We start from the raw sequence: 62,355 nt of genomic DNA on the forward strand, positions 1-62,355 counted from the left end.
GTTCGACCTGTATGTGAGGCATTATGTGCATACTTAATGAAAGTAAGGGTTTTCATGAAGTTGCTTCTGTAATAGATCGTGTAATTAAATACCAAATTTTGGGCTACCTGCTCGTGCTATTAGTAGTGATTAGCATGATGCTAAGCGGAGATTTAGCTATGTTCTGTTCTTATGTTGATACGCTGTAATAAAGATGGGTTCAATCCTGTTAAGATTTCGACTGGATGAGATATGAATGACATCCATGTTGCCTAGTGTAATGTCCACTATTATATGTATCTGGTAATATTAGTTGTGTAATTGTTATTGTGTAGCAATAAGTCATGGTAATGTAATTCAGTGCAGTGCTAATTAGTCCCCATAAATTAGACTGCTTGGTAACTCAGTGAATAATACGTGCCCTTCTTAGATTGTTGTTTGCCAGCCATCAACACAACAGAAACTTAACATTTTTAGTTTTTAATGCGATTGAGAAGATGAGCAAATGAACGTGACTACCCTTGAAAAGGGGGGCGTGGCCGGAGCAGAGTTCAGCCCAGACGTGACATTTTCTGACCGCTTTTGTTCTTTAATTAATGTTTGTTCATTGTTGCGATCGTTGTTGTGTTTATTTGAAAGACATTCAGTCTTACAGGGTAAAATACAGGGGGTTTTGGGCGATTTTGATGCACAAAATTATGTTTCCGTTTGAAAAGTTGCAATTCCGTTTTCAGTGGTCCATTCCGTTTCAGATGGTCCATTCCGCGTATTCCGTCCGTTTTCCGTTTTCGCGGAAAACTATTGGCCCTACACAAATGCATTTTTTCTTAAAGATATTCTCTGCAGCCTATCAGAGCTCTTCCAATTTTAGCCAATTATGTTATGGACTACAACCACCCGCCATAGGAACGGACATCTGTCTTGAGATCTTAAGCAATGGAATCTGATACCTGCCCACCAAATGTAAGTGAAATATAGCTTGTTCATTTTATTAAACCGATTATCATACGTGGTTGAATATTCTTGAGAATGGCAGGATCCATGTTTAGTAATTCTAAGTGTTTCATAGGCTAACGTTAAAAAAAAAGAGCTAGCTAGTCAATGTCTAACATAACCGTGTCCTTGCTAACATGGATAAAGCTACGCTTGACGCATTAGTTTTCTCTCTAGCCAGGTAACGTCTTACATGGGACTTTAGTGAACAAACCATTGAAACGATTTTTGTGGCATGACAAAATAATAAAATTGTGTGGCAGTAGCTTGGTAGTTAAGCATTTGTAGCTTGAAATTGGTCATTTCATGCCCAATGTAAAGTATAGCAGACATCTGAATGTTGGGATGGTCCATTCAGTTGAATTCTGAAGCACCTTATGTGTGTCTGTGCACTGTGTATTTATGTGTTTGTCTAGGGTTAGGGTCTGCCTTTATATATCATTGCCAGACTTCTGGGTGTGTCTAGAACAACAGTTTACAGGCGGATGAAAGAACATTATCTATCGTTAAGGGCCTTGTACAGTAGTTGCAGTGACAATGAATTGGATGCTTTGATCACAGAAATTAAAAACACAATGCCTGAGGCTGGATATCGTGTTGTCCGAGGCGCTCTCCTTGCAAAGGGACACAAAATTCAATGGGATAGGTTGCATGCGTCCATGCATCGTGTAGATAGCGTTGGTGTGTTCTCCAGGCTGACAGGCCTTGGATGTGTGGTCAGAAGAACATACAGTGTACCGTGTTCGAAGTATTTGGTGCACATTGACACCAATCACAAGCAAATAAGGTATAACGGCAGTTACTTACTGTGAAGAAAGCCATGCTCTCTTCTGCACAGTTTGTTTGGCATTTTCAAAGCCCTCTGCTTTTGACAGTGCTTTTGTTAGAGGAGGCATGCAATCCTGGAAGCATGTTCATCAGAGAATAGAGGAGCATGAAAGTAGTCGTATTCATCGAGGCTGTGCAGAGGCTTACTTTTTGAAGGCACATAAAGGTGACATTGAGTCTAGATTAAGGGTGAACCAGCTCTCCCTGCATCAAGAGCAGGTCAGAAGAAAAAGGCAAGTGATGGATCGTGTGGTCAATGTTGTCAAGGTAATTGGAAAACGGGGTCTGAGCTACCGGGGGTCAAAATTTGAAGCTGCCTACACCTTGGAAGACCCAAGTTTAGACCATGGTAGCTTTCTTGAAATGATCAAGCTTCTGAGTATGTATGACCCCTGCCTGCAACAACATTTGTCTGAATGTATCGGAAAAAGTAAAAAAAACAGCATGAAGCTGGGGCAAGAGGCAGAGGTTCATTGGTCACTCTGCTTTCCAAAGATATCATCAACAAGGTTGTCAAAGTGATCAGTCAGCTGATAAAGGAGACAATTGCCAGTGAGGTCAGAGAAGCTAAGATGTTTTCTGTCCAGATTGACACCACTCAAGACATCACATCCAAAGACCAGTGCTCTGTGATTCTCAGATATGTCACAGATATTGTCCATGCTCTGGCTGTTGGTTGCTCTGGTCGTTTGTGATGCCTCTACTGGGGAGTATTTTCTGGAGCTTCTGAAAGACACACTCACAAGTCTAAATCTTGATGTGTCATGTTGTGTAGGGAGTGCTACTGATGGGGCAGCCAATATGCAGGGCAGGAACAATGGCTTCTCTGCCTTTCTATCAGAGGAGGCCCCCAACCAAATCCACGTCTGGTGCTATGCACATGTCTTGAACCTGGTTTTGGCAGAAACAACAGGCAGTGTGATTCAGAGTGCATCGCTTTTCAATCTGCTAAATGATATTGCTGTCTTCATAAGGGATTCGTACAAACGAATGAAAACATGGGAAGAAACAAGCACAGTCAAGCGGCACAGAAGACTCTCTCCAATAGGGCAAACACGGTGGTGGGCAAAAGATGCTGCCCTGACAAAGGTGTTTGGGTGTTTTGGAAGGCCTGACAGTGCACTGTATGTTGACGTGGTCTTGGCTCTAATAGCAGTGCAGCTCAACACAACTTCGAAGCCTACTGTTAGAGCCAAGGCCAAAGGATAGATTGAGGGTCTCCTAAAATATGAGACAATTCTCACAGCCCAAATCTTCCAAAGGATTTTTGAGCACACATCACCCCTGTCTAAATACCTGCAGACAAGTGGGATGGATCTCCTGACTGCACACCGCCTGGTAGTTGGAACTGAGGATGAGCTGAAGAAGTGTGTACGAGACTTCAGTGGAGTTAAAGCAGCTGCAGACCAGTTTGTGGAGTGGGCTAATGAGTTGCTGGAGAAGGAGGACTGTGAGATGGAGGTGGAGGAAGCACTACCTAAAAAACGGTTGAGGAAAAAGAAAATCATGCCAGGAGAGGTGGCAGAAGATGAACCATCAACAGTAACTGAGAGGGACTTTGAGGTGACCATCCATAATGTAATTATAGACACTGTCACTCAAAGTATCCATGAACGCTTTGCAGTGAGTGGAATGCTTTGCTCAGATTTTGCCTGCCTTGATCCAAAAAACTTTCCAGAGGTAAAGGATAAGGGCCTTCCAGGATCTGCAATGCAAAACCTCAGCAATTGCTTGATGAGGTATGATGCCAGAGCTACTACTGGTACCTTACAGGCTGAGCTGACAAGCCTAGCCTCACAATGGGAGAGATTAAAGCTGTCACCCCTAGAGGAGTACAAGGTACAGACCTCTGGAGAAGATGATTCACCTGAAGGCACAGAGGATGGTGTGGAAGAAGATCCAGGGGATGTGGAAGGGCCAGAATTGGTCAAGTGTCGTATGTGTAAGAATTGTTGCATTTGTGTTTACCTTATCTTGGCACAATACAATTTACTGACCAATTCATATCACGTAATTGGAATGGCCTACAAATTTCTTTTAACACTATCCACTACTCAAGTTGCCTGCGAGAGAAGTTTCTCTACACTTAAGCTTGTGAAAAACAGACTTAGGAGCACTATTTCCCAAGAGCACCTGGAAGCATTTATGCTCATGGCAACAGAAAAAAAAATTCTCATGTCCTTGGACACTGATGGGGTGATCAACAAGGTTGCAGAGATCAGCGACCTTCTGAGACGACAGCTCATGTTTTAAGGCTGGAGGTGCTTCATTTGTCAAGATATTTAGTTTTCATTACAATTTAATATGACCAATTTCATTCATTATGCTGACCAATTCCATTATGACTTGTTCAGTGTAGCTATTTTTGAGAGCTACAAATGTAAATTATTTGTTTGAAAGGTAGCTTAAAATTCTTTAGAGCATAGGTTAGGCATATTTAAGCATTATTTGCTTCTACCTGAGCCTGTTCACTCACTGTAATTATACACGTTAATACTGACTATCTGTATTTCTTGTTCTGTCACTGAATAAAAATACTAATACTACTACTTGGTGAAAAAATAAGAAGAGAATTATATACAGACCTTTTCAAAGTACCTGGTTTTCTAGTTATTTAATTACCTGTTTTATTAGGTTGGCATTGTCTATACTTCCTTTTTTAAGCTTAAATACGTATGTATTATTTATGTTGTTGATCCAGGTCGGTCTGTCATACAATTTTATAATTTAATTTTGATGTTACTGTACATCAGCATCTGTTTATTTGCAGCAAACACATAAAAGCTTTAAACCTACACTTTATTGTCAATTGTGTGATTTTCCTTCTGCCATCTAGTGGTCATATTTCCGTTAAGTCCATACATTTTATTTGTGTAGTAGATATATGGGAGGTGGAGGGGATGGGTTGGGCCAGTTGTGGGCTCGTTGTGGGCCGGTTCAGTGTGAATTGTCCCGGTGGATTTTTGTGTCCCACTCCGCCCCTGATGAATACCATAATATTTCAATAGTGTCATTCTAATACACATACCAGTCCTGGTTGCTGCTTTCTAAAATAAAAGAACAAAGAACTTTAAAACAACTTGAAGAGGTGTACATATCGCACAGTGTAATACACACACACACACACACACACACACACACACACACATACACACAAAAACATTTTCAGCAAAGCGTGATGAATCGTTAGTGATGCACCTACTTTTTGGAGATGCGTTGGGAAACTGAAGACTGATGGTTTAGTTCCATCCCTGTGCATCCTCCGAGAGCAACTTCTCCCAACCATCCAGGAACAGATTGGTGATGAACAATGCCTTTTCCAGCATGATGGAGCACCTTGCCATAAGGCAAAAGTGATAACTAAGTGGCTCGGGGAACAAAACATTGATATTTTTAGAGTCCATTGGCCAGGAAACTCCCCAGACCTTAATCCCATTGAGAACTTGGTCAATCCTCAAGAGGCGGGTGGACAAACAAAAAAAAACTATTTCTGACAAACTCCAAGCATTGATTATGCAAGAATGGGTTGCCATCAGTCAGGATGTGGCCCAGAAGTTAATTGACAGCAAGCCAGTCTGCATCGGGAAAAGCTGTCAGTGTGTCTGGGATGAAGCAGTTTGTCCGGGCTGACATCGGCACAGATGATGTGTTTCTCCTCAAGGAGCACATTCAGGACACATTCAGTTCGGCATTGACAACCACCACTCTGAACTGTTGTCATTGGTTGTGTCTGAAGGCTAGGTTGTGTCTGAAGGCTGTGAAGGCTATTTCTCTCAATTATGGTCAAAACACAGTACCTAAAGAAGCACTATTCCGGTAGTTCAGTTATCCACTCAGTATTTTCAAGATGCACGACCTGTGGGTGCAAGACTGTAGATTAAGTAGCGAGAATTCAAAGTAACACGGAGACAAATCTTTTGGGGGATACTTCACGTAGATCATAAACCCTTGAATATAGAAATGACTCAGTGAAATCGGTTGCGAGGTGGAAAAGGTTATCGTGATTTTTGTTCAGAAAAAACCCCAGCTGCTCCCGGCAACTTGCGTTAGTGACAGGGGCAAATTACGTCACTGAGACCTCTCCCAAAATGGCCGCGACGATTTTCGCCGCGGCAATGGGCTGAAGCAGTCAAGGAGGCGTCTACCTATATATGTCTATGATCCCCCCGTTCCAAAGGTCTTAAAATGCCTCCTTCCTTCCTTCCTTCCTTCCTATCAAGAGAGCAAGGAGTGTCCCATTGCTCTTAAACCTCCAGTTCCGCTTTAGTCAGAGTCCTTGAAATACGTCACATAACGGTCGTTTTTCAAGAGAGGGTCTGAGCTTCCTTGATTAATGTACTAATAACATGCCATTCTCAAATTAAAGCCAGTGACATGAGTATTTTGGTGGTTATTCACGATGTATACCGACAGTTAGCATACCTAGCTAGCCTAGCTTGGTAGCATTACCATTGGTTCTGAATGGCAGTTATGCTAAGCAGCTGGCTATCCCGTTACAAAGGGCTATTTCACCACCCGGGAATAGCCCGTTGGTGCACTTTTAATCGGACACTTTTCGCTTGACTAGCGGGGGCAATTATGCCGTGATTGATTAACAAAGAATTGTATGAAATCGTTAGGGAGGTATACGTTAGCCATGTCGATGTCAGTAGCTTATTATGATTGCTCGCTTGCTAACGACGTGCTTGCTAACGCACAGCGTGATGACACCACATACTGCAGTCTGACAGAGCGCGCTAGTGCAAGCAGATACATACACACAGCGTGATGACGCCACATCCTCTCTGATTAGAGTGTCCCGAATGTTGAAAATTAACGGTCTTTTGATCTCTCGTCTCTGACTGGACATTGAGGAGTCGAGGAGTCAAGGAGTCAAGATGAGGAGTCAAGAGAGCTCTCTTAGAATCGGAACGGGGGGTATGTTTCACCTGGTGGTCCATTGACTCCGTGTGGGCCGGTCGGCGCTGAGGCTAACCATCCAGCATCCAGGGGCGCTGCCAGGATTTTTGGGCCCTATGAAAGATTCTAGGGGAGAGGCATGTTTGCCCGTGCAGCGCGCGGCAATTTTTTGGGGTGCCCATTTGAAATAAATCTTCATTATCAATGATAAATATATTGTATAATGGGCTGAAATGGAAGGCACCCAATGCATTCACTTTAATTATGTCAAATTAAGATTCACTAGCATTAATAACTGATTATAAAAACCAACATTCTATAGGTAGGGACTGATATTATTGTTTCGAAATACTAAAGAGATATATTAATGCAAAGAATAGAGAGATGTCGGTAGTTATTTCTTGTATTTCGAATTTGCTCGTTCACACTAACAAAATAGCTAGCTAGCTTGCTAGCTTAGTGTTAACATAGCCCACTACATTACAATATTCCCTTTCATTAACCTCAAGTAAACCTACATTTGAGCAGGTAACAATCGTTAACAACAACAGATAACAGATACAGCCACATTCTGTAACTACCTGTAGGCTACTTACAATTTCACTCCTTGCACCGTTTACTTTGAGCTAAACTCCATGGCTATAATCCTGGCTGTCTTGAAGAGACGTTAGGCAGAAACAAATACATTGTAACGCTGGTTGCACAGGTTATGCAGACGCAGACCACTTTGATTGACTGACACACGCACACATTGTTCAAATCATACGCTGGACACTTTATTAGTATTTCTACATGGGTTTAGATAATGATCAGGCTATAATAAGACCACATCAGCTATGTAATCGCTGACAACCGGGATGATTTCATAGTGGTTGGTGTTAATCCGAGACATATTAGCGTCCCGACAGGTTTTTGTCGGGACGCGGGACACGCAACTCAAAATCGGGAGGTCTGGTCACCCTAGGTTAAGACCTGACCTCAGCCAGCCCAGCCGCTCTGTACACCTGCTGCCTGCCAGTGCCAGCATCTCGCATTTCGGATGCTGTTCGATTCAACGCATCGCGCGTTGCGGCCGAACCATTTCGCAAGAGCTCAGACAGTTGTGAGTTTAATACGTTTATTTCCAATTACCATTTCTTTGTAATGAGACATTTAAAAAAAAAAAAAAAAGGCAAGAATATTAATATTATATTATTAATTGCCATCCGCGGGCCGTGGGCCGTGCTGCGTTGGGCTGGGCCGTTAGAATCAGTACCACCTTTCCCCGCCAGCATCACCTACGACTACTGATGACATCATGCACCTGGGGTCCTCTTCTCAACTCTCTGACCCCGTGGTCACAGCTCCCGATAAGTCTGTTCCGCCCCCTAGCGCCCCGGAGTCAGCATTTCACGTCTCACACCAACTCCCCAAAAACTTGTCTGTTCACTCATCTCAGCTCCTCAAATTCTCCTTCTTGGAGATTCTATAATTAGAGGAGTCAAACTCCCAGCTGGTGTAACATATTGCCTTAATGGTGGTAAAGCTGCTGATTTTATCTCTCTCCTCCCCAAACGTATTGGTCTTCACCCCACTGTCACTATTGTGATTTTACATTTTGGGACAAATGATGTCATGGACAGATCCTCTGCAAAACTACACCAAGAAACTGAAGAACTGTGTCTTAAGGTTGAGTCACTAGGGAAACGGTGCCTTCTATCCGGTCCCATTCCATCTCTCTCAAGGGGGTCTGAGTACTTTAGCCGTCTTTACGGTTTTCACCAATGGCTGCGCAATTTCTGCATAGCTGCTGGCTTTAATTTTATTTTTATTTTAGAAAGGATTTATTTGATAGGAATAGGAATGGAGTCATAAAATTAACTTCTAATTTCTTGAATTGTATTGCTTTTGACTGTCTCTGACTTCCTGCACAGCTTGACCCTCCACCAGCTCTTACTCTGTCTGTCCATGAACCATATGAAACTCATGAGGGTCCTGCTGGCATATCTGGTCTTCCCTTGGAATCAGAAATTCCCACACTGATCAGGCCTAGAAAAAATTGTGTGCCTTACACACCATAAGGCAAACAAAAGAAACCTTCGACCTGTATCACGTCTTCACCCCCCTGCCACCCACGCTATGCCACTCATGTCAACTGCCAAGATGGCCCTCCTAAATGTTAGGCCCCTCTCTAACAAGTCATTTTTAATTCATGATCTTATATCCAGATTCTGTCTTGACTTTATGCTGCTAACTGAAACATGGCTAAACCCAGCTAATAGCAACTGTACTCTTATTGAAGCAACCCCCCCTAACTTTGACATCATGCATACCTCTAGAACTAACAAGAGAGGGGGTGGCATTGCCACCCTATTTGGAACATCCTTTCAGTGTAAGCCATCGTTAAATTATAACCTGTTGTCTCAATGGAGGTACCTCGCTGTCTCAATGGAGGTAAAGGATCTGGCCCTCTCAGATCATTTCTGCATATTCTTCGAAGTGACTATAGCTTCTCAACCACAAAATAGTAGTATTACTGTAAAGAAACGTATCATCAACGACCACACTAGTACTCTCTTTAAACAGGCACTCGTATCTTCATCCTCTCAGTCACCTTTCTGCTCTTCTGAACAATCAACTGGGTCTGCTGATGCTGTGTTTGATTCTTTCAACTCAAGGATGACAAACCTTATGGACAACATTGCTCCTATAAAACCTAAAACACTTAGAAATAAAAACAGAACACCTTGGTTATCTAGTCCCTCCGTCAAATCCCTTAAAAGGGATTGTAGAAAGTCTGAAAGGAAATGGCGGAAATCAAAACTCCAGATAGACTGTGACATTTTTAGAGGAAAGCTCTGTGTATATAATGATGCAATCTGCAGGGCAAGACAGTCCTACTTCTCCAATATAATCAACCAGAATCTTAACAACTCTCGGGTGCTATTCTCCACTGTTGAAAAGCTAACATCTCCTCCATGTCAACTCCCCCTCGATCTGCATTCAGCAAAAGCATGTAATGACTTCACCTCTTTCTTTACTGAAAACATTTCAAGAATTAGGGCCAACATTTCTTCTCAAACATGTACCAGTCTTAACCTGGAACTCCCTCAAATATTCCACCCACCTCAATGTCTGACTTCTCCTCTATTGATTCTGAAACTCTTCTTAAGACCATACATAACCTAAATTCCTCCACCTGTTTACTTGATACTCTCCCTACCAAATTCTTAAAAACTGTTTCTCATCTTTTATCATCTGATCTACTCCTGATCATAAACACTTCTCTGCAGTCAGGATCTGTTCTTAAGTTCTTAAAGATGGCCATTGTGAAACCCCTTCTTAAGAAGAGAAATCTAGACACCTCAGTTCTTAATAACTACAGACCCATTTCCAACCTTCCTTTTATTGGAAAAATAATTGAAAAAATAGTTTTTATTCAACTGAGTGAGTTCCTGTCAAATAACCACTGCCTTGATCCTTTTCAATCTGGCTTTAGGTCATATCATAGCACAGAGACGGCTCTTATTAAAGTTTTAAATGATATTCGCCTTAACTCAGACTCACAAAGAGCATCAGTGCTAGTCTTACTTGACCTTAGCGCAGCGTTTGACACAGTGGACCATGCCATTCTTCTCCATAGACTGGAACACTGGGTTGGGCTATCAGGCACAGTTTTAAACTGGCTTAAGTCATTCCTTGAAGATAGAAGTTTCACTGTGACTATTGGTAACTGGTCCTCATCTTCCACTCCACTAACATGTGGTGTTCCCCAAGGGTCCATCCTGGGTCCTCTACTCTTTAATCTGTACATGCTGCCACTTGGACAGATTATTCGAAAGTACCAGATTTCATACCATAGTTATGCAGATGATACACAAATGTATCTATCTCTGTCACGCAATGACCCAACCCCACTTCAAGTCCTATATCAGTGTCTTGCAGATGTCGACATATGGATGTGTCAGAATTTTCTCCAGCTTAACAATGAGAAAACTGAAGTGATTTTATTTGGCAACAAAAAGGACAGGCTTGAACTAGCGTCACTACTTTCTAACAAAGGACTCCAGGTTAAGACCACTGTAAAAAACCTTGGAGTCCAAATTGACAGTGACCTCACTTTTAACAGCCATATCAAGTCAGTCTCTAAATCAGCTTTCTATCATTTAAAAAACATTTCAAAATTAAGAAATCTCATGACAAAATCAGATCTGGAGAAGCTCATTCATGCCTTTATTTCTAGCAAGCTTGACTATTGTAACGGTCTCCTCACAGGCCTACCCAAAACAAATATCAGGCAGCTCCAGCTGATCCAGAATGCAGCTGCTAGGGTCCTTATGAAAGCTAAGAGGTCAGACCACATTACACCCCTACTCAAAACTTTACACTGGCTCCATGTCAGTCAAAGAATAGATTTTAAAGTATTGTTGCTTGTTTTTAAATCACTAACTGGAATGGGGCCCACTTATCTCGTAGCCTTCATCCAATACCACACCCCCGCTAGACCTCTTAGATCTCAAGACCGACTGTTTTGATCAAAACCAACTGTTAGAACCAAAAGCGGTGAAGCTGCTTTTAGTTTTTATGCTACTCAGCTGTGGAACCAGCTGCCAATCTCAATTAGAACTGCACCCTCTATTGACAGTTTTAAAACCAGTATCAAGACCCATCTATTTTCTGTTGCCTTTTCTTAGACTATTTTTCTGTTTTACATGCTCTCCCTTATGCATAACCCTATATTCACTTTATTTATGTTTTTTATCTGATTTTATATATTTTAATTTTTTATATTTTGTCTTGTCTTCCTTTTATTATGTAAAACACTTCATTTTATTTGTGTAAAGCACTTTGGGTTGCCATTGGCATGAAATGTGCTATATAAATAAAAGTGCCTTGCCTTGCCTTTGTTGTAAAAGGCTGGGTCAGTTGCTGAAGCAAAAATAAAACAGACACAGCTACTGCCTGCGATATCAGTCTTGTAAATCTTGCAAGTCTTGTTATCCCTGTGTGATGAACTTTAAAGGGGTCTTTATTTTCTCCATTAATGGGCAATTTGTATAGGCAATGCCAGGTGTTTATGTGATGTGGCTCCTATTCAAAATGTCACCTAAGCACCGGGTGTATGAACTGTGAGCTGCTTTTTGCTGTGTGCACATTATTCCTCTGTGACACCTCCACAATCAGTTGTATTCCTGGAATCCTTCACTCCTGTTGACTTCCTTGACTTATCAAAATCATCCACTAGAGACTACTAGTGACACTCTTCTGGCACACTTGCAGTGGTAATCAAAAGCAGGAGAAGGGCAAGGGTGGGGGGACTTCTGCCCCTTCATTCACTATATTGATATCAGACTAAGCCCTTGCTCCATTTATTTCCCATTATTTTCTCATGATAGTTTAATGTGTATGTTAAGTCATTTAATAAAATATTTAGCATATAAATTCTATAATAGCGTATGGGGTAGAGTAGGCTAAGTGCACGGCAGTTCAGTGGTGATGGGTGTATGTTGGCTGAGGGTTTCTACAGGTAGATCGGGTGGGGAAACTACAGCAGCAACCCATAGTAAAGATAGTCTAGACTAGGAAGAAAGAGAGAGAGAGTGAGTGGGTAGACCTTGGCTGTCAATAAGTGTAGATGAGTAGTGGTGGTGAGGAGCAATGTGTCCTCATCCATCAGTTTGATAAACTGATCCACACGCTATCTGTAGCCTAGTTTTATTGATTTGGGGTATTTTGTATGTGTTTAGTTGTGATTAGTATGTTTCGTTGGCTGGCTTGGGAGTTTTATTCATAAAAGCGTAGTTAGGGTGGCAGGGTACACAACAGTGCCCAATTGGCTGGTGACATCATAGCTCAGACAATATACAGACAGGAGACCAAGACGACTAAAGAGGCTGCGAAATTTGGTGCATGAGTGAATGAGCAAGTCATCACGAAGAATAAAGTGAAACGGTTGGGGTAACAACGTTCACACCGTTTATGTTGCTTTAAAAGCGATTACGTGATGTGCTTTTATTGTCTGTTTGACGGTCTCTATTTATTCATTTAGATAAGAGGCTGGTCTTGTTTTCCCTGGAGGCGTTGCCAAGGTGGCTGCCGAGTGGCGAGACTTGCCTATAAGGATTAAGGTTCAATTATGCATTAACCTCATAAAAAACACGCTGTGCACCCAACCCTGTGGAATGCCACAGGTCACTCTAATGGTAAAACCGCATTTTTCTGTAAATAGGGACCACTCAAACAGACCTTTTTAGCCTATGCGTATAGTGTACCCAATGTATTGCAAGACGCTTTGGAAAGCATCTAACAAAAAGGCCACTTTATTATCATAACATTTTTAAATTCGGCTCATTTGGAATCCTGACATTTTTTCAAAAGGGCTTCCCAAAACAAATGTATCTTTTCTGCATGGAGGAGTCCCTGCCTGTTCTGAAAAATGCGCAACTTTCGTGCCCTTTGGAAGTCCTCGATGTGCAGTTCCCTGTGTGGCTCGCCTTATGGGGCGTTGATGGCTCTAGCTCAGCACTGACCAATCCACAGTCTAAGCGAAAATATGTAACAGCGATCACTTGAATGTGACTGGATAAGGCCGTGTTACATACTAGTGGGCGGAGCTCCATCAACAGTGTACACAGGGAATATTTAGGTACAAACACATCTGGCTAGAGAGGGAACTATCAAGCGTGCAGTGTACACTCCAAGAGTGAGTATGATTTCAAACGTTATTTTGTTAGTATATGACTTGCATTCATGATGTCTTGACTTTTGTTTGGGTTCTCAAGATCGAGTGAAATCTTGCAATGCAGTGGTGTCAGAAAGCTGTTGCTAACTGTATCGTAGGTGTTGATAGCCTGTTTTTCAGGCTTATAGGTGTACACAGTTAATGTCGGTGCCCTTTGTTTTCCGAAGAAAAGTAGGCGACACGTTACTTGACAAGGATTTTTGGAGGCTACATATATAGGGCCTCATACAGGTGTTCGGATGGTTTTGGTGTTATCCGGTCATCTAGTCTGTTTCTGTCCTGCTTGTAGCAGGTATCTTTTCCTCTGGCATGGGTATGTGCAGCAGATTCGTCTATTATGTTAGCCATTCTATATAGTTTGCTGTCCAGCAGCCATAAATAAGTTCCATATTGAACGCTAGGCCTACACGGTGAAAGTGATCCAGAAGGGAGTAACCTATGAACACAGCAATCTTACTTCAATATTTCACCTCATCAGGTAAAGGACTGAAGCATGGATATATAAATTCAGAGCCGTGCAGATGCTTTATTTCAATTTCAAAATTGTATTATAATTATAAACAGCTAAATCAATAACTCATAAATAAAAATGTATAACTAAAAGAGCCCACACTTATCAAGTATTAAAATCCCTCTGCTTTTGAATGGCTGATTTAGACAGATGGCAAATAGTTCACAATTGATATAACATTCATAATTAGGAACTACCTCTGTGTAGTTAAAGAAGAGATCTCCTTCTGGAGATAAGAGTCACTCTGTGTAAGGGTCATCAGCCAGGTTGTGAAATAACAGAGGAAACTAGAAAATACATTTTCTGAAGTAAATACCAGTGCATGAAATGCAAAAGTTAAGAAAGGAAGAAGAAAAGAAAGAAGAGTGAAAGAAGGAAATAAGAAAGGAAAGAAGAGTGGAAGAAGGAAAGAAGAAAGGAAAGAAGAGTGAAGAAAGGAGAGAAGAGTGGAAGAAGGAAAGAAGAAAAGAAAGAAGAGTGAAGAAAGGAAAGAAGAGAGGAAGAAGGAAAGAAAGAAGAGTGAAATAATGAAAGAAGAAAGGAAAGAAGAGTGAAAGAAGGAATGAAGAGTGGAAGAAGGAAAGAAGAAAAGAAAGAAGAGTGAAAGAAGGAAAGAAGAGTGGAAGAAGGAAAGAAGAAAGGAAAGAAGAGTGAAGAAAGGAAAGAAAAGTGGAAGAAGGAAAGAAGAGTGGAAGAAGGAAAAAAGAAAGGCAAGAAGAGTGGAAGAAGGAAAGAAAAATGGAAGAAGTAAAGAAGAGTGGAAGAAGGAAAGAAGAGTGAACAAGAGTGGCTCTGGATAAAGAGATAAAGAGAGAGTGAAAATATTGAAAAAAGGAGATCAAAATGGAGTGAAGAAGAGAGATTGAGTGTGAGAGAAAGTAGACTGAGAGGGATAGAGAGAAAGATGTAGAGATGAAGAGAGAAAAAAGTAGAGAATTGAAGGTGTCTTAATGTTTATAGTTACAGTTAAATTGAGAGGGACAAAGAGAAGAGGTTCCTTGGATTTGGCGCAGGTGTCAGTGAAGCACAGGTGCAAGCCAGTTTAAAGACCTTTTTATGAAGTCATAATGGCCCAATGTAAGTCAATGGGAGAAATTTATATTTGTTTTTCTTTAATATCTTAAAAAGTATAAAGTTTAGAAAAGTGAAAAATACATAGCATACGTGTCCTTTACAAGACCTACGCGACAAAGTTTGAATGAAGTTTCTAAGGTAAGCGGTTCGAGCTGAATTAATCGCAGAAGTCGGTAAAGAGAATGATAAGAAGAAGTATAAGAAGCCTAGGATTAACAATACAGGGCATTTCATGCACTGTAATGAAGACTAAAGAGACAAGGTGATTCAAATGTTTAAGTGAGGAAAAAACTCAAGAGAATGTCCAAGTGTTAGGATGTCCTATTGAGCACCAGTGTATAGCCTATAAGATGAAACCTACACTCCACCTAGACACTTTGTAGACAATGCTGTCCCCCATAATGAAGGCTGTGGGGAAGACTCCCATCACCATCACTCTGGCAAATCTCCAAAGGTCAGGGGTTGGAAACGGAGCACAGGTGTTGGAGTCCAGAATCTTATTCTCCATACAACTGGCCCCTACCAAAGCCATTGTTTCAGAATATCCGCATAAAGCATAAAAGCTGATGAAGATGTGGGAGAAGAAGGTATTATGCTCAGACAAGACCAAAATACAGCTTTTTGGCCAACTTGTCAAAACGCTACTTGTGTAAATCTATTACTGCCAGACAGTGCCTCAAAAAAGTAGTGATTTCAGAAAAACACAGGAACACAGGAAAAGATGTCCTTGTGCTATTGGTCGGGGGCTTCCCATTGTTGCCAAACCTCTCAATGTCACATGCAAGTAATCATACTTAACAGCCTACTTTATGTATTATAACAAATGTATTATATCAGAGGTACCTGTGTATCGTCTTGAGGTGGTCTTGAGTGTCATTTCATAAATACAGTGTATTGTGTAGAAAAGTGTGTGCATGCCTGCATTCTATCAGAACATTTCAGATATTTGAATTACAATACATAGAAAAGACAATGGACACAAGATTGTCATGGTGCTTCCATGGGACTTTAGTGTGTTGTGGTAGACAGTTTAGCCGCATTTCTTGAAGTAATTAGGCTACAAGAGAGGAATGTATGTCCACATGGATCAGCATTACGTCTGCCATAATAATGCCAAGGTCATGGCCAAGCATGCAGGAGAGGTTTGTTCTGTGTTGGAGGTGGAATAAGTGGCAATTGGCTTGTGACTGGCGACATCTTTTAAATACCATGTCATTTTGTATCAGAATCTGATGCCCTCTGTGTGATACTTAAAACCTCTATGGAGTTTAAACTTCAGTCAGCCCAAGTAAGGCTCAGCTTTTGGACCTGGAATGTTATGGCCGAGTGTGATTTAAGTCCCGGGATTTAAATCATAGATAAATTAGATGGATTGATTATATGGTTAGAGATTTACCCTCATTTTGTGTGTGTTCTTTCTATACCAATCACATCAGTTGCAGAGCTTTGATAAGCTACCTAACCTATCTATGGGTTAATCAGCTTAACAGCAAAGCATAGCACAGCACATCCCAGCATAGCAAAACTAGCCACCACAACATTTGTGAGTTATCAAATCACTTCACATCAATCACTTCTTTCTTGCTGTCCTCAAACTTTCATCAGATAAAAAGTTAGGCTACAATCAGGACATCAGCAGCAGAGATCTCCTGTAATAGTCAATGAACCATCTTCTTGTAACTCTGTAGTGTGTGTAAACAGCCCAAACGTGGTCTTGTGTTCATAGGTGTCACATTGGGCGTAATTATGAGTGTTCTCGTCCCCCATAATGACTCAATGACCTCCGATTTACCATCCTGGTATCCTAAGAGTAGCTGTCTTTGGTAATGAGTGGCTCATGCAGAGTAGGTTTTTGATTCAGAAACTGAAATGTGCCTGTTGTCATTTATATTCTCCTCACAAAGCTCTAAAAGTATATTTAGGTCATATATATACAGTACACTACCGTTCAAAAGTTTGGGGACAGCCAGACAATTTCGTGTCTTCCATGAAAACTCACACTTTTATTTATCAAATGAGTTGCAAAATGAATAGAAAATATGGTCAAGACATTGACAAGGTTAGAAATAATGATTTTTATTTAAAAAAAAAAAATGTGTTCTTCAAACTTTGCTTTCATCAAAGAATGCTCCTTTTGCAGCAATTACAGCATTGCAGACCTTTGGCATTCTAGCTGTTCATTTGTTGAGGTAATCTGTGGAAATTTCACCCCAGGCTTCCTGAAGCACCTCCCACAAGTTGGATTGGCTTGATGGGCACTTCTTCCGTACCATACGGTCAAGCTGCTCCCACAACAGCTCAATAGGGTTGAGGTCTGGTGACTGTGCTGGCCACTCCATTACAGTCAGCAAACCAGCTGCCTGCTTCTTCCCCAAATAGTTTTTGCATAATTTGGAGGTGTGCTTTGGGTCATTGTCCGGTTGTAGGAGGAAATTGGCTCCAATCAAGCGCTGTCCACAGGGTATGGCATGGCATTGCAAAATGGAGTGATGGCCCTCTTTGTTTAAAGTCCCCTTTACTTGGTACAAATCTCCCACTTTACCAGCACCAAAGCAGCCCCAGACCATTACATTACCTCCACCATGCTTGACAGATTGTGTCAGGCACTCCTCCAGCATCTTTTCACCTGTTCTGCGTCTCACAAATGTTCTTCTGTGTGATCCAAACACCTCACACTTCGATTCGTCTGTCCATAGCACTCTTTTCCAATCTTCCTCTGTCCAATGCCTGTTCTTTTGCCCATACCAATCTTTTCTTTTTATTGGCCAGTCTCAGATATGTCTTTTTCTTTGCCACTCTGCCTAGAAGGCCAGCATCCCAGAATCGCCTCTTTACTGTAGATGTTGACACTGGCGTTTTGCGGGTTCCATTTAAAGAAGCTGCCAGTTGAGGACCTGTGAGGCGTCTATTTCTCAAGATAGAGACTCTAATGTTCTTGTCCTCTTGCTGAGTTGTGCACCGGGGCCTCCCACTTCTTTTTTACTCTTGTTAGAGCCAGTTTGTGCTCTTCTCTGAAGGGAGTAGTACACACCGTTGCAAGAAATCTTGAGTTTCTTTGCGATTTCTCGCATGGAATAGCCTTCCCCTCTTAGAACAAGAATAGACTGGCGAGTTTCACATGAAAATTCTTTTTTTCTAGCCATTTTAAGAGTATGATCGAACCCACAAATGTGATGCTCCAGAAAATCAAATCAGCAAAACGGTTTTCAGCTGTGCTAAGATAATTGCACAAGGGTTTTCAAGAGTTTTCTAATCATCCATTAGTCTTCTAAGGCTATTAGAAAACACAAGGTACCGTTAGAAAACTGGAGTGATAGTTGCTGGAGATGGGCCTCTATACACCTATGTAGATATTTCATTAAAAACCAGACGTTTCCACCTTGAATAGTCATTTACCACATTAACAATGTATAGAGTGTATTTCTGATTAATTAAATCTTATCTTTTTGGTAAAAAACAGCGCTTTTCTTTCAAAAACAAGGACATTTCTGAGTGTCCCCAAACTTTTGAACGGTAGTGTACATATTTAAAAAGGAGACCTTTCATTGTTTCTGGGGGTGTTATTATTTTGTTTCTGGGACAGAAACCTGCAGAGTTTGAAAATTGGTGGAAAAACAGGCTGCATGGAGTGTGGACCAATTGTAGCACCTTCTAGTCATATGGGAATGACCTTTTACATATCAAGTCATGCTCTACCTTCTAGTCATATGGGAATGAACTCATACATATCAAGTAATGCTCTACCTTCTAGACATATGGGAATGACCTTTGACCTTTTACATATGACGTAATGCTCTACCTTCCTATTCTTTTTCTGAAGAGACATGATGAAACCTGATGTGCAGCCCCAATCCTCAGGAGTCGTGTCTGAAGAACCTGCCAAGTCTGTGGAGCATGGATCCTGGGGACGGGCTTGGTAAGTCTGAGGCATTTCTTAAATTATACTTAACATGTTTGGTCTGTGAAAACTTATATTGGCACATTTAGGCTAGTAGTTTAGATTTGAGACGTTTAGACGTTGTGTGTTGGTAGGTGAGTTTCCAGCCCCTGTTGATATTGTTCTGATTGGCTGCGGAGGTAAGCAGACTAGTCCTCTGTGTGTTTGTCACATGGATATTGAGATGTAGAGATGCGCGGATGGGCTATTATTTCATCCGCAACCGCATCACAAAACGCATGATCCGTCCGCTATCCATCCGCACCATTTTTTTTGACCAATTTTCAAAACCGCACCCGCCCGCCATCCGCCTGTTGTTTTTAGGTATAGGCGCTAGAAAGTTCTTGCCTGTTCTTGAAAGGAGACTGATCCAATGCCGCAAAGATATTTAAAGGATAAAGCCCCTAGTATGAAAGCCTATTGGCTATGTTGTAGCCTATCCCCAGAATATTATCAGTGAAGTGACGTCTGTCTCCGATCGATGCTCAGGGAGAAACTTTAAAATAGCCAAGCACATCGGCAAACCTGACCTTACCATAGGCTAGTAGGCCTACACTTTTTTATCATTGTAATAAAACGCAATTTGGTACACCATTTTAATATGGTAAAATAGCCTTGTTTTTAGTTTAGAAGGAAACGCCGAGTCTGTTAGCCTAATTCCGAAATTTCACCGCATTGTAGGCTTTATACTGTAACAACCCCAACACTTGCCTGCCTATTTTTCTTACCTTCTTTCTTAGCTGGTGATGTTACTGAGCTAGAAGTTCTGAACATCTCGCGCTGCCAATGCCCAATGTCACTTCTGAGTCAAATCACTCCATCATCTCTTTGAAATTCCTTATTCCACGAGTGGTAGGCTACAATGACTGGCTGTTTTAAAATATAACTAATAGCCTAACGAAACAAAATAACCCAGGCAGTTTAATCTACGACACGGTAAGGCTTCTTCCAATACTGACAGCTGACTCATAGCTTGCAGGTTTGCGGCGTTGCAAAGAGACGCGACATGATAGGCATCGTCACTTAATTTGAACTTTTTTGCTTCCTTTGTTTGCTTTGTATGCATACACGGAACTAGGCCAATTTACTGCCTGATGAAAATTTGATTATTTAAAAATGTGCTTGGATGTAGGTAACGACATTTAACAATGTGTAGATATTTTGAATTTCGTTGGGTAAACCGCCACCCGCCCGAATTTAATTAAAATATTATTTTTTGTCACGTCACCCGCCCGATCCGCGGTTTAACCGCGGAGTCCGCGGGTGCAACCGCCAACCGCGCATCTCTAGTATGGACTCCATTCACCAGTGTTGATTGTTGAGAGGCAGGTGGATTCACTGAATGTAGGAACATGTTTGATGGCCTCTCTCGGGTCCCTCCCCAAGGACTTAACACCAACAGTACACCACACCACAGTACATCCTAATATTTCATCTCTCAATCTCTTTTCTCTTCCTGCTGAGCTTAACCTTGTTTGTGCAATGCACATAAAAAGTTATTTCTTCTGAGCTAATTGTTATTGATGTTGTGAACCACAATCTTCACTTTGAAATAAACCAAAGTCCAATAGCAGTTTGCTTTTAAGTACGCCTTATAGTCCGGAAAATACGATATACAAAACAAGGGTAATCCCAATTCATTCAATTCAATTCAATTTTATTTATATAGCGCCATAACAATACAATTGCCTCTAGGCGCTTTACAGAGCCCAGAGCCTGAAGCCCCTTAGTGCAAGCACAATGGCAACAGGGGCAAGAAAAAACTCCCTTTTAGGCAGGAAGAAACCTTAAGCAGAACCACGTCACATAAGGGGGGACCCATCTGCTTGAGGTCTGCCTGGTGGAGATAGGAAGGGGGGAAGGGGGAGGGTTGTGTGGCAGGGAACAACAGGGGTTGTACACAGCCAGCATTTGGTCGATGTACATAGTATATATACAGACATCCAGTGGTAAATACATGATACAGGCAAGACCAGTTTAGTGGTATAAACTGTACTCATAGGGTTACTGTTACAGGGGTAAGGGATGTAGGGACAGAGAAACATTTCAGTGGTGGCAATGGTGTATATTGTATATAAATGCTAGCATAGGGTATGGGGTAGAGTAAGTGTACAGCAATGCGGTGGCGGTGGGTGCAATTGGCCAAGGGTTTCTACAGGTAGACCAGGTGGAGAGACTACAGGAGCGTCCCATGGTGGAGATAATCTAGATTAGGAGGGAAAGAAATGGAAGAGAGTGACTGGGTAGAGTTCAGCTGTCCATATGCGTTGATGAGGAGTGGTGGGGGTGAGGAGCAATGTTTCCACTCCCATCAGCAATTGGAACATGCTATAAGGGAGAGAGAACATTTATGTTAGTAGACATCAATTTCAGAAACAGATAGGGAGATACCTTTGGGTAGTAGATTTAACAGTAGGCAATATGGCTATTTTATCAGTGTTATTATAGGCATAAGCAATATGATATGAAAGGAGGGAGAGAGAGAGAGAGAGAGAAAGGGAGGAGATATGTTTAGTAATGCTGGCATTTAGCATTTTGTTTATGGAGATATCAGTCGTAAGCTTTAGGGTTGCAGGGTACACAGCAGTGCCCACGTGTTAAAATGTGTTTAGTAAAGCTGGCATTTAGCATTTTTTTTTGGTTTGGTACATTATGGATATTTTAGTTGTACGCTTTGTTAGGGTTGCAGGATTCACAGCAGTGCCCATTTGGGTGGTGACAGTCGCAACATGCGCCGTATGCTGTACCCGGTATCCATAAAGGCCCTCCTACACGGTACAACATACGCTGTCTGTAGCCCAGTTTTGGTGATTAGGGGGGTATTGCATGTGTTTAGATATGTTTAGTTTTGCTGGCATTTAGCATTTTGTTCGGTTTGGTACTGTATATATATGGAGATTTTAGTCGTAAGCTTTGTTAGGGTTGCAGGGCAGCAGTGCCCAATTGGCTGGTGACAGTCGCAACACGCGCTGTATGCTGTACCCGGGATCCGTTGAGGCCTACACGGCACAACATGCGCTATCTGTAGCACATATTTTTATTTTATTAGAACATTTTTTGAGTTCGGATATGTCTGGATGGCTGCCGCAGCAGATGATGGGCTTGTCAACGCAATTACTTGTGGCTATAGGATGCACTAAAGAGGAATGTCTTTAGTCTTGATTTGAATATAGGTACGGTGTCTGCCTCTCGGATGGAGGCAGCGAGATTGTTCCAGAGGAGGGGGGCTCGGTAGCTAAAGGGTCAACAGGTTTGGTCTATGTACTTGCCTCAGCTTCTTGCAGCCTTTCCAGTCATGTCTCCCTCAACAATGAGGTGCACCTTTTAATAAAGCAGCCCATGGGCTAATTTGACCCAATCAGTCCCAATTGATAGTTTTCACGTGACGTCAGAATGACCAGCTGGCGGGCAAAAAAAGCATTCCACAGCTGTCTAACACTGGCGTTTATACAGGAACCGACCACCTTCAAGATAATTAAATATCTCCGCTTTCACATTGTCTGACTTAGGTAGTAAAATGCTAGACAGTTGTTGATCGGTCGGCTGTTCAAATCAAGCCCGGATTTAGTTTTTATTGCATTTAAAACCCGCCCACGTTGCTGCCAACTGATTGTAGACGTCTTCTGGGTTAACGTTTCTCGGACACACAGTAAAGTATCCTTACTTTTGGAGCTGGCAATAAAAGCAGTGACCCTGTTCTGGTCGCCTCATTTATCAAAATAACTACCTAAAACGGGAATAGATCAAGTAATAAAGCCAAGAAACAAAACATCAACACAATTCAAATTGGATTACCCGGTTTCTGCTCTGAGATTGCGACAAGTAGTATGATACCTAAGCAAGTAGTCTACGCTAGTGTATCTTGTCATCCAACTGGTAATACTACAATACCAGTAGAAAATATATGGGAAGACAATTTAAGTTGTCATTTGCCAGTCCAGGTGTTCGTACTTGTTTAAACCAGGAAATTGTGAAAAATGATAAAAAACAGCGTTGGGTAGGCTAAAGGCTGCTAGCTAACAGCAGGTAGCTCGCTAGCTGGTAGCAAGCTATTAAATGGCACTCATCTTTGCTCTGATTATGAAGATGTGACATGTTTTCACCTTCCAGACGACAGCCTTGTGAATCCATCCACTTTTGTGCTTTTGTAGGCTTTCAGTTTTTGAGATGTGTAGGTGTAGCGGTCATAAAGTACTCCTCCAAGCGTTGTGTGTCTTTTTGGCTATCCAGCTGTTTATTCTGAAGAACAGAATCAGTCTCACAGTGTCTCACAGTTTCACATTCAGCTCCACACTTGTTACAGGCTACTCAAGACTGGGCATATACATAAAATACACAATAAGGCGAAAGTTGTAAACTGTACCTGAAGAACAGAATCAGTGTGTCTCACAGTGTCTCACAGTTTCACATTCAGCTCCACACTATAAAACCAAAAATGAAGGATAGAAGCTTTAGCCACTACAACCACACCAGCAAGCTAACGCAACGTGGTTAGTAGGGATGGGAACCGAGAACCAGGTCTTGTTGAGAACCGGTTCCCAATGAGCGGAATCTTTGGAATCGTTAGCCAAATTCATAACCGGGTCTGTTAACGGGTCTCTGTGCCGTTTGCGCATGCGCGAACTCTTATAATAAAGTCAGAACGCAGCAGAAATGGCAACTCGACAGAAGCGATCTAAAGTGTGGCTTTATTTCACCCGAACGGATGCGAACACAGTCACTTGTAACCTCTGTAAAAAATGTATTTCCTCAAAGGGAGGAAGTACATCTACCATGAATAAGCACTTGAGCACACATGGTATAAAATTACAAGAATGTCATGTTTTCGATGCCAGCAGCAGCTCAACTAACGTCGGCGCTTCATCCCTTACTTGCCAAGGTAAATTCCTCAAAATGTTTTATCATAAGTCATAACGGTGTTACTCGTGTGTTATCAGCAAACGTTTGCGTTTTCGTGTTAACCATAACTAAACTTAGCATTGAATTGCTTAACAGAATGGGCGATGTTGGACATTGTCATATATTATAACTTACATAACTAGGCTAGCTTAACTGTATAATCTTCTATTTTCAACCGTTGGCTAGAGGCAGGGGCAGTGCTTGCCTCCCCTCTGTTGGTCCTAGGGTAGGGTTAGGCTGTACAAAATACTCCGTTAATAAGCAAGCAACGCGTGCAGCTCCCTCAGTTTGACAGTTCGATATGGATAAGTTTCTCGTAGCCAATTCAGTGGCAGCAATAGCTAAGTGTTAAATATACTGAGTGCCTAGTTTGTACATGATACAAGTAATTATGTTTCAGTACGTTATTGTGTTTGTAGTGGACTCTACATTGCTATTAGAAGCGTTTAGCATAATAGTTCGCTATTAGCAATACAACCAAGCAACCTACAAGAAAATATACAGTCCTTTACCTCAATAACAAGGGCTGTATGTCAGATCAGAAAATTCAGCGATTTTGTTAGTGCCATTTTTTTCATTGTGAAAACCAGCGTTCGCTCTATAAATAATCTCCATTTCCATCCAATTAAGCTGATGATGAGGTTCTAAATCAGACGGGCTCAGAGGCTGCTAGTCTGTCATCGTTACAGGCTGCAGTTAGTACGTCTTCTGTAAGGAAGGAGCATTGTTATTTGTATGAACGTTTATATTAAACAGAACACATTTTATTTAAGTTATGTAAGTTTTATTTAAATGTGTATGTAAACATTCTAGAAATGTATATAAAAGAACATTAATGTAAAAAACCCGTTTGAGCTCTTTTTTCGCCCCTTACCCAATTATAAGAATCGTTAAGAGAATCGATAAGGAATCGGTTCGATAAGCAGGAATCGATAAGGAACCGGAATCGTTAAAATCTTATCGGTTCTCATCCCTAGTGGTTAGCTAACATTTTGCAGCTAAAACTAAAGAAACAAAACAAAATGGTCTCTAATATAAAACGAGAGACCTCCCGTTTAGGTTTAAATGCATCCATACTAAATTATCACAAATACAATTACAGTTACTATCACAAATATTTAAACACATTAATCTAACTAAAGTGGAGCTCAGCATATGCGACTTACCTTGTTACAGGCTACTCAAGACTGGGGATAGTCGGTAAGAAAGTGCCCCTCAAGTCTGCAGATTTCGCTGTTCTTTTTGACCGCCAGCTACCTATTGTAGTCACGTGACTGAAAACCATCAATTGGCCAGCATCCACAGGTGCAGGGGAACTTGGCCCCAACCAATATGGTGGGGGAGTCCAGCCTTTCTCCCCTCGTGGACCACAGTGAGAAGGGGGAGGGAGTGCACCTTTTCACACAGGCTCATTATATAATTATAAGTGTCTGATACATGGAAATAATCCCTACGGAGAGAGATATTTGTCTGTTTACCTTAATAACTGTAAAGAAACAGACATGCTGAAACTTAAATTACAAAAACTGTAAAAATCGATTTCCGATTTCCGACCGATTTCTGGACCGAATATATGTGGACCCATTTAGTAAATTGTCTTTAGTAAAAGTTTGAACCCAAAAAGATCTTACAGTAAATAGGGGCCCAGGTTGAAAAATCAGACCGGTTGAAAATGATTAAACCAATACTGATCAGATATAATTCAATAATGAGCAGCAATGGCATAATCAATGCACACATAGTGAGGTTTTATAGTAGGATTGAATGAGTGCAAAAGTGGAGTGTATGCTAGGGTGAGGGAGGAGATACGTGTGTGTGTGTGTGTTGTGTGTGTTGTGTGTCAGTGTGTGTGTGTGAGAGAGAGTGTAGTGTGTGTTTGTGTGTGTGTGTGTGTGTGTGTGTGTGTGTGTGTGTGTGTGTGTGTGTGTGTGTGTGCAGCTGTGTACTGAAGGAAGAAGGAGTGAGAGAAAGAGGCTGACACACAGATGAGAGGTGTTTGTGTGAGAGAGAGTGTAGTGTGTGAATGTGTGGGTGTGTGTGTGTGTGTAGAGAACCATTTGCATTAGAGGTATTGCTTAGACTATAGGCTATTCCACTCCAACTTCAAAGAACTTCAGAAGTTACAGTATGTAGTGCATTATTTCTCTGCTAGAGTTACTGCTCTAATACATTTCTGTCTGCCCTTCCATTTCGTTCTACAGGAAAGTGGACTTGTTTTCCCTCGTTGCTGTGATCCTGCTTCTGTGCTTCGCTCCGTTCATTGTGTTCTTCTTCGTGGTGACGTGTGATCAATATCAGTGCTCCATCAGCCATTGCCTGATTGATGTGTTCAGCGGTGACTCTGATGTGTTCAGCAATCTGCTCTCTCTCTGGGCTCGAACACCCTCTTTCTCGTGGACAGCAGCTCAAATCTACTCCATTTGGGTGATTTTACAGGTACATGTTCACATGATGTTTCCTTTTTCATATTGTTCTGTTTTCACAGCTCTCAATGTGCCACCTATACCATGTATCTTGTCATATGGAAAGAGATGCACAACAGATACACTAATGTCAAGCCAACTCACTTGCATTTAACCCTACTAGTGCAGTGCCCGTAGGAATTATGCATTCTGTAGTGTTAGCAGACGTAGGTGTAGCTGTTGGCAGTGGCGCCTGCAGCCGTACGGCTGTACGCACTGTGCGTTCCTTCTGCTGCACGAGAAAAAAAATGAGAAAAGAGAGAAAGAGCTTGCACGCTTGGGTGAGGGACAAGCAGTGCGAAAACAGTCTTTCGCGGGGTGTGCGAGACCGAGAAAACTGATTGGTTAGGGGTGAGGCAAAAAAATACATTGTATCTTTTTGCTTGATCTGCGCCTGCTGCGTTATTCAGTTCCCTCCAAATTTTTTCTTCAACAGCTAGACTCAAGAGAGAAAGCAGCAAACTACACACAGTTCTACTCAGAAATTCAGAATAGCTAACAACTTCAAAAATGAAGCGAAGCCTTAAACAGCTGAGTTTATTTCAGACCCTGCAAAAAAAGCCCAAAAGCAATGACGCTCCGCCGTCCTCTGCTTTCCAGCAGCCACCTCAAATACCATCCGAGGTGGCTGGCGACCAGGCAAACTCCACTCCCCCGATCAGTGCTAGCTGCCGTAGAGACCCCTCGCATGAGGCAGTTGATGCAGCAGTTGTCACTGAAATCCCTCGACCTATTGATTCCCCTGATTTAATCTCCACAATCAGTTCACCTTCTCCCTGTCTTCTCTCTACACCTACAGAAGACACCCCCTGTTCACCCACCCCTCAGCCAGTAGAGTTGGCAGCTAGCTCTGGTGTGAGTGATTTCCAGATAGATCGCCCACCAACATTATCGCTAGCTTCGGACTTATCGGACATAGGCAAATTTGAGGCAAATGCCCTTAAAACTGCTTCAGACTCTGTTAAGCTCCATCTATTACAAAATCGTTTTAAACCTCACAGAGGATGGGTAGCTCCTTCCACTATGATTTTCGGAAAACAGAGAAGAGTGCCAGAGGAGTTTTTCAATGATGTTAACTACCCAACCTTGCGCTATAGCGTGTGTCAGGATAGCCTGCTATGTGTGGCATGTATGCTTTTCTCTTCCGGGGATATCATTCTTAGGGCAAAGCCACTTCGGGATTGGAGCAATGCTAAAAAAATTGTGGCTAAACATTTTTCAACACAAGCACACCAGACTGCTCAATTACGTGCCTCTGAATTTGTGCAAGTCTGTACAGGGAAAAAGCTTTCCATTAGTGCAGTTCTTGATCGCTCTCTCCAAGACTCAAACGAACGAAATAGGCATGGCATTAAAGCTATTATCGATTTGATACATACGTGTGGCCAGCAAAACGTGGCTCTGCGAGGTCACACAGATGTGCGGAGTAATTTCAATGCGTTTTTAAAGTACCGTGCAAAGGGGGATGCCACCTTACAACAATATTTACAGCTAGCCCCTGCTAACGCAAATTATTGTGGCCACCAGGTCCAGAACGAAATCATTGATTTGTGTGGGAAACAGATCCAAAATTAAATTATCCTGAAATGCCAAAACGCAAAATGGTTTTCTGTCCTTTGGCTGGCTGCAACGTGATCTCCAAAACCTGTTAGTAAAAATGTATACGAAATATTATGACATACAAATTCGTAACAATACTTACGACTGGCGAATATTATGACATACAAATTCGTAACAATACTTACGACTGGCAGTGGTATGGCATTATAACCACGCATAGGCGTCAGTTACGGGGGGGACATGTCCCACCACTATTCATGATTTTAATTTTGTCCCCACCACTCTTAAAAATGTGCAAACCAATTGCGACCGAAAAAATCCCCACATACTCTACCGCAATCGCCCATTCTAAAACTTGCGTATGATCCACTCCCATCAATTCGCAAACATTTCTCAATTACGGTGACAGTTATTCATAATTATGAGCTATCACTTGCCCAATAACCATTTTAACAATAGTCAGTCTTGACAACAGCAAATAATTAATTTAGCCTCATTTGCCTTTTGCTGAATGAAACGAGTCTCGTTTTTATTAAGTAATATTGCCATCGAAAAATCGCAAGGAAGTCTGGGTTATTTTGTTGTCAAAGATTCTATAGCCCACCCACAATAGTTGCGATTGTTTCCCACCCTGTGTTGTGTTGCATTGCGTGTTGAGTAAGCGATAAGTAGGCTCCCCCATGCCCTTCAAACACAAAAGTGGCTGTAGAAAGCGGTATGAACGCAACGAGCAGGATGAAAGTGTGGCAAAACTGCCAAAATTATCTTCATTTGGATTTGTGGCGAAGGGTTCAGGAGAACGCTACGTCTCTGACCCCCAGCCCAACGGAAATTAGGCCCACCAGGGTAGGCTAATCACATAGCGTTTGCTGTCTGATATACTGTCAACTCCTATAGTTCACGTCCTGCTTTTCAAGCAGCGATCTCTCAGCAGTCATGAGTGCAACAAATAGCAAAAGCTCAGATTGTGGATAACCACTTGGTTACATCAGCCTTTGGCGAGGTGTGCATGGCTCTGGTATTGTTTCTTACCGTAGAATGCCATTCTAAACGTCATGCATGTTACGTTTTATAATACGCCTAATGCTACTTCAAATGTATTTTTTCGCTTCAATGTCGTTAAAAGAATAAGATATTGTTGGAGGAAGTTTGTTTTGTTGCAGCAGGCACTGTCGAGCGGCTGTTCCAATAAATCCATGTAAATGTTCGTAATTCACAATAATGTTTGATAACCCCCTGAAGAAGTTGTATTAATGTTTCCCCATGTGTTGTCTACTGCTCATTTTACACTGTTTCTCCAAAATCCGTTTGATCGATGAAATAGCCTACTGTGTTCATTGGTGTTTTCATGACAACATATTGTAGCAACCCTTAATGTGTATTGTACATCATAAACATTAGCCTGCGTCTCGCAATATTGCATTTATTTGCTTCTGACGTTACGAAGATAATTGGGGGAAGTCAAGTCATTGTTACGCCGCTGGTTGATATCAGTACCTCGTTTCATTTCATACACCCTCACAGTCTGACATTGATTGTCTGGTAAACGTTTTTGCTGTCAAGAGAAGTGTTTAGTTGCCAATTCTGTTCTTTGTCCTATGTGTATTAGTATTACATATCCCGAGCCAATTCCCTGGTGTTCCCAACACCGTTTTGCAAAACAAGCCAAAACACGATCTTTTATTGTTCGAATGGGATTTTCAACACCTGACAATACACTGTAGAGCATATTGTAATGCAACGTTGAATGGATGACTGGCTAACATAAGGGTACCCAGCACTTTTCAAACCACACTCAAGCTTATGGTTATTGTCCCCACCACTTCTAAAAACAAACTGACGCCCTTGTAACCACGCCCATATTACAACGTGAGAGAACGTCTGTCTCCGCCATCTTGGATTTTGTTCGCTTCCATTCACTTCAATTATACCAAAATGTGTGTAATAACTTGTTTTCTGCTTCATGAAATACAGTTTTTCTGTTATATTCTTACAACTTAACATTGATTTCTCATTCGAAATGCAATCATAACATGTTTATTTTACATCGTTTGACTACACTAAGTATGTTTATGAGGAACTCAAATCCACATTCCCTTTGAATGGGGTGACGTCATCAGTTCCATTTTACCAAAATATGTGTAATTACTTGTGTTCTGCTTCATGAAAAACTGTTTAGTTGTTATATTCTTACAATTTAACATTGATTTCGTCAAAAATGCAATCATAACATGTTTATTTTACATCGTTAGACTTCACAAACTATATATCAGATCGCCATAGGATTTGAATGGGATGACGTCATCAGTGGTTGCCCGTTTTGCGCTCGCTGTGTTGGCAAAAGCTATGTACTTTTTAAATAACCATAACTTGCTCAATTCTCAACCGATTTTTAAACGGTTTGGTTTGTTATAAACGTCAGAGGTGTAGTTATGACAGGACATACATGTGAATAATTGTGTTATTTTCTAAAGAATTATAGCCACGTTAATAACGTTTGTAACAAACCAAATCATTTTTAAATCCGTTGAATAATTGGGCAAGTTAGGCCTACGGTTATTTAAAAAGTACATACCACTACCAACACAATGTTATGGGTGAGCGAGCTCATATACGTCTAAAGACATCTAGCCCTTATATACAGCCGCGGAAAAAATTAAGAGACCACTTCAAAATTATCAGTTTCTCTGGTTTTACTATTTATTGGTATGTGTTAAAGTAAAATGTACATTTTTGTTTTATTCTATAACCTACTGGCAACATTCCTACCAAATTTCAAATAAAAATATTGTCATTTAGATCATTTATTTGCAGAAAAATGACAATTGGTCAAAATAGCAAAAAAGATGCAGTGTCTTCAGATCTCGAATAATGCAAAGAAAACAAGCTCATATTCATTTTTAAACTACACACTACTAATGCTTTAACTTAGGAAGAGTTCAGAAATCAATATTTGGTGGAATAACCTTGATTTAAAATCACAACTTTCATGTGTCTTGGCATGCTCTCCACCAGTCTTTCACATTGCCGTTGGGTGACTTTATGCTACTCCTGGCGCAAGAATTCAAGCAGCTCGGCTTCTTTTCATGGCTTGTGACCATCCATCTTCCTCTTGATCACATTTCAGAGTTTTTTTTATGGGATTCAGGTCTCGAAATTGGGCTGGCCATGACAGGGTCCTGATCTGGTGATACTCCATCCACACCTTTACTGGCCTGGCTGTGTGGCATGGAGCATTGCCCTGCTGGAAAAAACACTTCTCAGAGTTGGGGAACATTGTCAGAGCAAAAGGAAGCAAGTTTTTCTTCCGGGACAACGTTGTACTTTGCCTGGCTGAGGTTTGTAAAAGACCATAAGGATTGAACCAAAGCCGACTGGAGGGTCTCCTAGTTCGTCTTCTCTGATGAGTCCAATTTTCAGCTTTGCCCAACACATGGTCGTCTGATGGTTAGACGGAGACCTGGAGAGGCCTACAAGCCACAGAGTCTTGCACCTACTGTGAAATTGGACTCATCAGAGAAGACGAACTAGGAGACCCTCCAGTCGGCTTTGGTTCAATCCTTATGGTCTTTTACAAACCTCAGCCAGGCAAAGTACAATGTTTTAAGCTTCCCTTTCTATGACTAAATTATTATGTATAGGCATATCTTATGTTCATACATTAGATTGCATTAGCATCAGAGTTAAAACAAAGCGAAAAAATCAAGCCAAATTTTTAAAAAATATTCTTTTTTCCGAGCAATAACCCCCTTTTTTAAAATATGGTTTGGTTCATAGGCACATTAACACTCGCACAAGTCTCCAGTCATCTGGAGAGTTTAAAATTATACTAAACGAAGGGAAATCTACTGTATGGAGATATTTCTGCTTAATAGACGATGCAGATTCTCATTAGGCTGTTGGATATGTCCAATGTAAGAAGTGTGAAGTTTTAATGAAATATGATTGATGCAACTCTCAATGGTTGGATGTAGATAGTTTCATAACGAACGTCAGCGTGCAAAAAGATCTTCAATGGTAAGACTTGTCTGTTGTGCCTCCGTTGGTGTATCATAAAACGTGAGTTTTATTAAAGCATAGCGTGTGTAAAGAGTATCTATTTCATTCCGTTTGTTAACCTTTCCTGCTGTCTGTCTGACCGTAGTTGGGGATTGCAGGGGAGTAAAATGCTCCATGGCCGAAGTAGATTAGTTAGATGTTTTTAACTTCGGGGTTAATTCCCTTTCCTTTACCTCCCTTCCCTTTACAGACAGCAGGAAAAGTTACAAAACTGAATGAAATAGCTACACATTACACACGCTATGCTTTATTAAAACTCACGTTACTCACATACTGGTTAACACTGTTACAGCACATAAATCTTTGTCGCTGCATCCAAACTATGCGTCACCATTCTCCCTCCCTGTACGTGCTCCTCTTAAAGGAGCCGCACCATTTTACTAAACGTTCTTGCAATGTGAATCATTTAATTTAAATATGCTTATTGGCCTTATTGTGAACCATTGTGCGTTTAACAGCGCTTTTTTGTGTGAGAGCATTTAACTGTTGATGCCCCAGTTTAATAAGGCCAGGCTATTCATAAAAAAACGTACGTAAATCTGGCATTAGTAGGCTATATGAACAGTTGAGAAATTGATTCCGTCGGGCTTGGTTCGATTCGAAAAAAACATATTTTACTGGCTTTCGGACTCGGTCCGGGCTCGGTTACTATTCTGCCGGACCGGGCCGGGCTCGGACAGAAAAATTCGGCCCGATCCATGCTCTAATCTACATCCTCAACGGGCATTAGTTGTCCGTACTCCGATTTCATTTCCTGCCATTCATTGTCGGATAAGGACGAGGGGCGTAAGATACTGAAGCAAACCCTGAATATCAGTGATGCTGATCACAAGGTCAAAACATAAAGTCAGTACAAAAAGAATCCACTAAATATTATCCACAGAAAAGATCAGTAAGGTCATAATTCGGCAAACGTTATAATATGCTGTCAATAAAATCCCAGTAGCAGTAGGACACAGTTTTCCATTCTTACATGAGTGTTTACTAAAACTAAACTGCCATGGTAGCCTATTGACATGAGTCTTAAGCAGGGACATAATAATACCCAGTGACTCTTTGTTGAGTGGTTAATTGAAGAAAAAAAAATGAATTGGATGCATTGCGTCAGGAACATAGAGGAACAGAAAAATTAAGAACAAATTATAATACATATACAGTAGTCTATGAAAAAAAAGGTTGTGCAGCTGGGGGTTCACTTACTTTTGAAAATACACTAAGGCCGAATCTCGATTCTTCCCCTTGCCCCTTTTGCTTTGTCTTTGTCTTAACCCTAGCACTTGCAAGTGTAAGGGCCAAGGGCTGAAAACTTTCCCCTATGAAATGAGACGCCACTCGGTTTCGGGTACGTCATGTGTGACTGTATGAGCTTTGAAACTAGCGATTTAAAAAAAGTTTCAATGAAGACCATGGTTGCAAATATATATGTATACAACTGTGTAGAGCATGAAACAAGACTGTCGTCATTTTTAAATGAATTATAAGCCAAAAATACTTACATGTAGTGTATGTAGCATCTAGCTGGCAAGCTACCATATAAGCCAATGGAGTGGTGGTATACGCGCTAATTGTAACCTAAAACTACTGTTTGAAAGCTTCAGTTAAGACCTACAATACTATGCATCGTTCGTGTAGCACATTTCAGATCAAACCGAGTCATTATAAACATATAAAAAGTTGTGTAGATAGCTTTATTCATGTAAAATATTCCTCGCTTCAAACAGCCATGTTTTTTTGAAAATTCGCGAGCTGGTTTCGCTGTGTGCTCTGGGATAGCCCTTGGAGGAGCAAGGTAGCTCTCCGATCATCTTAAAAACGAGGGCCATACACCCCTCAATCTTACCCCTTAATCTTGATCAAATTGGGTATTGAGATACCACTAGCTCTCACATGAACGCGCAATTTCAAGGGTAAGGGGGAAGATAAGGGGTAAGGGCCTAATTCCATGCTTCATGTAGTTTTTTGGCTACTCAAAACAATTCCCTCTAAACAAGTACATGCAAATGATAAACATAAACCTGACATTTCATCTATGGAAAATTGGTGATGAAAAAAATGAAAAATCATGGTAAAACAACAGAAAACTCTTAAGTGCTCAAGGGTTCACATACTTTCAAGTGGCACTGTACATACATACATACATACATACATACATACATACATACATACATACATACATACATACATAACTACATACATACATGCATACATACATACATACATACCACACACAAGGTACAACACAAGGCACAAAGACAAGGCACAAAGACAAGGCACAAAAACAAGGCACACAGACAAGGCACAAAGACAAGGCACACAGAACTAGGCACACAAAACAAGGCAAACGGTTTCCACACATCTAGACTCAAAACACTTCTCCTCACATCAGGGAAGTGTTTTACCTTCTTGCCTCAACAAGTTCTCTTTGGTGCCTCTGTCCATATGTCTCTCTCAGCCAGTCCTCCCCTCATGAAAATGAGGCACCTGTTAAATAGGGCACAGCCGCTTTGGCTTAATTAGGTCCCCCATTGGCTTCAGGTGAGCCCAGCCACAACCATTATGGGGGTGGAGTCGAAAAGTCTTAAAGGGCACCATCCCTTTTTGCCACAGTGAGGAGGGGGAGAATTCACCTTCTCACAGACCGCCAGACTATACATTATCCTTTACGTCATAAATTCATAGTATGGTAAGATGAGTCCATTGGTTTGACTGAAAGCACACCTGACCTGATCACTATCCATTAATAATGCTTTTCCTCACACTTATTTATGCAGTAGACAGGGGTGGAATAGGCTTTCTATAGAAAGTGTAACCTCTCTTGGCTCAGTTGGTAATGCCTGAATATGGAACCCATCCTTCATTTTCATATATCCTTAATGTTGTATATGCTTAATAATTTTTTCTGCGGTTCATGAACAATGCTGGTATTCAGGACATGGGGCGATAGTGGTACAAGAGGTAGAGAAGTCATATTGTAATCAGAAAGTTGCAAGTTCGATTCCCTGTCGAGGCGTCCTTGAGTTGTTATAGAACTTATTTTGAGCATCAAGTTCTCTTGAACTTTGGATGTTATTTGTCTGTGAGTAGATATTTCGTGTTAGTGCATTTAATGCCGTTTAGATCATTCAAAAATCACTTCGAAATTCTGTTTGTAAATGTGATAAGAGAATTCGGTATTTAGCAGTTTCTTCTAGCTCTCATGAAAGCAATTTTTTCATGTCCCCCCGGAATTACTCTCTGAAATGGATTGTCCCCCCCTATAATGAAATGGGATCTCCGCCCCTGGCTGAAACATTTTACACATTATTAAATTGAATATGCAGCCTATAACATGTTATGCATGTTTGGGCATTTTACATTCTAGTGTTACGGTATTTTCAAACTGTTCTAAGAAATTGCAATGATGTTCCAAACAAATACATTTGTTGAAACAACAGAAGAAGCACTACAGCTTGTCCCTTGTAAAACTGTCCAGAACCCACGGCGATAAATATGAATCTCTATAACTTGTATTCCGATACTCCCCAACTCTGTTATTGCAAAGTTAACTAGAGGAGGGTTATGGAGGTTGAACAAAATATAAGGGATTAGTGTTTAGATATTTAGATGTTTAATTGTGGGTTTTTGGGCTTATTTCAATGAAATGCTTTTTTAAGTGACAAGCTGGGCTAATATCATGCCTGCACAAAGTCATTAGTGCCCTAAAACAGAAGGTTATGTACATAACACTACACTAACAATACACTGTTCCCAGAGAAAATGGAATGAGGTGCAACAGAGGTAGTATGGGATATCACACCCTCACGTACCTGGCTGAAAGCACCTCTATTTCCTCCCAAAAGGCAGATGATGGGTGGGGATGTAACTTATCGTATGTAGAGCACACATCTGCCCACATAAGATAAGTCACCACTGTCTACTCCTCAGCTCAACCCAGCACTCATCACAGAGCACAAACTGCTATGTGGGGCAAACTAGTGCTGTACCTTGTTCCTCTCCTTCAGGGAACCTTACGTTCCTTTTCAGTTGATTCACTTGGTACAATTGAGAAAGTATGGGATCTGTAATCACGGCCCACACAGCTGAGGCTGAACAGAATATTAACACCCAGCTGATCCAGTAGAGAGGACAGAGGAAGCCACTGATGGGGCCAACACATCCAAGCGGTAGAAGCGTACACAGGTGTGGGAGGATGCCTATAGCGCAGAGCAGAGCAGAGCAGAGCAGAGCAAACCTCCTCCACTGTTGCACCCTGTAACAATGCCCAGGATCCCCCTACTGGAATGAGCAGGCACACCCTCAAGCAAAGGCAGACCCTGACTGTTATAAGCCAGGGAGATGGCCTCCACAATACAGTGGGAAATGCCCTGACACTTATAAGGGTGATGGCCTCCACAATACAGTGGGAAATGCCCTGACACTTATAAGTGAGACGGCCTCCGTGGTCTATGGATAACTGTAGGCAGGTCCCATGATGGCATAAGTGATCTGGTAAGGGGCTTCAGGGAACACATGTCCTTCATAAAGCGCATTGCAAGCTGCTAGGTACAAAACACAAGCTTTTCATGCAAAATTTCAATGGTACTTCTAAATCTGTTGTGCTGGCAACTGGAATTCAGATCTCAAAGATACAACCAAGCAATGAAGTTTCATTTTTCTTTTCATCATCATATGCCTTTTCATCAAATGTTCCTGATTTAATAATGCCCCTCTGTCCTTCTGCCTATGGTTTTCCATGAGCTCCCTGAGGTCATTACATTTTCTTTGTAATCTTGCCATCTTTTCCCCAAATGGTTTGTTGCCACACTGTTGTTCATCCTTAGAAGACATTCACTGCATCTTGCTTCTTTTTCTCCTCCACCCTCTTGTTCTGCTGTGCTGCTCATACCACTCCATGTGGTTGCGTCTTTTTCCAAGTCTTTTGCAACTTTCTCAATCAGAAACTCAAATCCAGAACGTGTTGTTCAAACCGATTTACGGAATGGATCTGCCAAATACACTCGTGCCAACTATTTAAAGGTGACTTAACGACTCCTACCTATGCCCTGTTTGGTTGACCCGCACAGCCAATTAGGTTTGACCTCTCACCTGACCCCACACAAATCAGAAGTTGATACTGAATCTAATACCCCACACATTATTTTCCCTTGGGTCAACTGGCGTTACGCCCTCTTATTTCAAATTCCAATGGTTTAATTCATTTCATACAAAAATATTCCTACAATGTCTTTCTCTCTTTCCTATTTTTGGTGGGTGGTGTGTGGAAGAAGACGGATGGAACCCAGTCAGGGGACAACGGGTCATCAGATTAGGCACCTTTAATGACACAATAGTGTTTATGCCAAACACATTAACGTTCATAATGTTTATCATTCCTGCAGATCTCTCCTATCCAAAAATCTGCTGTTAAGTCTTTTGACTGAAAATAAACCTTCCCTTGAACTACATAACTTATGATTGAGCTATAGTTTAGATAACTGCTAACATAACTGTTTAAGTTCCGCTAGCATAACTCATCAAGGTAATTCGAGTTGGTCATTTCGGTCCAGGAAAACAAACCGTTTCAGAACGATTGCATGAATGTATTGAAGTGTCCCCTTGCGTCCTAGTCCACTGTGCATCCAATTGAACAACTGTCCAGCATTTTGGCTGAACAAACCAGGTCAAAATAAGTGGCAGGGAGCGGAAGAAAGCCTTGTTTTGCCCTTCAGGTGGGCAAAGGATGTGACGTTGAAAACTATAAATAAATAGCAGTTCATGAATTCTAGATCTGCATGGGTTACATCAGTTGAGCCTAGGTTTGGATGTAAAGTGTGTCTTAAACCTTATGTTGAGACTTAGAATGCTAACCTAAACCAGCCTCAACCCTCTCAACATGTTGTTGCACAGGATGACGTGTTTACCACGGACAACCGATCACTATTACTGTCAGATTGGGGCGGTGTATCACTATGCTGGCCCACCCCTACCTCCTCTCCATTTGCAGTCTACATCAACATTGATTTATATTTATTTGACATGAACTTAACAGAGGTACCTGTAGGTCTTCATTTAAGCACTCAAGCTTTTGAGTTAGCGGATGGGCTGACCGTTGATACTATACAGTGGGCTTGCTGCTCATCACAGGATAAACAAACTTGCTGTGTTCACTACAGTGACTCACTATCAACTCTTGGGGTACAAAGTGCTATTATAAGAGAGGCTGGGCCAACTGGTTAGCATTCTAACTTTAGTAGACTTCTCAGCAACACAGTACATAGGCATTTTTGGTATTACGTCAAAACCTTTATGTCATTACATTCTGTTGATAGCTAAAATGCATGTAGCACCTTTAACCACTTTCAACAAGGCACAAGTGAGCTCAGTAAATGTGTTATATAGGTGTGATAGTGGGGCAATCTATGCCAGTGGTGTCTTGTTTAGCTTCACGTTCAATATTTGCCATGTTCTATATCCTTAAAATCTAGCAGCACTTCTCTCACTACTAAAGTCACACACACACAACCAACTATTTCATGAGCGTTTGCCTGCTGTTTGTTGTGCTTTAGTAATGCAGTCATCACATTACAGTGTTTTCAGAGGGCTATCTAAACCAAGTCTTTTTTTCATTATCATTATCATCACTCAGATTATTTCCCCAACAGGTTGTGCTATACATGTGTTTCCCAGACGTTACTCACAAGTTTTTGCCTGGCTATGTCGGAGGGGTTCAGGATGGGGCACGAACCCCTGCAGGTACAGACAATGTCATTTTTGAACAAATATCTGATTAGATCCCATTAACATGGGCTATTTTGAAATGAGCATGCTTAAAATACAGAGTAGTAATAAATGCATGTTTATATAATGGTATTTAGCAGAAAATGTATTTATTATTGAAATGCTCAGTTGTATTGTTATTGTCCTCTCAGGTCTCGTTAATAAATACCAGATAAATGGGCTTCAGTCCTGGATCATCACCCATGTGCTATGGGTAGCCAATGCCCATTACTTCCACTGGTTCTCCCCAACTATAATCATTGACAACTGGATTCCATTGCTGTGGTGCACCAACATTCTGGGTTACTGTGTGTCCACCTTTGTGTTCATCAAAGCACACCTGTTCCCAACGAATCCAGAGGACTGGTGAGGATTACACTGGAATACAACTTCATTAAAAGTCCAATGTTTTACTTGGTTCTAATGATAATAATCTACAGGAATTCTGCAGGGCTTTGCCGTTCCAAAACCAGTTCTCATACAATTTATTTGGATGGTGGTCTGCAGATGAAATGTCCACTGACTTATCCATTCATACGTATGCCTCAATCAGTTAAGCCTCAGAGATGTTCTGAGCAAGAAGATAGATGTTGGATAGTTGACTAGATGTGGATGAATATTTTTGGGAGGGGTATGGTACCCTTACTTACTTCAACAAATTTAAGATGATGTCAACAGCCTCAATTCGTCTCAGTTCAAAAGTTAGTTTGTTTGACTACAACTATAATCATTTTCTGTAACATAGACAACAGTTTTTCCTTGACTCCTCAAGCGCAGTAACATGAGCCATATGAAATGAGCACAACAGATATGTAGTAACAAGAGCTATATAGTAACCTAAAATAACACATACAAGAGTAATGGCAACTTACTGAAGTTTTTAGTTTGCTAAATTACCTGCTATGCTATTGGTCGTACCAGGGTGCGATTTGTCCAAAAACCAGAGGTGGGGATGTTTTTTTTTTTTTTTTTATCATGAAAAAAAAAACCAGGCAATATAGGCCTAATTCTCTTCATATACATGCATCATATATGTCTATGATATGATAATCGCTGCTAGACGCTCAGTTATTGTGCTCCCTCTCATTCACGTTGAAATACTGAAACCGAAGCAACTGTTTTGGACAGAACTCGCTAATTCAGTGAACAAATATTTTCATATTCATTGTACAGTAGCCTAGCCTATACACGGAAATGTGCAAAGCCAGCGAATTCTGAGAATGCCGACAGTTCGGGTAAGGTGAATGTTAGTGCCAGCGATGTAAGCAAGTGTATTGTTTTTTAATAATTGAGGGTTATCCCCCCATGTATGAAATTCATCCAGCTGAGGTGGGGATGTTAAAACCAGAGGGGGGGTAAATCCCCCCCATCCCCCCGGCAAATCGCACCCTGGGTCGTACTCACACGGTCAAACTAATGGTATAAATAACTAAATAACACATTTCCAAGTAATAACCTGGATAAACGGTATTAATAAAATTCCGGGACTGGACCGAAGAGATATAAGAATGAACATCATTGTTATTCAGGGAATGACATAGAGTGGACCGGCTGCATAGGTTTTGAACAGGAGACATTTTCCACTGCAGTAGAACATTTTTTCCATGGTAATCTGGAGAGCTATATAACAAGGAACCTCATATACCGTAGAAATTCTAATGCTAGTGCCCCATATCATTGCTTTGTTTTTTCAGTCCACCGAAAGACCAAATTTGACAAAGTAGAATCAGAAGCAAGAAGATCAAATCATAGGGATCTCAGTCAGCATGCATGCAGTATATACACACTCAAGAATACATATATAAAGATCATCAAATAATACATAAAAGACTGTCAGTGGCAGAGTCAGTAGCCAGCATTCAAAGTATACGATGCATTTCTGTGAGTGGGTCATCACATATTGGCCATCAATTTGAACATGTGAATACTGGTCTGTCAGAAAAACACAACTTGATCAACTAGAATTGAGTCTAAATGGTCCACATCTGTACTACATTAAACAGGAATGCATGGACCCTGTACATTTGCTGTGTATATTTTTGGATTATATGGATTTGACAAAATGCCTTTCTTTTCTGCAGCAAATTTTCTGGAAACATATTCTATGACTACATGATGGGAATTGAGTTTAACCCTCGAATTGGGCAGTGGTTTGACTTCAAGCTCTTCTTTAATGGCCGACCTGGGATCATTGCTTGGACTCTCATCAACCTATCTTATGCCTCCAAGCAAATGGAGCTGTATGGTTATGTCACCAACTCCATGATCCTTGTCAATGTGCTTCAGGTAAGTTCTATGGCTATGTCACCAACTCAATGATCCTTGTCAATGTGCTCCAGGTAAGTTCTATGGTTATGTCACCAACTCAATGATTCTTGTCACTGTGCTCCGGGTAAGATCTCCTCCAGCATCTACATCTGTGGCCACCAATCTTTTCCAGCCCAAGATCAATTATTAAGGAGACAGGCAGGACAGACAAGCTGCCTATGGAGACATAATATGAATCTGCATATAACTTGTTGATCCAGCCTATGGAGACATTATATGAATCCAGTGTTTCCCCTACAATGATATTAGGGTGGCGCCCCGCCCCCCCGGAAGCTCAAGATAATTGTGATTTAAAAAAAAAAAAAGATTTTTTTTTTTTTTTTTTTTTTTAAATATAGAGCCAGATCACAAAATAAGTCATTTAAGGTTACCTTTACCATAAAACATGTAAAATTATACTTATTTTTTAAGTAAAACTGCTTATCCTAACCCCTAATCCTGAAGTATAATTGTTGCATACTGTTACTGTAAGATGTTATATTGACTGCTGTCATTAAAAGAAACACATGAATATCATAATTCATTTAAGTGTTTGTGTCCGCCACTGCGGCGCATCGCGCCCCTGCCGCCGCCCCCCCCCCCCCCAAGCTGTAAACCTAGGGGAAACACTGGAATCTGCATATAACTTGCTGATCCAGCTCACAAAAATGATAATGTGCATACATTCTTGTCAAACAACACACAAGACGAAAGACATTTACAATTTCAGCTGTTTTTTGCTAAAGGCTTCCTCCAGTTAAATAGGTATTTGTCATTACTATGGTTGCTACTGGTTCATGCCTCAAGCTTTGTGAAGTGCCTAGACACAATGTTAGTTAATCTATTATGAATAAATTAAATGTATTTTAATTTAACTGAATATGCACAAATAGGCACATCTGTCTACACATAAATTGGAAGAGACGTAAACTTAAACGTATCTAAATAAACCCTCAGAATTTCTTTTCTGCCCTTCCTTCCTTTTAGGCCGTGTACGTGCTAGACTTCTTCTGGAATGAAGCGTGGTACTTGAAGACCATTGACATATGCCATGACCACTTTGGCTGGTACCTTGGCTGGGGAGACTGTGTGTGGCTGCCCTTCCTTTACACCCTACAGGTTTGGGAAACAGATTTATTTATGAAGGACTATTAGGCATTACACAATAGATTGACAAAGACAAGACAAGAAGGCACACATGAAATGATTGGAAACATCCGGGAAAAAATGGCTTTAACAGTGAAGTATCTTAAAATCAATTGCTAAAGCATCTCCACAGGTGATTTCTATTCATTGGAATGCAAATGAACTGGATGAGTCTCATCATTGAGGCACTGGGTGCCAGATATCTTGTTTGAAGATATAAGCCAATCAGAACAGAGGTGGTTGCACGGTGGCCAAAGCAACCTCTCATTCTAAGGGGTATAAATGGGGGGGAATGGATGTCTAAAACAGAAAGCAGCTGTTTTCCATACAACTACGTAATACAGTCTTCATAAAAACTTATCAGAGATTCACACAAGATAGTGCAGAGGTGTATGATATGACTCATTTAATATGCGGTATTCCACCTACAAATATATATATATATATATATATATATATTAGAAAAATACAAACATGACCATATATATATATATATACAGTATATAGTGGTCATGTTTGTATTTTTCATGTATTTTTGTTTTTGTTTGTATAAAATCATAAAGAAATAAACATTTTAACAAGTTGTCTGAAACGTGCATTGATATGTAAAATAATGCACTCAGTCCAATATCAAAGAAGGGTTTTGATCACTTCTTTGAGTACAAAAGTTACACCTTCTCATTTCAACACCTAATATGTATGCCCTGGAACAGTACAGATGAAGAGTAGAGATATAAAAATGGCTTCTGTAGGTTTCTCCTCGCAATTACATTTTACACACGAAATCTTTTCTTGAAATGTGGCTTAAAATCTTTCATTGAGACAGGTAATCTCTTATGTTATCCAATCAACCAATTTTATGACACCAATGTCATTCTCTGCTCATAATTGTGTGGTGTTTCACTCAGCAGGACCATCTTCAAGCAATGTTAGTGTTATTCACTTTTTTTAGTTATTCATAATTTATATTTGGATATGAATATATGGATGTTGTACCCTGGAACTGCTTGAGAATGTTTGTGCACTTGGCGATTACAATAGTTGACCCACATTGTTTTTTTGACAGGGACTATATCTGGTCTACAACCCCATCCAGCTCACCATACCTCAAGCTACAGGTGTTCTCATCCTGGGACTTGCGGGTTACTACATCTTCCGCGCTACCAACCACCAGAAGGACTTCTTCCGGCGTAATGAAGGAAACTGCCTCATCTGGGGTCAAAAACCCACATTCATCGAGTGCCAGTACCACTCCTCTGATGGCAAAACCCATAAAAGCAAGCTGCTAACATCAGGCTTTTGGGGCCTGGCACGTCACTTCAACTACACTGGTGACCTGATGGGTTGCCTGGCCTATTGTGCTGCTTGTGGAGGGACACACCTGTTGCCATACTTCTATTTGGTGTACATGACCATTCTGCTGGTCCACCGCTGTGTGCGAGATGAGCACCGCTGCAGCTGCAAGTATGGTGATGACTGGAAGCGTTACACAGATGCCGTGCCCAACCGGCTCATACCTGGAATATTCTAGAAGGTAACAGAGATTGTGGGCTTGAGGATGGTGTTGAATGATAACCCATGCAAAAATGGACATACTGCCAGATTCTACATGAGAACAAAATAAAAACAATAAACAACAATAAGTGAAGAGACATCTCCATCCAGCTTTTTACCTCATCATTCTTTGTGAGGTGTTCAAATAACAATGTAGGTATATCTGTGAGCTATATGTGAAATAAATAATCTTTTTACCTTGGAATAAGTGAGTTATGCATTTCATTGTACTGAATTTTGTGCCTTGACCCCTTTGAGCAAGCACAATGGCGACAGGGGCAAGAAAAAACTCCCTGTTAATCTGGAAGAAACCTTAAATGGTATTCCGCACAATCAAGAAGAAAATCAAAAACTCCTCAAAAATCTGTTGAAGATAGAGAAAGACCTAGAGGTTATGAATTTTGTCGTCTTGTAGACCCATGTCCATTTACCCCAGATGCTGCCAGAGAGGTCCGAAACTCTTTAGAGGTGATGTGTGGGTTGACTTTAACCTGATTAATTCTTCTTCTGGTGCTTCATCAGTCTTGATGGGCGTCCACTTCTAGGCAGAGATGCGGTCATGTTGAATGCCCTCCATTTCTAAATGATTTGTCTTGGATGGATGGATGGAGCTGGAATCTTTTGGAGATGGTCTTGTAGCTTTCCCAAGACTGATGTGCTGTCAGTACCTTCTTCCTGATGTTCTCGGATATCTAGTTTCCTTTGGCATTGTTGATCTGTGTGGGTACACCTGGGCACTACAGTAGTTTGGTTGGTTTCCTCTTTCTTTTAATCTGTGTTGCCCAACCCTTTTCCTAAGGATGTCTCAGTTGATTGGTTTGCTTAATTGACTAATTAAGCACTCAAATATGTTTCACTGAATCTGTTACCTGCTTGACTTTACCAATGCACCTGGGGGTTCACTTACTTGAAAATACACTAATTCCATGTTTCATGAAGTTTTTGGGCTACTCAAACAATTTCCTCAAGTACATGCAAATGATAAACATAAACCTGACATTTCATCTATGGAAAATTGGTGATGAAAAAAAAAGGAAAAATCATGGTTTAACAACAGAAAACTCTTAAGTGCTCAAGGGGTTCACATACTTTCAAGTGGCACTGAGTATATATATAGTATATATAAATATTGTATATATACAGTACTGTGCAAAAGTTTTAGGCAGGTGTGAAAAAATGCTGTAAACTAAGAATGCTTTCAAAAATGGAAGTGTTAACAGTTTATTTTCATCAATTCTTCATAAATTAACAAAATGCAGTGAAGGAACAGAAGAAAATTCTAAATTAAACTAGAATGCGTTTCGTGAACGAACTGCGAGAGTGTGCTTGCTCTGTTTTTCTCTCATGTTTGCTCGTTTATTGTGAAAGGGTCTAGTGTGTTCGTTGGCATAAAAAGTTAGTCTTCTCTTATAAGCCTAGTTAGTACATCTGATTAGAGCTAGCAACCATGAATTGCAGATTAAGGGGTCCCCTATCAGTGTTCATTTTGGCAGCTATTTTAGATTTAGTCTTAAGACAAAAATGCATATTAGTTTTAGTCACATTTAGTCATAGTTATCCTTCTTAGTTTAAGTCTAGTTTTCGAAAACTGAGCACACTACAATAGCTACGCTGTGTCCAGGTATCCTCAAACGTTTTTCAGGTAACCTAATGGTTCAAGGTCTCTCATGAATCATTACTCCCAGGACACGGGTTAATGTTAACTCACGCTATCGGTCCTCTCCAACCACATTAGCAACAAAATAAACTGGTGAGCTAACAAGTTAACCATTCTTTCAGTATAAGCTACTTTTGCATATCTACAACGTATAGGTCTAGGTAGCTTACGTTTAGCCCCGTACTCAGATATTACAGCTGCTTAACACAGCTAGGATAGCTAACGTTACCGTAGTAGGAATACAAGCCTTAACCCACTATATCCACACAACTAAATTCATGAATTACTTCAAAGGTTTACTTCACAACTTGAATTAAGGAAAATTATCCCCTGTTACGGCTAGCTGAAACTGCCAGTGGATACTCCCATGGATGGGAGACGTTAGCTGCTACGGCTAACTAACACTATCAGTTTCCATTAAAATTTCAGTCAGTACACTGAAAATGCTGCCATTCAACTCACCTTAACGAAGTGGAAATACGGTAGCTAGGTTAGAAACTGTAGTTACTCTTATTCTTTCTCAAAGTTGAATTGAGAGGGACAGAGAAATACGGTTCCTCTTATTCTTTTTCAAAGTTGAATTGAGAGGGACAGAGAAAATGCGGTTCCTTGGATTTGGCGGAGGTGTCAGTGAGAAGCACAGGTGCAAGCCAGTTTAATGAGCCTATTATGATGTCATAATGCACAGAGTTCTGCCATGCAAGTCTATGGAGAAAAAAGGGGATGAAAAAGAGGATTAAAAAAGGAGTGGCAAGGGGTACCGCCACGAAGTCATAGCAACCTGCACCGGATCGGGCCGGACGTTTTGGTGTTTGAATGGCGTCTCTAGCTCAATCGGGCGAGGAGTAGTTAGCTGCAAGAAAAACGGGGAGAATAAATAAATAAACTAGAATGCGTTTCGTGAACGAACTGCGAGAGTGTGCTTGCTCTGTGACAGAGAGAACAAGTGCCTATGAATTAACATGTATTTACATCTACTCAATCAGTGTAGTGGGGCCTTCTTCCAATATATTTTAGCAAGCAACCAAGCTCAACCATTATATTTTGGCTCCACTGACGTTTAGACATATGAGGGTATCTCAGAGTTTCGTTATACTGACTTACTGAGCTAAGTGAATTGTTGAAATTGCTATCTTGGTAAAAGGAAACATCTCTGCAACAATATTGGAATGAATGCGGTTACATAGCCAGCTTTACTTAAAGTTTATTGTAAGATAGGCCTATATGTTAGACTTAATGCAGTTAGAGTTAGACTGTAGGTCTAGTATCAAACGTAAGCAACACTTTTACTGTATAGCTAGAGAGCACGTGTATCACATTGGTTTATAGTCTGTCAAATTAGTTCTAGTTATTGGTGTTCGTTGGCATAAAAAGTTAGTCTTCTCCTATAAGCCTATAGTACATCTGATTAGAGCTAGCAACCATGAAAAACCTCTTCTGAAACTAAGAAGGATAACTATGACTAAATGTGACTAAAACTAATATGCATTTTTGTCTTAAGACTGAATCTAAAATAGCTGCCAAAATTAATACATCTCAGTGTTCATTTTGGCAGCTATTTTAGATTCAGTGCATATTAGTTTTAGTCACAATTAGTCATAGTTATCCTTCTTAGTTTCAGTCTAGTTTTCGAAAACTGAGCACACTACAACAGCTACATCCTCAAACGTTTTTCAGTTAACCTAATGATTCAAGGTCTCTCATGAATCATTACTCCCAGGACACGGGTTAATGTTAACTCACGCTATCGGCCACAACAAGTTAACCATTCTTTCAGTATAAGCAACTTTTGCATAGCCCCGCACAGCTAGGATAGCTCACGTTACCGTAGTAGGAATACAAGCCTTAGCTCGCTATATCCACACAACTAAATTCATGAATTACTTCACAGGTTTACTTAACAACTTGAATTAAGGAAAATGATCCCCCGTTACGGCTAGCTGAAACTGCCAGTGGATACTCCCGTTACGTAGTGTTAGTTAGCCTTTAGCCCCGTACTCAGATGTTACAGCTGCTTAACACAGCTAGGATAGCTCTGCTTAACACAGCTAACGTTACCGTAGTGGGAATACAAGCCTTAGCTCACTATATCCACACAACTAAATGCATGAATTACTTCAAAGGTTTACAACTTGAATTAAGGAAAATGGCGTCTCCAACGTTAACGTAACGTTAATTTATATGTTAGCTGCTACGGCTAACTATCAGTTTCCATTAAAATTTCAGTCAGTACACTGAAAATGCTTTTGGTGTTTGGTGTTTGAATGGCGTCTCTAGCTCAATCGGGCGAGGAGTAGTTAGCTGCAAGAAAAACGGGGAGAATAAATAAATAAATTTAGAAAACTTGACGATAACAATACTGTGCTTCCCTTCGGGCAAGCACACTAATAAAGAAAACTTGACGATAACAATACTGTGCTTCCCTTCGGGCACGCACACTAATAAATATTTGGTGTGACCACCCTGTGCATTCAAAATAGCATCAATTCTTCCAGATACATTTGCGCAGTTTTTGAAGGAACTCGGCTGGTAAATTGTTCCAAACATCTTGGAGAACTAACCACAGATCTTCTGTGGATGTAGGCTTCCTAAAATTCTTCTGTCTCTTCATGTAAACCCAGACATACTCGATGATGTAGAGATTAGGGCTCTGTGGGGGTCATACCATCACTTGCAGGACTTTCTGTTCTTCTTTAAGCTGAAGATAGTTGTTAATGACATTGGCTGTATGTTTGGGGTTATGTTCCTGCTGCAGAATACATTTGGTGCCAATCATACGCCTCCCTGATTGCATGATGGATTAGTATCTGCCTGTATTTCTCAGCATTTAAGACACCATTCATCCTGACCAAATCTCCAACTCCACTTGCAGAAATGCAGCCCCAAACTGGAAAGGAACCTCTATCATGCTTCACTGTTGCCTGCAGACTCTCATTATTGTACCTCTCTCCAGCCCTTCGGCGAACAAACTGCCTTCTTCTACAGCCAAATATTTCTAATTTTGACTCATCAGTCCAGAGCACCTTGTAAGATAATTTCATAGGTAGTTCAGTACAGTATGGGTTTATTAAGAATAGGTACAATCTTTGGGCAGCAGTCTTTCTACCAGAGTGGGGTAACAAGCCTGTACGGGTCATGTGCCTGTATGAATGGTCTCACATATAGTCTGACAAAACAACACAGTCACAGCATAGGCCTCACATGTAAAGGTCAGGTCACTGACGACTGTGGCTCCTGACTGTCCAAGACAGGAGCACACTGTTCAACGTACTTTGATACATTGAAGGCCACTGTGGTAGATAGCATGGACAGCTGTCCTCTGAGAGATGGAGAGGCAGAGGTTTCACACAACATGACACATTTGTGTCCTCCTGACGAACAAACAATACATCAGTACAGGGATCCCATTCATTTCACACGTAGGGTAAAACCCATGTGACACACCTGAGGTAGACCCATGATGGCCCACACCTAATAGACCCATGATGCCCTCAGGGATAGAAACAACTATAAGAACTGGACGTATTCGATCAGAGGTCAGAACTCCGCAGTCTCCTGTTGTGTTTACTGGATGCAATTGTCTTGTGAACTCAACTGTATTTGTGCAGCAACTTATCAAGTAAAGCTCTTACCTTGTTACAACAAAACCTTTGTACTGGCGTACTTTACCGAGTCCTGAACCAATACGCATAGAGTACAAACCATACTCTTACAACCTTCTGCCATGTTTCTGCACCCCAGTTTCTATGTTTTCGTGCTTAGTTCAGTCACTTGGCCTTGTTTCCTTGTCCGGGTAGAGCTTTTTGGCTGCAACTCTTCCATGAAGACCACTTCTGGCCAGACTTCCCCGGACAGTAAATGTCTGTACTTGGGTACCACTGGTTTTTGCCAGTTCTGAGCTGATGCCACTGCTTGAAATCTTCCGATCTCGAAGGTAAATAAGCTTGATGTGTTTTTCATCAGCTGCATTAAGTTTCCTTGGCTGACCACTGCATCTACGATCCTCAACGTCTTCTTCAAAAGAGCTTGAACTGCACATTTTGAAACCCCTGTCTGCTTTGAAATCTTTGTCTGGGAGAGACCCTGCTGATGCAGTATAACTACGTTGTGTCTTGTTGCTGTGCTCAGTCTTACCATGTAAATGGATACAAAATAAACATTTATTGTTTACATTTTTCAAAGCATTCTTAGTTCATAGCATTTTTTCACACCTGCCTAAAACTTTTGCACAGTACTGTATATATTCAATTCGATTCAATTTTATTTGTATAGCGCCAGAACAATACAATTGCCTCTAGGCGCTTAACAGAGCCCAGAGCCCTTATATGATTAATGAATGTCTTTAAGCTGCATTGTGTTGTATGAAAGCTGCTATACAAATAACGTTTATTATTATAATTTATATTATATAACACCTTGTTAAGTATGTACCATAAACATATTTACAAACAAGCAATCAGTAACTTTATTTGAATTAGTACACATACATACAGTTCAACAAGAGTCAAAATGGCCCCATTTTCCAACTCTACCGTTCTTTTATAATCAATTTACATTAATGTAAAAAAAAACATATTGACATGAAAATTATTTAAAAAAAAATATATATATATATATATATTATACACTACTAAAACATACTAAAATATTACAAATTATTATATACTCTCTCCACATAAAATCATTTTGAGGAAAATAGTAATCACAAATAGCCATACAGACTGATTCAGAGTGGGTTGGTGGTGATTGACAGTAGACACAAGAGACCTAGGCCTGATCTCCAAACTTCTCGCCTTCGGCAAAATAATACACCTTGATACAATTCCACTCACTAACTAAACAAAACCTCTTACCCTTACACTCTGGGGTCGCACAAGCTATTTTAGTTTACCTCTTCAACTTACATTTTCTATAACATGGTCAAACTAGTACCATAACATGAGGCAGGCAGAGGCAGAATACGTGCGCAGGGGAAGGGGGCGTGGCGGCGGCAGATCATTTCACGTATTTAAGTGTAATAATCAGAAAATGTGTGCGAGGGGAGGGGGTGTGGCAGCGGCGAGTACAAACATGAAAAAGAAGTAGAAAACCTGTTGAATGGATACCCCCCCACCCCCCTTCATCTCCCCCCGGCCCAGCCCGCCCCGCCCCCCATGGACTGCACTCTAACACTTGATGCACCTTAATATGGAGATATGGAGATATGGAAATATATTGCATTTATTATTTTTATTATTATTATTTTATGTATGATATTTATGAATCTATTTATTAATTGTTATTTATTATTATTTAGCTGTGTAAGAAGTCTGGTTGCCTCTACTGTCTCGTTGTCTTTGTGGCAATGACAAATAAAGTACTTTGAACTTTGAACTTTGAGTTGTTGCACTAGCCATCTCAACAGAAAATGCCTTGGTCAAAGCTGTATGACGTTCTTATACACTTTTATGTCCATTACTTATGATGAAAGCATGGAGGGGCGATTCCTCCTGGAAGCCATAGAGAATGTATTGAGAGCCCTGTTTTTTTAAACAAAATGGATTTAACATGGGAATCAATGAGTGAGGTCTGGGGCGATTTCCTTTTCGCCCGCAATCGCCCAGAAGGGGCCATTTGAAGCACGACTTTTGCCTGACTGCTTCCTGACTGTTACCTGATTGGAAAATGACATTCAGAGGCATATCAGATGGTCTAGTGGTTGAAAAAAAATCTCCTTCTCCCATAGGCAGTGCGTCCCTCCAATCGCCCTTATGGACAAGTCGCCCCTGCTAGCAGATTTAGGCCCAATCCCATTTCTAATCTCTACCCCTACCCTTACCCCTACCCCTTTGCCCTCGCTTTTTCAAACGGAGCCATAACGTAGGGGTAGGGAACGCTAGCCCTTCGAAATGGGATAGCCCTTCAACAATTACGTACGTCATCAGTACGAAGCGTCAGCTGTTACGTTTACCGGAGAGCGACAGCTGTCACTCACCAGACATAAACAAACGCCTGCAGCTGTTATTTACACAATGCAACATTTCATCAAACAAGTTTTAAAATCATGAATTACAAAGAAAATACTTTCATTTGTGTGATGCTGTTTCCGACATTTTTAAATGGACTCGCGTGATGTTTTTTCTTTAATGATCACGGGTTTGCAATGCATTGAGGGAAATCAGTCTACCCCTCCGTTTGAAGTGTGCCCTCAGAAATTCTCCGTTTGGAGGGGTAGAAAGCGCTTCCCCTTTGTGGTGTAGTGTAAATCAGGAACGAGGACTCTTCTTCTGCCTTCATGTACGTTAGCTAGCTACTATTACAACCATAGATGGTGCCATCTAGTGGTAGCATAATACAGAACACAACACCCTTCCCCTACCCCTCTGTCTTAACGTGAATTGGGATAGCACTACCCCTACACGTGAACGCGCAAAACGGAGGGGAAGGGGAAAGACGAAGGGGTAGGGGGTAAAATGGGATTCAGCCTTAAACGCATGTCCCGGTGTTGAACGTTGCCAATCCTGAAATAGCCGAAAACTATTGACATCAAAGTGGAAGAAAAGGGTTTTCCACTACTTGTGTTTTTTGAAGACCATTTAGATGCATTTATCATTTGATCTGACCCATCAACATCATTGTTTAATCATTGTAGGCTGGCGAACTATTACTCTGTTCCACACTGTATACTTTCTCACTAATCTGTAAAGTTATATACAGAGTAAATAAACTAGTTCTGTATGATTATAAGCATTGTGGAAAATGGACAGGCACACAACTGCACATGTCTCCAGTCTCATGTCTCACATCTTCTCTCTATCTTACACCGCCTCAAGACCCCACGACCTGACCTTCTTTCCGTCTCTTCATTATTTGCTAATTCATTTGAAAATTGACTGTGATTAACCCTACATGTACCACACGCATTCAGCACCCACTCACTAAGCCTGCTCATAATAGCTGGTGACATATATAAATAATTATTACTCTTTGAATTGTTATGGCGCTATACAAATAAAATTGAATTGAATTGAAATGTAATTGAATGGTTGCACCAGCACTCCAACAACCTTAGCAGCTAAATCGGTTACACGTGCACCACGACTACCTGTGCAAACCTTTGTAGGTACTGGTACCAGCCTCACATGGGAGCACCAACATATGTAGGTACCTTACCTTGCGAGCAGACGCCGGATAAATGTGGGCAATTGTGAGTTAATATTGATACTGTCTTCACAAGGACCACCAAAACAACATTCGTTTTGTACAATAGTCCTGACAACAGCACCCATATGTTGGTAATCCCACCCGATTAGACAGGCATCAACAATTCAACACAAAGGCAGATCAACACTGAAGATTGAGCACATAGGGAGCGCCACACAAAGTGAAGTGTCTTCCACAGTGGTCAACATAAAGAAGTCTCAAGTCTCAAGCCTTTTTATTGTCAGGTGCACTGAACCTCACAGTCAGACTGGGCACTGAAATTCTTATGACAAGACATCGCACAACCACTTGACATCACATATAAATACTCTGGACATAATTTGAACATACAATAAACATATAAAACATAAAAAAAGCTATTGTAGAAAACTAAGAACATTCTAAATATACAAAACATGCTGTCTATACTAAGGCCCAATCCCATTTCTCATCTCTACCGCTACCCTTACCCCTACCCCTTCGCCTTCGCTTTTTCAAACGGAGCGGTAGCGGAAGGGGTTGAAACGCTAGCCCTTCGAATTGGGATAGCACTTCAACAATTACGTACGTCATCAGTACGAAGCGTTGGCTGTTACGTTACCGGAGAGCGACAGCTGTCACTCACCAGACATAAACAAACATGGCGCCTGCAGCTGTTATTTACACAATGCAACATTTCATCAAACAAGTTTTAAAATCATGAATTACAAAGAAAATACTTTCATTTGTGTGATGCTTTCCCTGCTGTTTCCGACATTTTTAAATGGACTCGCGCGATGTTTGTTCTTTAATGATCACGGGTTCGCAATGCATTGAGGGAAATCAGTCTACCCCTCCGTTTGAAGTGTGCCCTCGGAAAATCTCCGTTTGGAGCGGTAGAAAGCGCTTCCCCTTCCCCTACCCCTCTGTCTTAACGTGAATTGGGACAGCCCTACCGCTCCACATGAACGCGCAAAACGGAGGGGAAGGGGAAAGACGAAGGGGTAGCGGGAGAAATGGGATTCAGCCTAAATATACAGATAAATATACAATACAATATACTAAACACATAATACACTTATAATTAGGGCTGGGCAAGTTAACGCGTTAATTCATCAATTATTTAACGCCGACAATTATTTTATCGCGTGTTAACGCAGGTTTTATTAATTTTGCTCAAAGGCTTTTATTTTGTAAAAGTCTGCCGCAAAACCGGAAACGGATAAACAATAGATGTCTCGTCACGTTGCCCATAGACATGTATAGATAGACGCCGCCTCCACTGCTTCAGCCCGTTGCCTCTGCGAAACGCGTCGCCGCCATTTTGGGAGAGGAGCTCTCTGCCGTCAGAGGTCTGTCAGACGTGTCAAACAAGCGCAAGTTGCCAGGTGCTGCGGTTTATCTGGATAAAAATCACGATAACCTTTTACATTTCGCAACCAATTTCATGGAGTATTCAAGGGTTTATGCTCTACGTGAAGTGTGTGAAAAAGATTTGCCTCTACGTTACTTTGAATCTCGCTAGCTAAATCGCCAGTCATACATGTGCATGGGTCTATGATAAACGCTCACTTTTCTTGCAAAGCTCGTGCATTTTGAAAATACTGAGAAGATCTATAAACTATCGAAATAGTGCTTCTTTAGTTACTAGTATTGACCATCATTAAGAGAAAGAGCATACATCAAATAGTGAACTGGCAGTCAGTGTGTTTTTCATAGTTATCTAATTACCTGTTTTATTAGGTTGGCATTGTCTATACTTCCTTTTTTAAGCTTAAATACGTATGTATTATTTATGTTGTTGATCCAGGTCGGTCTGTCATACAATTTTATAATTTAATTTTGATGTTACTGTATATCAGCATCTGTTTATTTGCAGCAAACACATAAAAGCTTTAAACCTACACTTTAATTGTGTGATTTTCCTTTCCGTTAAGTCCATACATTTTATTTGTGTAGTAGATGTATGGGAGGTGGAGGGGATGGGTTGGGCCAGTTGTGGGCTCGTTGTGGGCCGGTGTGGTGGGCCGGTTCAGTGTGAATTGTCCCGGTGGATTTTTGTGTCCCACTCCGCCCCTGGCGACAGGTGTAGGATTGCAGCCGGACTGACAGCGGGCTGCTGGCTGGTCACAGGCTGGCTAGAGAGGCTGTGTTCGCAAGGGAGAAAGCAAAGTTGGTGATTGATGCTGAGGATGTTCCCCGTACTGCTACGGCCATCTCCCCGGCTTCCTATTGGGTTCACAGCCCACTGGCTAACATTACATACTGAGTGTGTTTATTGTTTGTATGTACGTATGTCTCCTGAAAGTAGCTCTGCTTGGTTGTTGTGTGAGAGGCAACAGCCTGTGCTAGAATTACCCTGTACCTGTTTACTCCTGATTGTTTGTTTGTCTATTAATAAACTATATTTATGGAACCCATGTCCCCGGCCTAAGAGTGGTACGAACTTGTGTTTGCCTAGTTAGAACAAGCAATCTTAGTCTATATTTGTCCTAGAGTGACTACCTAGGTGGCGTAGTCGACGTTCCAAATCAGTCTAACAATTTACCTCGCCACTGTCACACATGGATCCTGCGGAGGTAGCCCCAGTGCAAGATATGAAGCAGAGGAAGCCAGCTACAGTGGGTGAGGTGCAGAAAGTGCTGGGATTCATCTCATACAGAGCCTGTATCCCAAATTTCTCTCGCATAGCTAAGCCTCTCTATTCACTGCTGTGCGCTGAGAAGCCAGGCAGTGAGACCCCAAAAGACCCGAAGAAGCAGAAGGCTGGGATAAGAAAGGAAAATCAAAGCCAGGTACCCTCACACCAGCGTGTCATGTGGACAGAAGAACACATTACAGTTCTCAGTCAGCTGATAGATCACCTCTCCAGTCCTCCTGTCCTGGGCTACTCAGACTTTGAAGAACCGTTCATTGTGATGCTCAAGAGCAGCTCAAGACGAGGATCCACTGCTGAAGCAAGTGAAACAGCAGTTCGCACAACATCAGTGGCCGAGGGTGAAGGACGATCACAGTGAGTCGGCTGTGTTCGCAAGGGAGAAAGCAAAGTTGGTGATTGATGCTGAGGATGTTCTCCGGCGACAAACAGCAACAGGAAAACAACTGGTTGTGTCTCCAAAGTTCCGTCCCCTCATCCTGAGTGAGCTGCATGAAGAACTTGGTCGTTTAACGGATGCTCCATCTGATCCGTGATTGCTTTTTCTGGCCTCACATGCAGAGAGACATTGAGCATCACATCAACAAGGTGTGTAGCTGTGTGAAACGGAAAAGACCACAGAAAACAGTAAGAGCACCACTTACCAGCATTGTGACAACATACCCCTTTGAGCTGGTCTCAATTGATTTCATGCACCCAGAGGATGTTAAGGAGGATATGAGTACATTCTTGTGGTCATGGACCATTTTACACGATTCGCTCAGGCGTATGCGTGTACAAACAACAGTGCTCGAACTGCAGCTGAGAAGATATTTGGTGACTGTCCTTAAATTTGGCTTCCCCACTAAATTACACCATGATCAGGGTAGAGAATTTGAGAATAAGTTATTTGCAGATTTCCAAAAATACTGTGGCATCCAAGGTTCTCGCACCACCCCATACCACCCTCAGGGGAACGGTCGGGAAGTTGAGCACTTCAACCGCACCCTGCTGGCCATGCTGCGTAACCTGGATGAACAAGCGTTGGCATCCCTCACATCCCTCACAGTGATGGCAGTGCATCTCATGATGACTATGCACAAACAGAGCGCATCCTCAATGCGAAAACTCTCTGTGACAGTGAAGAAAGAAACAGGTTAACAGAAGAATTAAAGTGAGGCTGACATCGACGTTCTGCTGATAGACGAGCAGATGATGGCCAAAACATCGTTAGAAAGCCTGTCTGCTGGCGTAATGGCAAAAGCAAAGTATTTGACATGTAGTAGACACGTCTCCGAAGCACAAGTACCTGCGGCACAAGACCCCAAAAGACCCGAAGAAGCAGAAGGCTGGGATAAGAAAGGAAAATCAAAGCCAGGTACCCTCACACCAGCGTGTCATGTGGACAGAAGAACACATTACAGTTCTCAGTCAGCTGATAGATCACCTCTCCAGTCCTCCTGTCCTGGGCTACTCAGACTTTGAAGAACCGTTCATTGTGATGCTCAAGAGCAGCTCAAGACGAGGATCCACTGCTGAAGCAAGTGAAACAGCAGTTCGCACAACATCAGTGGCCGAGGGTGAAGGACGATCACAGTGAGTCGGCTGTGTTCGCAAGGGAGAAAGCAAAGTTGGTGATTGATGCTGAGGATGTTCTCCGGCGACAAACAGCAACAGGAAAACAACTGGTTGTGTCTCCAAAGTTCCGTCCCCTCATCCTGAGTGAGCTGCATGAAGAACTTGGTCGTTTAACGGATGCTCCATCTGATCCGTGATTGCTTTTTCTGGCCTCACATGCAGAGAGACATTGAGCATCACATCAACAAGGTGTGTAGCTGTGTGAAACGGAAAAGACCACAGAAAACAGTAAGAGCACCACTTACCAGCATTGTGACAACATACCCCTTTGAGCTGGTCTCAATTGATTTCATGCACCCAGAGGATGTTAAGGAGGATATGAGTACATTCTTGTGGTCATGGACCATTTTACACGATTCGCTCAGGCGTATGCGTGTACAAACAACAGTGCTCGAACTGCAGCTGAGAAGATATTTGGTGACTGTCCTTAAATTTGGCTTCCCCACTAAATTACACCATGATCAGGGTAGAGAATTTGAGAATAAGTTATTTGCAGATTTCCAAAAATACTGTGGCATCCAAGGTTCTCGCACCACCCCATACCACCCTCAGGGGAACGGTCGGGAAGTTGAGCACTTCAACCGCACCCTGCTGGCCATGCTGCGTAACCTGGATGAACAAGCGTTGGCATCCCTCACATCCCTCACAGTGATGGCAGTGCATCTCATGATGACTATGCACAAACAGAGCGCATCCTCAATGCGAAAACTCTCTGTGACAGTGAAGAAAGAAACAGGTTAACAGAAGAATTAAAGTGAGGCTGACATCGACGTTCTGCTGATAGACGAGCAGATGATGGCCAAAACATCGTTAGAAAGCCTGTCTGCTGGCGTAATGGCAAAAGCAAAGTATTTGACATGTAGTAGACACGTCTCCGAAGCACAAGTACCTGCGGCACAAACAGCACTAGAAGCCGCATCTACGGCAGCAGCACCAAGATACTTGGTGCGTGAGAATGACCTGTTGCGATAAACCCGTATTTTAAGATATGACTCCTGGTACTGTCTGTTAAAAGAGGCTTTCTTTTTTTGAGGTCGTAGGCTCTTCTTCTGACTCCTTAGTTGGCCTTTTCACCTTTGCAAAGATCACTTGAGTATCACTTGAATATTACAAGCGTCTTGACGTGACATGAGGCACAGGCAAATGTGACGTCGGGAAAATCCGGTCGTTTTTCAAATTAAAACACCTTTCAGGTAATAATTCATTCAGCGGAATTAAAACAAATAAATTATTCTTTCTGTGCGGCCGGTAACAAACGCCTCACGGATGGGTACCGGGCCGCGGCCCGGTGGTTGGGGACCACTGGTCTAGTCCAAAATTAGCAGTATGTTATTAAAAACTACCACCACAAATTCACTAGTATAAACATATTCTGAGTGACCTAGTTTGTATTAGCTTCTAACACATCACATCAGTCGTCCTAGGATGTAGGAGTCACATTGGGCCTCATTTATAAAACGTACTTACGCACATAACTGATCTTAGACTGTGCGTGCGATCAAATCCACGTCTAAGTACAGATTTATAAAAACCGTCTTAGACGTAGAAAAGGACGAATCTCTACGTCTGGTTTCAGTTCGTGTAAGTACATTTCCTTGCGGCAATACTGGAGCACTACAGGAATACTTTGCTTTTGCCATTACGCCTGTCTGGTGGCGAAGAATTAAAGTGAAGCTGACATCGACGTTCTGCTGATGGAACAGCAGATGCGGGCCAAAACATCGTTAGAAAGCCTGTATGGTGGCGTTATGGCAAAAGCAAAGTATTTGACATGTAGTAGAGACGTCTCCGAAGCACCAGCACCTGCGGCACGAGCAGCAGCACCAAGGCTTTGGTGCGTCCACTACCGACCTGTGCTGTATTGAAGTGGGCTTTCTAGGCTTACTGAGTGTGCGAAATCTGGATGAGAATACATTGGGAACCCTGTTTTACGCAGGAAATCCTCTTTCACATTTTGCTGGGCACTGTATGGAAATCTAATAAATTGCGGGCATATGGTATAGTAGCCTATACTGCCAAGAACATCGGGCAAAATTCTGCTTAATGATGACGGGGATTGCTCGACTGGTCTCCAATTTCTCATCGGAACGTTCCTGTAGCCAGGAATCCAAGAACGGACAATACCTGAACGTGTATGGCCTGGTTGACTCTGGTGCGCTTCTCTAGACGAGAGGCCATCTGGGCACAACGCTCTCGGCAAGCGGTACCTGCTTATCAGACATACATCATCCTGTGTCAAAAAGTCTGCGCGATCACACAAAAAAAACTCTCTCTCCTTATTGCGCAGTTGGCAATATGCTCTAACAACGCCAATGCAGCTATATCTCCTACTGAAAACTAAGCCACTATTAGTCTTCTTATAGGCTATAAGTTTGAGCGAAATGTTTTACGCTTGTGAAATTAAAACGGAATACCTATAATATGTGAATCTCATTCATGTGTAAATTATTCTAATGTTTTATTTGATTTTATTCAGCGAAACATTATTTTGGCCTTTCACCTTCTTAAGATGGTTTTTATAAATCTGTACTTAGACGTGGATTTGATCGCACGCACAGTCTAAGATCAGTTCTGTGCGTAAGTACGTTTTATAAATGAGGCCCATTGAGTCTGATAAAACGATCAATACATGTAAAAATGTTATTATGATTACATTTTATTTACTGATGCAGATAAACACATACGCAAAAGTGTGTTCGTAGCATTTCCTCCAAGACTGCCTTGTTTAAAGCAAGACTGACATCGCCAAGTTAAAACCGGGAGCTGTGCCAACTATGTTTGCATGGAGTTCTGCCTGTGTTTGCATGGAGTTCTGCCAGACCAGAGAGGAGTGTTGTTAGAACTGCAAGGTAGTATTTAGATTAATTAAGTTACAAGTTTGTAATGCATGTATTAACTGTGTAGTGAGAGTATTTCTCTGTTGATGATTTCCAATAATGTTTCCACGGATCTCGATGATAGTCATGGTGTGAGTGTGTTGAGGTACGCAAAAGGTGTTATTGGTTACATAAATTGAGCATGAGTATCCTTGAGTATGAGCATGAGTATCCTTGTAAAAGACCTAATGTGTCCATCAATACGTTTCTCTAGTGAAGAGACACCCCCTCCGCACCCAGACCATGAATATGCTACACTGCCCTCACTTCGAGGAAGCCCGTAAGACCATCGGTGATCAAGAACTTTTTAATTTTAGAGCTTCAACAAAAACAGTTTACTTGTTACCATAGCATGGTCAATGTATCACAGGATCAGTCCCTGTCAGACCTTATAATCACTTCTCATGCTCTTTACCTGTGAGTGATTTCATTTTTTTTAACGTGTATGTATAAGCTACTGGATGTCTATCTGTCTAAAGAATAAAGTACAATTGTATTACACATGGATGATGTCCTTCATAACTTTACAATTTAATATACTGGAACCAGATTAGGTTGGAACATTTGAAAACATTAAAAACATTTGGTACAATTGTCGTGCCGTGGGGTTACTTCCCAAACTAGTACAAACCAGATCCACCAATACACAGGCAACACACAGATGGACTAGAGATAATACAAGGGTTTATTTGAACAGTTCACAAAATAATACAGGACTGTAAAACAGTAGGCAGATGTAACAGGGCACAACTGGCAGTTACTTACCCCACTAACAGGCAAAGGCTAGTGCACCCAATTCTGCCCCTACGTGCATCTAAAACATCATGCAACCCACAGCAAGTTTAGGTGACACAACACAGCATCAAATGGCACCTCAAACAGTAGAGGTAAAGTACATAAAAGCCACTACAATGCATCACAGCACACACACACACACAAAAACACACAGACACACAAACACAAAAACACACACAAAAACACACACACAAATTTGCCATTACGCCACCAGACATGCAGGCTTTCTAACGATGTTTTGGCCCGCATCTGCTGTTCCATCAGCAGAACGTCGATGTCAACCTCTCTTTAATTCTTCTGCTTACATGTTTCTTTCTTTCTTGCCACTGTCACAGAGAGTTTGCACACCCATACACACAGACAAACAAAAACACACACACACACAAATACACACAAACACACACACACAAACACGGACACACACGGACACAAACACGCGCACACACACACACACACATACAAACACGTGCACTTGCACATTATTGATACATGTTATGAAAACAAATAACAAATGTTATGATACATGTTATAACAATGTTAAAAATAGTGTGGTGAGAACAAATAACAAACACATTATGATAACAAATAACAAATGTTATGATACATGTTATGAAAACAAATAACAAATGTTATGATACATGTTATAACAATGTTAAAAATGGTGTGGTGAAAACAAATAACAAACGCATTATGATAACAAATAACAAATGTTATGATACTTGTTATGAAAACAAATAACAAATGTTATGATACATATTATAACAATGTTAAAAATAGTTTGGTGATAGCAAATAACAAACATAATGATAACAAGTAACAAATGTTATGATACATGTTATAACAATGTTAAAAATGGCGTGGTGTGTTTGTGCGTGTCTGTGTGTAAGCAATACACAGACACACAAACACACAAACACACACACAAACACAAACACAGGGACACAAATACACATTATGATACATGTTATGAAAACAAATAACAAATGTTATGATAAATGTTATAACAATGTTAAAAATAGTGTGGTGATAACAAATAACAAACGCATTATGAAAACAAATAAAAAATGTTATGATGCATATTATAACAATGTTAAAAATAGTTTGGTGATAACAAATAACAAACATAATGATAACAAGTAACAAATGTTATGATACATGTTATAACAATGTTAAAAATGGCGTGGTGTGTTTGTGTGTGTAAGCACACACACACACACACAAACAGACAGACACACAAACACACAAACACACGCACAAACACACACATACAAACACGCGGATGCGCACATTATGATACATGTTATGAAAACAAATAACAAACGTTATGATACATGTTATAACAAATACACAGACACACAAACACACAAACACACACACAAACACAAACACAGGGACACAAATACACATTATGATACATGTTATGAAAACAAATAACAAATGTTATGATACATGTTATAACAATGTTAAAAATAGTGTGGTGATAACCAATAACAAACGCATTATGATAATAACAAATGTTATTATACATGTTATGAAAACAAATAACAAATGTTATGATACATGTTATAACAATGTTAAAAATAGTGTGGTGATAACAAATAACAAACGCATTATGTTCACAAATAACAAATGGTTTGATACTTGTTATGAAAACAAATAACAAATATGAAAACAAATGACAAGAAAAGAAAAAAAACCTTCCTTTAGAACAGTGCTTTCAAACACCCTATTCTGAAAACATCATGGGGGTGCTTTTCAACTAAGTGGAGTCACTGAACATGTTATAACAATGTTAAAAATAGTGTGCTGTGTTTGTGTGTGTGCGCACACACACACACACACACACCCATACACACACACACACAAACACACACACAAACAAACACACAAACACACACACACAGACAC

At 41.1% G+C, this 62,355-nt stretch overlaps 1 protein-coding gene across 1 annotated transcript; it reads left to right on the forward strand.

Moving 5' to 3' along the window:
• The first annotated feature begins 13,329 nt into the window (after positions 1-13,329).
• dhcr7 (7-dehydrocholesterol reductase) lies at positions 13,330-43,673 on the forward strand. Its single transcript, XM_080849998.1, has 8 exons — positions 13,330-13,381; positions 18,826-18,921; positions 26,043-26,277; positions 38,564-38,654; positions 38,831-39,044; positions 40,760-40,964; positions 41,973-42,104; positions 43,198-43,673. Exons 2-8 carry the CDS (start codon positions 18,830-18,832, stop codon positions 43,660-43,662), a joined length of 1,434 nt encoding a protein of 477 aa, XP_080706124.1. The 5' UTR covers positions 13,330-13,381; positions 18,826-18,829; the 3' UTR covers positions 43,663-43,673.
• The last annotated feature ends 18,682 nt before the right edge of the window (positions 43,674-62,355 follow it).

The sequence above is a fragment of the Sprattus sprattus genome (genome assembly GCF_963457725.1).
Source record: "Sprattus sprattus genome assembly, chromosome: 13".
In the NCBI taxonomy this organism is placed as follows: domain Eukaryota; kingdom Metazoa; phylum Chordata; class Actinopteri; order Clupeiformes; family Clupeidae; genus Sprattus; species Sprattus sprattus.

Bases quoted from the DNA above. Each gene is read 5' to 3' on its own strand.
- dhcr7 (XM_080849998.1), top strand. From the start codon at position 18,830: ATGATGAAACCTGATGTGCAGCCCCAATCCTCAGGAGTCGTGTCTGAA. The intron at 26,278-38,563 runs GTACATGTTCAC...TTTCCCCAACAG, and splicing joins CCATTTGGGTGATTTTACAG to GTTGTGCTATACATGTGTTT. The intron at 39,045-40,759 runs GTGAGGATTACA...TCTTTTCTGCAG, and splicing joins CCAACGAATCCAGAGGACTG to CAAATTTTCTGGAAACATAT.